Source organism: Nelusetta ayraudi, unplaced genomic scaffold (assembly GCF_046127955.1).
Source record: "Nelusetta ayraudi isolate G7.1 ecotype Tasmania unplaced genomic scaffold, CSIRO-AGI_Nayr_v1 ptg000069l, whole genome shotgun sequence".
In the NCBI taxonomy this organism is placed as follows: Eukaryota; Metazoa; Chordata; class Actinopteri; order Tetraodontiformes; family Monacanthidae; genus Nelusetta; species Nelusetta ayraudi.
In genome coordinates this window covers 2,881,996-2,954,084 of record NW_027466119.1, presented here as the reverse complement: position 1 = coordinate 2,954,084, position 72,089 = coordinate 2,881,996, and the positions used below count along the sequence as shown (strand labels likewise).

At 44.5% G+C, this 72,089-nt stretch overlaps 1 protein-coding gene across 1 annotated transcript; it reads left to right on the top strand.

Annotated features, from left to right (window-relative positions):
- Positions 1–33,261: 33,261 nt before the first annotated feature.
- LOC142898600 (ribonuclease inhibitor-like) lies at positions 33,262–64,674 on the top strand. Its single transcript, XM_076041618.1, has 5 exons — positions 33,262–33,298; positions 55,864–55,987; positions 59,157–59,330; positions 61,111–61,284; positions 64,665–64,674. Exons 1-5 carry the CDS (start codon positions 33,262–33,264, stop codon positions 64,672–64,674), a joined length of 519 nt encoding a protein of 172 aa, XP_075897733.1.
- Positions 64,675–72,089: the final 7,415 nt, after the last annotated feature.

Here is a 72,089-nt window from a genome sequence, read left to right as displayed (position 1 = left end):
GATGCTGAAGCCGTTATTTTATTTTGAAAGGTGACCCGCAGCTATTTTAGGTCGAGAAAAAAAAATGGCCGAAATGTTTGTTTGATGGAAAGCGGGTCAAGCCGGAGTGGTTGGTGAGCCAAAAATTCTTTTGACCTCACGTTGTCTGTGTTGCCTCGACCCAAAAACTCAAGAAGGAAAATAAACGAGTTAAATGGAACCCACGTCTCATCAATTTATGAATGATGTAGTGGTGCTGGTATGACGGACGGACATTGAAGACACCTGAGCGTCAAAGGTAAAGAGCGGCTACATGAATGAAAACTGTGGAACTACACAGTCAATCAACACAATCAACACATTGAACACACAAACACATCACATCCTTCCTTCATTTGGCAGCAGACAATAAAACAGCAGTTGGATCAAAGATACAGTGGAGTCCGAAGAGACGCCAGTGAAGGATCTCTGATCCAGTGGAGCTCCAAGCTGCAGTGACTTTACACACAACTGAGCATCATGTTGAGTTGAAGCAGCAGATCAGAGCAACACTGTCAGTCACAACAGGACGTGTTGACACTCAGTGGCTGGAACACACTGGAGTGTGAAGCTGCACTGAGGACACTGTAGTGGAGACACTGAGGACCTGGGGCTTCATTTACAAAAACGTACATGGATTTCATCCTGAAACAAAAAAATCTGGATGTTCAAAATGTTGCGAACGCACAAACGCACACCCGTTTCCTTTGAGAGTCCCAATCCTCGTGGAATTGATCGCACATGAGCACGAGCCCTGCTCCTCCCTCGGAACACCTCCACATACAAAGCGTTGTCCCCCCTTGTTGGAAATCCAACATGCTGGTGGACTTTTGGAAGGACAGTCTTGAGGTCAGCATGACTAAAATCTCCAGTGAGGATGGTAAAGCTTTTGGGTTTGCTGTCTGTTGATCACTGATGGCCTGGTACAGTTCATTGAGTGCAGCGTTCCTCTCACTGCTGTTGTTGGTGGGAGGGATGTAAACTGCAACTAGCAAAATGGCAGTAAACTGCCAGGGCAGATAGAATGGACGGCACTTTATGATCATCAACTGTGCCAGTGGTGAACAGCGTTTGCATACCACTGCAGTGTCCCGGCACCACGCACCACAGATGTAAACACATGCTGCACCACCGCGGGACTTCCCTCCATTTACATGATGATGGTGATGATGATGATGATGATGATGATGATGATGATCAGACATTAATGAGTCTTGATTCACTTTCACTGTCTTTAGAATCTCACATGTCGACCACAACTTCTCTCTCTGCTCTCCTTCATCCAGTGAACTCTCAGAGCTTCAGTGTGCAGTGGTGTCTTCAGCTCTGCAGTCCAGCCCCTCCCACCTCACACTGCTGGACCTGAGTGAGAACTTCCTGAGGGATCCTGGAGTGAAGCTGCTCTGTGCTGGACTGCAGAGTCCAAACTGCAGACTGGAAGTTCTCAGGTCAGTTCCTGCTTTCTACTGGTGGACAGTGTGTGTCAGCAGATGACAACTGGTGTGTAACGCTGCTCAGTGTGAAGACTTTGAAGCAGATATTAAAGACTCATCTAGACAAAGTGGATGTTGTTGATATTTTCATGTCAACAATCTGCAGCCAGAAAAGACTTTGGATGGTGGAAGAAAGTGTGGAAAATGTCTCCAGTCACTTTGGAGCTCAATGGAAGTTGTTGATTGGTGATGAAGGTCACATGACTGAGCAGAAGATCCTGTGAAGAAATATTAGAGGCAGATTAATAGTGCAGCAGTATTTCTTCATCTTGTCCTTTGAATGTGTTTGACTTGTAACGAGTCTCTGATGACTGAAAACAGCCACAAGCACACAAAGGACTCACTGATTATTTTCCATCTTCACTGCTGACTGGCTGCACACTGACTGACACACTGCTGTTGTTATTGTGTTGACAACCCACTGGCACAATGAGTCGTTTGAGGGAATGACTCAGTGATCCCAACAGCTGCACATCTGGATCATCAACAGGGAGAAATGACTCTGAATATGACATTTACACCATGGAAGAAATCAAATATTGATTCTTTATTCAGGCTGGAGAACTGCTGGTTGACAAAGCTCAGCTGTGATTGGCTGCTCTCAGCTCTGAAGTCCAACCCCTCCCACCTCAGAGAGCTGAACCTGAGTTGGAACGACCTTAAGGATTCATCAGTGAATGAGCTCAGTGGGGTTTTCTGCAGAGTCCAGACTGTAAACTGGAGACTCTGAGGTCAGTTCACCCTCTTCACTCTACAACTTCTATCACTCTTGTTGTTGTTGTCATGATTTTCACTTCACTGCTGTTGGAAATTCAATTTGCAGACACTTTTTTTTTGATAATGAATGAAAGGGCGTGTTTTCATTGCCTCACCTCGCCTCGCCATGGTATGGTGTTAGGGTGTTTGCACTGGCCGCACAGTTGTAGGGGGCGCTGTTTTGGTACCTCAATCCCCCAGGGTCCGAGCAAGACGAAGCGAGTTTAGTGGTGACGTAGCGACGAGCAGGGCACTGGATTGGCTCCGTGTCCGCGTCGATGTTCCCTGTCAGAGCGGACATCCACGCCAACTCCTTTGACACAGAACTTCCGTGTCAGGTACATTTTACCGTGAATACAAGTAGCTACTATTGGTGTTGTACAAATACATTTATGTGTATACAGTTTTTGAAAACAGCTTTTTCAATACATGTTTACTTTCGTCTTTTGGGGAGAGGCAGGCGAACCGGGAATGCCCTCGACGTCGCGAGTGTGTTCAACCATATTCGCGAAAACGACAAACGGCAAATGGCGAAGCGCTCGGTAAAGAAAACAAATCGAGTTGCTCTTGCGTGAGGCGCGGTAAGCTAGGGAACCCCAGGAGTCTTGAGGAGAGAAGAAATACTGATTCGTCGAGAGGACGTGGCTCTTGGCCGCGAGGAAGCCTCAAACACCGCGGCATATAACAAAGTCGTCCTTGGCTCGCGAGGGCAGCTATTTCAAATAAGGAGGCGTGTTTACTGTCTGTTTTTCTGTTTGTTTGTTTTTAAATAAACGCTATTTCCCGTTGTATCCGTCTCGTGTTTACTTTTGGTGAAAATATGAAGGTTGAACTACACATTTGCTCGCATGGAAAACGAAACAATAAATTATAAATGTTGCTGCATAAATGATCAACTGTGACTTCAGTGAGGGAAAGTGTTCTTTCTTGAACAGAAAAGCAACCACAGACCGAGCAGCAGGTATGAAACAACTTCTACTTTGTCCATCGCTGCGCTGTTGTGTATTGCACAGAAGTGATGCTGGGGAAAACATTGTCCCGCTTTACCGTGTCGACTCCGCCCACAGTCTCGTAATCACAGAGCCAATGAAAACGCAATCGTACCGAGGCGAACCGTGGTGAGGCAAGGCAATGAAAACACGCCCTAAACTGGGCTTGAAGGTACAGTGGGTAAAATCCTCCCATCTAGTGGTCAGATTGCAGACTGCTTTTGTTGCAGATTCTGAAGTCGACGTTTCACTTTGATGTTCAGAGTGATGACACCCTGATAAAATTCCATCGTTATAAACTCTCCATCATTTCTTCTCTATTCAGGTTGGAGTACTGCTGGTTGTCAAAGCTCAGCTGTGATTGGCTGCTCTCAGCTCTGAAGTCCAACCCCTCCCACCTCAGACACTTGGACCTGAGTTGGAACCACCTTCAGGATTCAACAGTGAAGGAGCTGAGTGGTTTTCTGCAGGGTCCAGACTGTAAACTGGAGACTCTGAGGTCAGTTCACCCTCTTCACTCTACAACTTTTATCACTCTTGTTGTTGTTGTCATGATTTTCACTTCACTGCTGTTGGAAATTCAATTTGCAGTCACTGCTTTGTGTTTGAAGCATATGAAATTGGGTGGAAAGGTACAGTGTGTAAAATCCTACCATCTAGTGGTCAGATTTCAGATTGCTTTAGTGTCAGATTCTGAAGTCAACATTTCACTTTGATTTTCAGAGTGATGACACCCTGGAAAAACTCTCCATCATTTCTTCTCTATTCAGGTTGTGGAGATGTAGTTTGTTAGAGCTCAGCTGTGATTGGCTGCTCTCAGCTCTGAAGTCCAACCCCTCCCAACTCAGACACCTGGAGCTGAGTTGGAACTGCCTTCTGGATTCAACAGTGAAGGTGCTGAGTGGTTTTCTGCAGAGTCCAGACTGTAAACTGGAGGCTCTGAGGTCAGTTCACCCTCTTCACTCTACAACTGCTGCAGTTATTGTTGTCATGACTTTGAATTGAGTTTGTTGGAATTCACTTTGATTCCATTAGAAATGTGTAAAACTGGTTTTAAATTACACACACACACACACACACACACACACACACACACACACACACACGTTTGCGCACATACGCACTCACGCACGCACACACACACACACACGCGCGCGCGCGCACACCCAACTGTGAATGACACTCTCCATCATTTATTCCGTATTCAGGTTGGAGAGGTGCAGGTTGTCATAGATCAGCTGTGGTTGGCTGCTCTCAGCTCTGAAGTCCAACCCCTCCCACCTCAGAGAGCTGGACCTGGCTGAGAACTATCTTCAGGATTCATCAGTTAAGGAGCTGAGTGGTTTTCTGCAGAGTCCAGACTGTAAACTGGAGACTCTGAGGTCAGTTCACCCTCTTCACTCTACAACTTCTATCACTCTTGTTGTTGTCGTCATGATTTGCACTTTACTGCTGTTGGAAATTCAATTTGCAGACACTGGTTTGTGATAGTAATGAATGAAACTGGGCTTGAAGGTACAGTGGGTAAAATCCTCCCATCTAGTGGTCAGATTGCAGATTGCAGATGCTGAAGTGATGACACCCAGGAAAAACTCTCTATCATTATAAACTCCATCCATTTATTCTCTGTTCAGGTTGTGGGGCTGCAATTTGTCAGAGCTCAGCTGTGATTGGCTGCTCTCAGCTCTGAAGTCCAACGACTCCCACCTCAGACACCTGGACCTGGGTCAGAACCCCCTGAAGGAGTCATCAGTGAAGGAGCCACTGATGGATCTTGTCTACAGCAGTGACCATCAACTGGAGAGTGTGAGGTTAGTACTGGTTTGGAACCATTGGATGATGGTTCCAGCACCAAAGCCAGTTGATCCCACAGCAGAGGTCCAGTGTTCCCAGTCACAGTGTGAGAGGAGGATGGTGACGTCCAGCTGCTCCTCATTCATCCAACATCTGCTGCCAAACTGCTTCTTCTCTCAGTTCACCACCCAATTATTGATCAGTTCATCTTCATCAGGCCTCAGTATCAGTCCAACACTCCATGGTCACATGACCTTCACATGTTCCACACTTGACATGTGACTGAGAGTCTGCTTCTTCTCACCAGTCACTCCATCATCTCCATCAACAGTCAACGTCTGTGTGATGATGCGTTCAAGGACCGTGAGTCCTGACTCCTGCTGTCTCTTCTTATCTTTGCAGGTGGTGGTGAGGATGAGGAGAGTGAAGAGGAGCGCTCCATCTACTGGTGGCTGACAGAACTACAACCAGTGGAGCCAAACAGCAAGCTGCACGCACCAACACTGTGTGGGCGTGTCACGACCTTTGACCCCAGTGCAGCCTGGTGGCTGGCGGACTGCTTCTGCTGCTGTGGTTACTGGGAGAGACGTCCCAGAAGCCACTGGTGGAGCTGAATCCTCAGTGGAAGAAGCAGGACTTGGAGCAGCTGCTCAGTGAAGGCAGCAGCAACACAACCACTGCTTCTGCTCTCATCATCCACGGCTGGAACATCTCAGCATGAAGGTTCCACACATCAACAACACACTGCTCTGCTCTCACTTCAGACTTCTATAACATCTTCATTTTGGAGGTGAAAAATACTTTTCAAGAGACTTTATTTCTGCTTCATGATCTTAAATGAGGAAATCATGTGGAAAAGATAAAGTGATTCACAACACCTGTGATGGGAACTCAAATCATTATTGAATCATAAGTAAGACAAAAGAAGTTTCCCTCAAAATAATTCATGGTTTTGATGCTTGCCAGATGTTTGTGTGGAGATTTCAGAAGGACGTCAATGAATCAGAAGGAAACCAGATCATTTATTTTATGTGATTATGTTATATCATCCAAACTTTATTACAAGCTCAAACATTATATTTCAATGATTCAATATTCTGACAATAAAAGCCATCACAACCTGTGTGACCTTTACCTCCTCCTGAAGTCCTACCATGGGGATTCTCCATATCTGAATAACTTGTGTACTCAAACCTTCTGTAGGCCATACCCACTTCTCCACTCGGTCTCAACATAAACCACATGAATCAATGAAAATAAATCTCACTTTTACAAACAAATCCAATTCAGTTCAAATATAATTTAAATAAAATAAATGATACATTATAATTATTCACCAACAGATAAATCAATGAAAGATATGAGGTGGTTTGCCCTCTCTGGGTCGGTGGGGAGGCCCTGCCTCAGAGGGAGGAGTTCCAGCATCTCGGGGTCTTGTTTGGGACGCCTCCCTGGGGAGGTGTTCCAGGCATGTCCCACCAGGAGGAGACCCTGCTGGAGGGACCAGGTCTCTGGGCTGGACTGGGAAGCCTTGGGGTCCCACTGGAGGAGCTGGAGGAGGTGAATGGGTCCAGGGAAGTCTGGGGGTCTCTGCTGAGGCTGCTGCCCCCGAGACCTGACTCCAGATACGGCAGTAGAAGATGGATGGATGGATGGATGGATGGATGCCAGGTGATAGAACATTTCATAAAAACAGACTCTGCATTATAACTTCTATTACACTCTAAATAACTCACTCCAATATAACTGCACTCGTCCTTCTCTCACATTACATTGGATCACAATGACCAAACAACACAACAAAGACAATGATCCAACTGTACTGCCACTTCCAGACTCAGTGTAGGTCTGTAGGCCTCTTGGACCTTCATGTGAACCACTGCGTGTTGACTGGAGGTGAAACATGGCTGACTGCTGTCCTCCTACCTGGACAATGCAATCTCACTTTCAATCTCACAGCCACTAAAAAACCTGATTGTGATTGAGAGGTCCTCAGCAGCCAATCACTGTTGGGAGTCCAGCCTTCAAACACTCCTCCTGAATCCACAGTCACATCTGTGAGCATCTGGAACTTTGGCCCTGATCCTCCACACCACACAACTTGGGATGACAGCGCCACCAACCTGGATCCTTTCAGCAGCCAGTCCATGCTCTGACCCGTTTCCACTGTGGCCTGTTGGCTCATCTGGACCGGAGTCTGGATCATCAGTCTCCAGGTTCATGGAATCTGTCAGAGTGCCGCCGTCCTGTGATGTAATGATAGAGAATCACTCTATTTATACTAATGTGCAGAACCACTAGAGTCTCATTTCTTCACTGCTGTCAGCAACAAGCATTTGGTGTCACACTGGTGTACAACACTTATGGGCTAATTAATAAGAAATGACATATTTATGAATCACCCGCAATGCCCAGATTGTTGCTGCTTATCTGCTGATATGAGCCGTCAACTGTTGCAATATAGAACCACGGGCAGGAAATTACAATTAGTGTAGAGTGTATTATAATTTAAAAGTTTACTAACGGTAGTTCTCTAAAGAATTTAGCAGGGATGGAACAGGCTAACGTGACGACGTCACTTGTAAAACGGTAGGAGCTCAACCTGCTGTCACGGTGAAAACTCTGTGTTACGTTCCGTCCCCCACTCCCAAGGCTCATTAATTTCTCACGGCAGTTGGCGGTTTTCAACAAAAACATTTATGAATCAGTAAATGAAATAAACAAAACAACTTAACCGGTGGGCAGCAAAGGCTTCAGGGTGGGCCCAGGCCAAAATAATAAACCAAACTCCAACTAGCTCGCCTTAAGAACTAACTAAAGAAAGAAAGAGAAGCCAAATACAGAAAGGCTAACCTCCCTACATACTTAATAAACAGGAGAAAAGAGGGGACAAAGAAAATGGCAGCCCACCCCTACGGCTGCGTGCTCTAACACCATTTCAGAAGTGACTAACTGCAGACTTGGGAGCGGAGGAGGGATGACCGTCAGGCTGGCTCGACTGCTCCTCCTTCTCAGCCATGGCGCGTCCAATCAGCAGCCAACATCCAGGACCGCACCTGCAAGGCGTCATCCACTCTCTCACACACACACAGACACAAAGATAGAGGCACCTAGACCCACCCGTGGGTCATAACACCCCCTCCCTTAAGAACCAAACCCTATTAACATACCGACAAACAAAACTAAACAAGAAAACCCTCAGTTCCCCCGAAATAAGAATTTTGCAGCTAGTCCACATGTACACGTGATAATGCATCTGCCAACACAATATCAAGATCCCTAGATAGTAAGTTTGATAGATGGATAGAAATAGATAAGTTAGTTAAAGTTACACACACACTATATATATATATACATATATATATATATATATATACATATATATATATATATATATATATATATATATATATATATATATATACATATATATAAATATATATTATTTTTCTTTTATTATTAACCTCTTTCAATGAACTCCAAAACATACATGGTCAAAATCCATATTATTATGTTGTTGTTTTTTTTAAATGCTCATACAAAACAAGAAAAGTGGAGGGAGAGTCGTCTGAATCGGGTTCAGTGAGCATCACATCCACTTGTAGTGCATTATTTCCAGCAGCAAGCTTCTGTTAAGACTGTTCACTTTTTCGTTCACTCGCCAACTCAAACGATTGGTGGAGTGACGAGCATCCAGCACGTGACACCTACGATGACCTTCCACCCACGTAAGTACCATGGGAGGACACGGATTAAATGGCTTGTCCACCAGAAGGCTGGATTATGGTGTACATAATATAAAACTTCGGCCCAGTTCTGCTTGTATTGCATTGTATTGGTTGGTGTTCCTGAAGTTTCATTTTTCGTCCCTTTTTATTTTTTACATCCATGTTTGTGATGAAATAGTATTGTGAATCGCTAGCTCGCATTGCATGCTGGGAAACAGCGTCACTCAAGGAAGTTTTGGCTTCGCTGACATGGTCCTGAAGGGAAGTGGGTTTTAGTGCACTGGAACGGGATGAATGTGTTCAATCAAGCAGTACAAACCTGATTAATTGTCTTAATACTTCACTTCGAATGGCCATATTGTTTAGGATTAGAATTAGATGACAACTTCTTCACAATATTTGCAACTATTAAATTTGACCAGCAGGTGTCAGTAGAAGACGGAATTTCATGTTGACTATTTCCTAATGGAAGTGCTCTCTTTACGTTGGGTTTTTCCTCATAATTATTTGAAGTGTAGGCCTGTATCTGCACACAATTTGCAATTCGTCCCAGCGCCCTGAGCTGTAAATTTGGACGGTGTAAAAGGAAAATGGCCAGCTGCAGCAGAAAAGTGGACCATATATATATATATATATATATATATATATATATATATATATATATATATATATATATATATATATATATATATGTATACATATATATATGCAATTCATATTTTAACGGTTTATATAGACCCCTCAGGCTCCATTCAAAATGGGGGTTATTGTAGGAGAGTTGCTGTCAATTGAGATTTGGAGAGAGTTTGGATTACTAGATTTTGGATAGTGTTTATAGTTTGGAGTGTTTGAGACTAGATAGCGTTTAGTTTGGAGATCGTTTTGAGAGCTTAGGGAGAGAGTGAGGAGAGGAGAGGTGATAGGATGGAGCCCCCTGTCCTGTACATCAATGTCCATGTTACACAAGCATCTATGCCAGGGGTGCCCATTACGTCCATCGCGATCTACTGGTCAATTACGAAGGGAGTTTGGGTGATCGCATGGGAGAGAGAGAGAGAGAGAGAGAGAGAGAGAGAGAGAGAGAGAGATCCGCGTCAATTACAGCAGGTAGAATCGTTCAGGCAGGATTAGAAAACACGGTGGATCTGGTTGATTTTGGTCATAATGTACGATGTGCTGGATTTTGTTCTTATATGTGCTGTGCTTTACATTCATTCATGCATTCATTCATTTTCCATACCCGCTTAGTCCCGAACTCAGGGTCACGGGAGTCTGCTGGAGCCTCTCCCAGCTGACTTAGGGCGAAGGCAGGGGACACCCTGGACAAGGGTGTCCAGGGTAAATGTGACGTATCGGCTTCGGCACTATTCAGATCAAATAAAGACCAGACAGGGACAGGAAAAAGAGTTTCGCTGTTGTTTTACACGCAAAACTACCGGGGTTGTCGCGTGAGCTTGCAATCCTGGCGTAAACTGATGGAGACGCCTTGCTCGGAAAATGCGCTTCAAAGTGCGCACGCACTGCAGACGCGCCGAAGATCCTGAGAGATGCTGCTGGCAAAACGTTTGCATCACACACACACACACACACACACACACACACACACACACACACACACACACCACACACACACACACACCAATTATCCCTAACCTATGCGCTGGAAAACACAAAACTATACAGCAAAACATCTTAACGTAAACACACTTTTATTGATAAAATCAAACATAGGCAGATATAACCTAAACAATTTTAAACCATGAGTTTTCTGTGCAATGATGAGCATAAATGCACATGGGAACATGTTGACCCATTTAATCCTTTCTTTCTTTATCATTGGACTACAAATATATTTTATACATATATAGATACAATTTGTCCCGTTTTTAAGGGAAAATGACAAAACCTCATTTGATTTCTGCCTGTGGTCTACTCCCGTAAAATACGCGATTGTCCCGTACTTGGCAACTAAAAAACCTGTCCCGTAATGAACTGATACAGGACGCACTTCACTTTGTGTCCCGTATATTTCGGTGACCCCCCCCCCCCCCCCCAGAGGTCCCGGATTTGTAACTCTGGTAGGTGGCAACCCTAGTTCAGCGACGTGGTAGCTAGCTTTAAGGGCTCTCTCGTTTACTTTTGCGGTTTTTCTCATGAAAGTTGCCTGTTTCTCCGTGTGTTCACGCAGGCGAACAAAATACTCCACATTTTTCTTTTGAACTGAGGGCTGTTTCGTTTGGAGATGGCGTTTAAGCTTACTTGGGACCATAGCACTGTTGGAGAGCTTTTCACCACATACCAATCACAACGGAGTCGGTGCCGTTGCATCTCCGGTAAAAGTAAATCCAAATGAAAGATAGCTTTCATTGTATTGCCTCACGCCAGAAACTTTGCTCGACGTCACCGTCTTTGCCTCCACTCATACTAGGGCCTTCATCTGGGTCCGAATTTTGTCCAGGGTCCAGTTCAGAGTCAGCATTTTTCCTCTTCAAAAACTTATCCATCACTTTCAACCGTCGTCCCGCTATCCACAATCCACACACCTGTCGCTGCATCCATGCGTCACGAATTCGCTTGTCTCCAAGCGCAAGGCAATTAGCTACCTGCTGCTGCCACCTACTGGTATGGAAGAGTACTACATGATTACTCTGCCAGGCGCTAGACTGCACAGGCACACAAATGGGATCATTTCCCACGGCACACCTGACAATATCTCGCGGCACACAAACACTGGTTTACAGGAACGGGTGCTCATCAGAAAACGCTGGCAGTGTGTTTCCCGTGTCTTACTTCCGGTATAAAGTTCGCTTCATAATTACAACAGAAATACTACCGAAAGATGCCAGTAGGTGGCAACGACGCTCTATAAATGCTTCTCTTAATGCAACAAATAAATGAAATGACTTTCATACTTAGACCAACTGCTCTTAACCTATTTATTAAACAATTTAGACTTAAAGGCTTCTTTGTTGTTTCACCTTAACAGAACACTAATGATAATAATAATAATAATAATAATAATAATAATAATAATAATAATAATAATAATAATAATAATGATAATAATAATAATAATAATAATAATAATAATAATAATATTAAGAAATTGCCATTTCCAAAACGTGCACATTTCTTTTAAACTTAAGTGTAGTTGTTTTCCATATCTATTGACGCAAATGACGTTAACCTTGCAATGAATGCAGCAACACTTGTACCTAATAACACTAATGATACAACAAATACACGTCAAAATGGTTGCAGTGAAAATGGACGCTTTTAATCATATATCAGTATATAATATATAATATAATATATCATATATCATATATTATACGATTGTATAAAGCGCTTTGAGACGCCTTTGGTTGTGATTTAGCGCTGTACAAATAAAAGTTTATTATTATTATTATTATTATTATATATGTTTTGGCTCTTGCCAAGTAAAATTTCAGGAATTATTCTTTGTTTGTTTAGAATGTCGGACATGTATTCAGCGCTTTGTGATGAAGAGCTGGATGCCCTCATTGCAGAAATCCAACTCAGTCACCCAAACACAGGGTACAGAATGATGAGAGCATTCCTTCATGCCAGGGGATTACGAGTGCAAAGTAAGTTTGATATGAAGTTGATCCCCACATGAATGTATTCAGTAATCTGTATTGTGCATCAGTTTAACCGAAACAAACAAATATAATTAGCTTTATTTGTATAACGCTTTCCGTACAAAATGTAGCTAAAAGTGCTTACATGGATGATTAAAAAAAGAATGGCGGTATATTTAAAAAAAGAAAGGGGGGGTATTTAATAAATGAAATCATACCTTTTGTCAGCATTATCTGTGTTAACACGGATTTGTGCCTTTAATATTTTATGTAGTTTGTCTTTCTTTTTTTTTTGCCGTTGTTGTAGTTCAAAGAGTACGTGATTCCTTAAGAAGAGTGGACCCAATTGGGACTGAAGTGCGAGCCTTGGCCAATCGCACACTAAGACGGAGGCAGTATTCTGTTCCTGCACCAAATGCAATGTGGCACATAGATGGAAACCACAAATGAATACGGTATTTTTCAAAACTGTTTTTAAATACTTGAACAAATGAAACATTGAGATTTTCTACCCACTCCAAATCTTTTCACCTTTGTACCATACCTTTTTTGTGTCAAATAAGCTGTGCATGAACCTTTTTCAATTAGCTATCTGATGCCTTATATATTTTAGATTTCTCTTTCCATCTTCTCTCCCTTTTTTACCAAAAGCTGGAGATTTGTCATTCACGGTGGAATAGATGGCTTTAGCCGTTTAATTGTTTATCTGTCTGCTGCAATAAACAACCGAGCATCCACAGTGTTGGAAACAGGGGCGGTCCTAGAATTTTTTTCTTGGGCTCTATGCCTTAGGTAATAATAAATGGTAGGCGGAGGTATGAATAATAGAACTATTTTATTTACCCAAATAATGCACAAAACAGTGTATGATCCAGCATTTAGTAATCTTATCTGACTGAGTAAAATGCTTTTTGTTTGTTTGAGTGGGTTGATCTGTGCTCCGGGAGAGTATACTGGTGTATCTAGTACTAGTAACCTAGTATTAGTTTCAGCAAGATAAACAAGTGTTTCATAGGTATCTATGTATCTTTGTTAACTTATAGAGATGGAAACCAACAACTGAGTTTAGTTATGAATGTTTTTTTTTTTAAATTCATAACAGGTACAAAGTGCATACACATGAAAAATCCCTTTGTGAGAATTATATTCAAGTTACCAAAGTTTAACTTATATTACAAGTACACAGTTTATGTGTATTATTTACAAACAGGATTATGACAGAATACGCTTGTTTTGGTGTTGACTACCTGCAGAATGCTGAATTGCAGATGATGGGCCCTCAACCTCATCATTGGGAAAAGTTCCTGGGAAAAGTTGTATAAATTACTCATAATGTCAATACAAGTATAACATCAACTCAACTTTTAATACTTATTCAAATGTTATCGATTTTAAAGACACCCTGCTTCCTTTCTTGACATTGTGGACATATCCTATTCACTTCATTTAAGCGTCTTATGTTATAGGCCACTTGTCTATCCATTAGCTCATAAAACAACAACCACACTTCCATTCAGCACCAATAAAGAGCATTAAAATAGACATGAAGTAATAAAACAGAATTTAATTAGATTAAATTAATATTGCCCATTCCACAGTCCAGAACAAAGCAGAGGTGGTGTGCGACTTTGAGTGTGACTGATTCAGGATGCAGTGACTGTAGTGATGGTGAGGTGAAGCCTCATGAGGCATTGAACCACTTGAGCCAACTGGTTCGAGAAACGGTTCATTTCTCGAAGTTTCATGTGCACACGAAACCACCTACTGGCCAAATGTACAATCACAGGCAAGCTGTGTCTGAACCACGTGTGATGCATTGAATTTTTGTGTCTGTTATGTCTGTTGGGAATGACTATGAATTGCAAAAAATGAATGACCAAACAATTTCTGTACATAAATTATATTTTTTTTTGTTTTTTTTTCTCACTTATTTATGATTATTTTATCGGTACTGATGCCAGTGGTTATGGGGATGCTCCAAACAAATTTTTTTGTTAACTTTGTTCAACAATGACAATAAATAAATAACTTGACTTGATAACTATGTGTATGATACATTTTTTGAATGTATTCTGTTTGTGCAATTTTTTTCTGAAAATGGCATGGGTGTAATCAGGCAGATGACAGTGAAAGTGATTGTGGGACTTGGAAAAGGGCATAGATCAGGGGTGCTCACACTTTTTCAACATGCAAGCTACTTTTAAAATGAGCAAGTCAAAAAGATCCACCTCCTATAAAACAGGAAAAGTCATTCAGAAATATATTTGTAGTCCAATGATAAAGAAAGAAAGAGGATTAAATGGGTCAACATGTTCCCATGTGCATTTATGCTCATCATTGCACAGAAAACTCATGGTTTAAAATTGTTTAGGTTATATCTGCCTATGTTTGATTTTATCAATAAAAGTGTGTTTACGTTAAGATGTTTTGCTGTATAGTTTTGTGTTTTCCAGCGCATAGGTTAGGGATAAAGGTGTGTGTGTGTGTGTGTGTGTGTGTGTGTGTGTGTGTGTGTGTGTGTGTGTGTGTGTGATGCAGACGTTTTGCCAGCAGCATCTCTCAGGATCTTCGGCGCGTCTGCAGTGCGTGCGCACTTTGAAGCACATTTTCTGAGCGAGGCGTCTCCATCAGTTTACGCCAGGATTGCAAGCTCACGCAACAACCCCGGTAGTTTTGCGTGTAAAACAACAGCGAAACTCTTTTTCCTGTCCCTGTCTGGTCTTTATTTGATCTGAATAGTGCCGAAGCCGATACGTCACATTTACCCTGGACACCCTTGTCCAGGGTGTCCCCTGCCTTCGCCCTAAGACAGCTGGGAGAGGCTCCAGCAGACCCCCGTGACCCTGAGTTCGGGACTAAGCGGGTATGGAAAATGAATGAATGAATGAATGAATGTAAAGCACAGCACATATAAGAACAAAATCCAGCACATCGTACATTATGACCAAAACCAACCAGATCCACCGTGTTTTCTAATCCTGCCTGAACGATTCTACCTGCTGTAATTGACGCGGATCTCTCTCTCTCTCTCTCTCTCTCTCTCTCTCTCTCTCTCTCTCTCTCTCACTCCCTCTCTCCCTCTCTCTCTCCATGCGATCGACCCAAACTCCCTTCGCAATTGACCAGTAGATCGCGATGGACGTAATGGGCACCCCTGGCATAGATGCTTGTGTAACATGGACATTGATGTACAGGACAGGGGGCTCCATCCTATCACCTCTCCTCTCCTCACTCTCTCCCTAAGCTCTCAAAAATATCTCCAAACTAAACGCTATCTAGTCTCAAACACTCCAAACTATAAACACTATCCAAAATCTAGTAATCCAAACTCTCTCCAAATCTCAGTTGACTGCAACTCTCCTACAATAACCCCCATTTTGAATGGAGCCTGAGGGGTATATATATATATATATATATATACATATATATATATATATATATATATGTATATATATATATATATATATATATATATATATATATATATATATATATATATATATATATATAGGTCCACTTTTCTGCTGCAGCTGGCCATTTTCCTCTTTTACACCGTCCAAATTTACAGCTCAGGGCGCTGGGACGAATTCCAAATTGTGTGCAGATACAGGCCTACACTTCAAATAATTATGAGAAAAATCCAACGTCAAGAGAGCACTTCCATTAGGAAATAGTCAACATGAAATTCCGTCTTCTACTGACACCTGCTGGTCAAATTGAATAGTTGCAAATATTGTGAAGAAGTTGTCATCTAATTCTAATCCTAAACAATATGGCCATTCGAAGTGAAGTATTAAGACAATTAATCAGGTTTGTACTGCTTGATTGAACACATTCATCCCGTTCCAGTGCACTAAAACCCACTTCCCTTCAGGACCGTGTCAGCGAAGCCAAAACTTCCTTGAGTGACGTTGTTTCCCAGCATGCAATGCGAGCGAGCGATTCACAATACTATTTCATCACAAACATGGATGTAAAAAATAAAAAAAGGAAAAAGGGAAAAATGAAACTTCAGGAACACCAACCATTGCAATACAAGCAGAACTGGGCCGAAGTTTTATATTATGTACACCATAATCCAGCCTTCTGGTGGAAAAGCCATACTATTTAATCCGTGTCCTCCTATGGTGCTTCCGTGGGTGGAAGCTCATCGTTGAGGTCACGTGCTGTGTGCTCGTCACTCCACCAATCACCTCGGGGAAGGTCTAAGCCAATCGGTTGAATGAGTGAGTGAACGAAAAAGGAGAAGCTTGCTGCTGGAAATAATGCGCTACAAGTGGATGTGACGTTCACTGAACCCAATTCAGACTACTCACCCTTCACTTTTTTTGTTTTGTATGAGCATTTAAAAAAAAAAACATAATAATAATATGGATTTTGACCATGTATGTTTTGGAGTTCATTGAAAGAGGTTAATAAAAAATATATAATGCATATATATATATATATATGTGCGTGTGTGTGTGTGTGTGTGTGTGTGTGTAACTTTAACTAACTTATCTATTTCTATCCATCTATCAAACTTACTATCTAGGGATCTTGATATTGTGTTGGAAGATGCATGATCACGTGTACATGTGGACTAGCTGCAAAATTCTTATTTCGGGGTTTTCTTGTTTAGTTTTGTTTGTCGGTATGTTAATAGGGTTTGGTTCTTAAGGGAGGGGGTGTTATGACCCACGGGTGGGTCTAGGTGCCTCTATGTTTCTGTGTGTGTGTGTGTGTGTGTGTGTGAGAGTGGATGACGCCTTGCAGGTGCGGTCCTGGATGTCGGCTGCTGATTTGACGCGCCACGGCTGAGAAGGAGGAGCAGTCGAGCCAGCCTGACGGTCATCCCTCCTCCGCTCCCAAGTCTGCAGTTAGTCACTTCTGAAATGGTGTTAGAGCACGCAGCCGTAGGGGTGGGCTGCCATTTTCTTTGTCCCCTCTTTTCTCCTGTTTATTAAGTATGTAGGGAGGTTAGCCTTTCTGTATTTGGCTTCTCTTTCTTTCTTTAGTTAGTTCTTAAGGCGAGCTAGTTGGAGTTTGGTTTATTATTTTGGCCTGGGCCCACCCTAAAGCCTTTGCTGCCCACCGGTTAAGTTGTTTTGTTTATTTAATTTACTGATCAATAAATGTTTTTGTTGAAAACCGCCAACTGCCGTGAGAAATTAATGAGGCTTGGGAGTGGGGGAAGGTGTCCCACATGTTGCGTCTCGGTCCCCCGAGACGGGACGTAACACAGAGTTTTCACCGTGACAGCAGGTTGAGCTCCTACCGTTTTACAAGTGACGTCGTCACGTTAGCCTGTTCCATCCCTGCTAAATTCTTTAAAGAACTACCGTTAGTAAACTTTTAAATTATAATACACTCTACACTAATTGTAATTTCCTGCCCGTAGTTCTATATTGCAACAGTTGACGGCTCATATCAGCAGATAAGCAGCAACAATCTGGGCATTGCGGGTGATTCATAAATATGTCATTTCTTATTAATTAGCCCATAAGTGTTGTACACCAGTGTGACACCAAATGCTTGTTGCTGACAGCAGTGAAGAAATGAGACTCTAGTGGTTCTGCACATTAGTATAAATAGAGTGATTCTCTATCATTACATCACAGGACGGCGGCACTCTGACAGATTCCATGAACCTGGAGACTGATGATCCAGACTCCGGTCCAGATGACACAACAGGCCACAGTGGAAACGGATCAGAGCATGGACTGGCTGCTGAAAGGATCCAGGTAGGTGGCGCTGTCATCCCAAGGTGTGTGGTGTGGAGGATCAGGGCCAAAGTTCCAGATGCTCACAGATGTGACTGTGGATTCAGGAGGAGTGTTTGAAGGCTGGACTCCCAACAGTGATTGGCTGCTGAGGACCTCTCAATCACAATCAGGTTTTTTAGTGGCTGTGAGATTGAAAGTGAGATTGCATTGTCCAGGTAGGAGGACAGCAGTCAGTCATGTTTCACCTCCAGTCAACACGCAGTGGTTCACATGAAGGTCCAAGAGGCCTACAGACCTACACTGAGTCTGGACGTGGCAGTACAGTTGGATCATTGTCTTTGTTGTGTTGTTTGGTCATTGTGATCCAATGTAATGTGAGAGAAGGACGAGTGCAGTTATATTGGAGTTAGTTATTTAGAGTGGAATAGAAGTTATAATGCAGAGTCTGTTTTTATGAAATGTTCTATCACCTGGCATCCGTCCATCCATCCATCTTCTACTGCTGTATCTGGAGTCAGGTCTCGGGGGCAGCAGCCTCAGCAGAGACCCCCAGACTTCCCTGGACCCATTCACCTCCTCCAGCTCCTCCAGTGGGACCCCAAGGCTTCCCAGTCCAGCCCAGAGACCTGGTCCCTCCAGCAGGGTCTCCTCCTGGTGGGACATGCCTGGAACACCTCCCCAGGGAGGCGTCCCAAACAAGACCCCGAGATGCTGGAACTCCTCCCCCTGAGGCAGGGCCTCCCCACCGACCCAGAGAGGGCAAACCACCTCATATCCAGCATTGATTTATCTGTTGGTGATTAATTATAATGTATCATTTATTTTATTTAAATTATATTTGAACTGAATTGGATTTGTTTGTAAAAGTGAGATTTATTTTCATTGATTCATGTGGTTTATGTTGAGACCTAGTGGAGAAGTGGGTATGGCCTACAGAAGGTTTGAGTACACAAGTTATTCAGATATGGAGAATCCCCATGGCAGGACTTCAGGAGGAGGTAAAGGTCACACAGGTTGTGATGGCTTTTATTGTCAGAATATTGAATCATTGAAATATAATGTTTGAGCTCGTAACAAAGTTAGGATGATATAACATAATCACATAAAATAAATGATCTGGTTTCCTTCTGATTCATTGACGTCCTTCTGAAATCTCCACACAAACATCTGGCAAGCATCAAAACCATGAATTATTTTGAGGGAAACTTCTTTTGTCTTACTTATGATTCAATTATGATTTGAGTTCCCATCACAGGTGTTGTGAATCACTTTATCTTTTCCACATGATTTCCTCATTTAAGATCATGAAGCAGAAATAAAGTCTCTTGAAAAGTATTTTTCACCTCCAAAATGAAGATGTTATAGAAGTCTGAAGTGAGAGCAGAGCAGTGTGTTGTTGATGTGTGGAACCTTCATGCTGAGATGTTCCAGCCGTGGATGATGAGAGCAGAAGCAGTGGTTGTGTTGCTGCTGCCTTCACTGAGCAGCTGCTCCAAGTCCTGCTTCTTCCACTGAGGATTCAGCTCCACCAGTGGCTTCTGGGACGTCTCTCCCAGTAACCACAGCAGCTTGTAGGGAGAAGCAGTCCGCCAGCCACCAGGCTGCACTGGGGTCAAAGGTCGTGACACACCCACACAGTGTTGGTGAGTGCAGCTTGCTGTTTGGTTCCACTGGTTGTAGTTCTGTCAGCCACCACTAGATAGAGCTCTCCTCTTCACTCTCCTCATCCTCACCACCACCTGCAAAGATAAGAAGAGACAGCAGGAGTCAGGACTCACGGTCCTTGAACGCATCATCACACAGACGTTGACTGTTGATGAAGATGATGGAGTGACTGGTGAGAAGAAGCAGACTCTCAGTCACATGTCAAGTGTGGAACATCAGAAGGTCATGTGACCATGGAGTGTTGGACTGATACTGAGGCCTGATGAAGATGAACTGATCAATAATTGAGTGGTGAACTGAGAGAAGAAGCAGTTTGGCAGCAGATGTTGGATGAATGAGGAGCAGTTGGACGTCACCATCCTCCTCTCACACTGTGACTGGGAACACTGGACCTCTGCTGTGGGATCAACTGGCTTTGGTGCTGGAACCATCATCCAATGGTTCCAAACCAGTACTAACCTCACACTCTCCAGTTGATGGTCACTGCTGTAGACAAGATCCATCAGTGGCTTCACTGATGACTCCTTCAGGGGGTTCATATTCAGGTCCAGCTCTCTGAGGTGGGAGGGGTTGGACTTCAGAGCTGAGAGCAGCCAATCACAGCTGAGCTCTGACAAACTGCAGTCAATCAACCTGAATAGAGAATAAATGATGGAGAGTTTATAATGATGGAGCGTTTTTCCAGGGTGTCATCACTCTGAAAATCAAAGTGAAACGTCGACTTCAGGATCTGACACTACAGAAAATGTCACCTTGAAATTAAATCCTCTGTCCAAAACTAATGTGTGTTGAAATGATGTTTTGTCACATGACCACTGATGACCTGTTTTTCCTTTTCCTTTTCCTTTTTTTTTTTTTTTTTTTTACTTCAAACATGAACAGAATGAAGTTTTCATATTCTGGATGTCATTTTGAGATGAATCAACCTTCAGTTCAATGTTTATTCAACATGTGTGATGAACTGTGTTTGATGCTGAAACCATCATCCACTGGTTCCAAACCAGTACTGACCTCAGAGTTTACAGTTTACAGTCTGGACTCTGCAGAAAACCACTCAGCTCCTTCACTGATGAATCCTGCAGCTGGTTCCAACTCAGGTGCAGCTCTCTGAGGTGGGAGGGGTTGGACTTCAGAGCTGAGAGCAGCCAATCACAGCTGAGCTTTGACAACCTGCAATACTCCAACCTGAATAGAGAATAAATGATGGAGAGTTTATAATGATGGAGAGTTTTTTCAGGGTGTCATCACTCTGAAAATCAAAGTGAAATCGACTTCAGAATCTGACACTACAGAATAAAATGGGAGAGGGAGGGCGAGCGAACGAGTGCTGCACTGTGGAGTCCATTACTGGCTCTTGATGATGTTGCTGTCTGGGCCCCCTTGCACCAAAGTAGGATTGCGTCATCCAAGATGAGTCACTAAGCCTTCAGCGTTCAACCAATCCACAACACGTGTGTCCAGGCTTCATGGGTCGCACTAAAAGCCATCCAGGATGAGAAGACACGGATCCATCAAGCCAGGTGAAAGCTATCCTGGATCAGTGCGCAATGCTCGCGGCTTCCTTCCATAGACCCCCGTTATGGAGCTGGGATTGACGGATTGGCCATCTTTGACCTCCTCAGAAGCCTCCATGAGGATTTGCGCCTGGGACGGGGATTCAGACTCTCTACCGTCCAGTGTCACAACAACAACCTCATGTTACTCTTTGATGTGTCTTCATGTTTCTATAATAATAATAATAACAATAAACTTTATTTATATAGCACTGCTCATACACAACATGTGCAACCCACAGTGCTTAACAAAACAAAACAAAACAAAACAAAGAAAGGTAATAATAATAATAAGAAGAACAACAATCATAATAATAACAATGAGAAAAAATAAAAAGCTCCACTGCCCCTCCCCCCACCCCATACGGACCCACCCCTCCCCACCAACGCACACAGACAAACGCCCACCCCCATATTCACACAGACATTAGATAACACGGCTTGGCACTGAAGAATCTGATGAGGAAAGGCCACTATGGGGAGCCGTCCACACAAGGGGGCACCATGGCCTGCAGCGCCCCTATGGGCAGACCAGGCGTAGCTCCCACCGTGAAGGGCCCCCCATGAGGAAACACTGGCACTAAAAGTATAAAAGGGAGAATAATCATAATGAGAAATAAACCAAATACATAAAAATAAAGTGTGAAACAGTGGCATAAAAATGGGTAACCATTATAAAAGTATAAAAATCAATTGAAGGTAATAAAAGGCATAAAAATAGTAAAACGGCATAAAATTAGTGGAGTAAGAGAGAGAAGAGTAAAAGAAGTCAGTTAAACGGCAGGTTAAAAAGGTACGTCTTGAGCCTCCCCTTAAAAATATCAACAGTCGCTGCGGCCCTGAGGCTCTCTGGCAGGCTGTTCCACCGAGTAGGGCCGTAATGGCTGAAAACAGCCTCACCATGGGTTTTTTTTTGACTCGGGGAACAGTTAACAGGCCAGTGCCAGAAGACCTAGGATATGATGAAAGCAGGTCAGTTAGATAAGATGGGCCATGACCGTTGAGACATTTAAAAACTAATAACAGAACCTTAAAATCAATCCTGAAGCGGACGGGGAGCCAAAGCAGTGACTTTAAAAGCGGTGTAATGTGTTCCCTTCCTCTGGTCCTAATCAGCACACGTGCGACTGAGTTTTGTAGTATTTGTAGACTGTAAACACTCTTTTTGGGAAGACCAGAGAGCAGGGCATTGCAATAATCTAGTCTACAAGAAATAAAAGCATGCATTAGCACCTCCGTGTTGGCCTGAGAGAGGAACGGGCGGATTCTGGCTATTTTCTTTAGATGATAAAAACCTATCTTTGTAATATTTTTTATATGTGGAACAAAGGTGAGCTCAGAATCAAAAACAACGCCCAGATTCTTTACAAATTGCGAGGGTTTAAAATCCCGACGTTTTGGTAAAAGTTCCTCTCTCCGGCCTTCAGGACCAATAACTAAAACCTCAATTTTGTCCTGGTTAAGCTGTAGGAAATTCTCTGCCATGAGAATGATTGATATCTAAAATACAGTTTAAAAGGGCATCAATTGGCGCTGTGTCATCAGGAGACACGGCAATGTACATTTGTGTATCATCAGCATAGCTGTGGAAGCTGATGCCGTGTTTCCTTACGACGTCCCCCAAGGGAAGCATGTACAGATTAAAAAGAACCGGACCTAAAATTGACCCTTGGGGGACCCCACATCTAATTTCATGCATTCTGGAGGAGCACGTATCCATACTTACAAAGAAACATCGATCTGTGAGATAAGAACGAAACCAGTTAAAAACAGTACCTGACAGGCCCACCAGGTTTCTGAGTCTATTTAATAAAATATGGTGATCTACTGTATCAAAAGCAGCGCTTTGATCCAGTAGCACCAAGACTGTCAGCTTCTGAGAGTCTGCGTTACACCTGAAATCATTGACGATCTTTAAAAGGGCTGTCTCAGGACTGTGGTTCTTTCTAAAACCAGATTGATAATTCTCTAAAATATTGTTTGTATTTAAAAAGTAATTTACTTGGTTAAAAAACAATTTTTCTAAAATCTTACTTAAAAACGGTAAGTTGGATACAGGTCGGCAGTTATTAAAAATGTTTGGATCCAAGTTGCTCCTCTTCAAAAGGGGCCTCACCACCGCCGTTCTAGAGGCAGCAGGGAAAACACCCGTCTGAAGAGAGCAATTGACAATATATAAAATCTGCTCCTCAAAGAACCCATAAAGTGACTTTAAGAGTGACGTGGGAATTGGGTCTAAAAGGCAGGCTGTGTTGTGGGCTTTACTTGGGAGAAAACTCGACCAAGTGTCCTTGCATCAACTAGAGCAAAACTCTCCAGTGTTTCCTCAGATAAAAGTGGTTGTCCAGATGTGTAGAAAAATTGATTTTGATTAATTAAAATACTGGACCTAATGACATCAATTTTACTTACAAAGTGGTCTGCAAAATCCTCACAGAGGGCATCTGTTGGTGTCTGTACGTCCTGATTAAAATTTGTATTGGTTAAAAGATTGAAGGTAGAGAAAAGAAATCAAGGGTTTTTGCTATTGTTTGTGATGAGGTTGGAGAAATGGGTTATTCTTGCCTGTTTGACAGTTTTATTGTAAGATTTGAGTAGATGACGAAATGTTTCATTATGGACAGTGTTACGAGAGTTAACCACTAGATGGCAGCCAAGTTCCATGCAATATGCAGAGACATCTAGTGCGAGTTGATGACGTTGGCTTCCGGGTGTTTTACCTGATGAGCACTGTTCTAACCATAGATATATACAGAAGGCGAGATGTCTTATCCGCGCTGCTGGCCAATGGAATCGAACGTCCGCACTGGCGGCCATCTTGCCACAGTCACCTCGCTCCGCCCCTCTCACTCATAACTATGTATTCTTATTGTGCATGTTCTTTTAAATAGCCCTAAATTGCTCTATTTTCAACCGAATTTCGAGCGGTTTGGTTTGTTACAAAGGTTATAAGCATAGTTATGATACTGCATACTTATTAATGATTTATAACCATCGGCTTTCATGTGAAAATAGCAAACACACGCACACACCCGTATTTAATAAAAACATATATGCTAAACGCTAAACTAAACAAACAAGCACTAAATCGTAACATTAATCAAACAGCTCCAACAATAGCTTACAGATGAAATGTGATCCTACAAGCTTTTGTTTGTGGACAGCGACGATTGCTGCATCCATAAGCGGCACAGAAGTTCGGCATTTTTTCAGTCACCGATTTCCTGTAGAAACCATAATGCATGATGCTGTAGCAAAGCAATCCAATTGTAAATCATTTGCGACTTAAGTTAAATGATATGGAAAAAAAGCTATTCTGTCTCTCCATATGTCAAATTGCTTGTTTTATTTACACCTACCAATCCTAATCCCTTTTATCACAACAAGAAAAAAGACGGCCTGTAATCTCAGGTTGTCACCGTTCGACTCTGAATCAAACAGGTGGGGGATGAGATATCAGCAGCTCTAGTTCATTGATCACCGTGTCTCTGCTGCATGAACTGATGAGACTGCGTTCATGCAGCAGCAACGTTATAGGAAACGCACCTCAGCGAATAACTACAACCGACACCACAAATATTGTATGTGAACAAAATACTAGTTTGTCCTGAAATAGCTGTTGGCTATACTTAACTTAAGAAATGAAAATCTTAGTGGTCTCAGTCGTATTAACTTGTGCAGATAGGCTGCCATAGCACCATTGTGTTTTTTTTCTAATAGAAAGCTGCACTCTCAACATGTTCAACCATCCAGAATTATTGCTACGTTATGAACGTTTGTAAGAAAGCAAACCGTGTGCAAAGCCGTCATGTTTTCAGCGAGATCAGAGTGTTAATGTTTGTTCAGGTCACTCACGTTCCCTCACATTCACTACATCAGACCGTGACTGCCTGACTGTGGAAAGATGGCGGCCAGTGCAGACGTTGGATTCTGCGCCGTGAGACATCTAGCCTTCTGTATATATCTATGGTTATAACTAGCGGCCATACAATAAAAGTAGCATATCTACAAAGATTGCATGACTGTATAAAAGAAAGAACGAAACATGGTGTCAGAAGCGGAAACTTAACGCCGCGGCTGAAGACAGAACAACAAGGCGCTATAAAGGCTGGACGTTTTTTCAATGGAGCTAAACTGCTAAGCTAATACCTGACGAACCATGGCTTTTTCGATTCCTGTACCAGACGCAATGGACATGAAGGGCGACGTATATAACAACTGGACATTCTTTAGAGCACAATGGGAAAACTATGAGATAACAACGGAACTGGACAAAAAAGAAGCAAAAGTAAGAGTAGCCACCCTGCTTACAGTAATGGGCAAAGAATGTCACATAATACAAAGACATCTTCACATGTCAGCGGAGGACAGAGACAATCCACAGAAGAATCTGGATGCACTACAAAAACACTTTGAACCTTCCAGAAATGTAATCTACGAGTGCTACGTATTTAACACTGCACAGCAGAGTCAACATGAGTCAACAGAGTAATATGTTGCAAACCTGAGAAAGCTAGCAGACAAATGTGAATTTGGTCCCTTGCGAGATGAATTGATCCGTGACAGATTAGTGCTTGTGACTAAAAATGCAAGTACACAAGCACTCATGTTACGTGAATCAGAACTCACACTTGCCAAAGCAATAGACATGTTTAGAGTCAGCGAACTAGCACAAATTCAAAATAAGATAATAACTGGTGTGGAACAGGAGAATGTACACTTTGCACATGACAAACGCTCAGAGATGCGCCCCTCATTTGCACCTCAGCATAATTACAAAGAGCATATGGGACATGCAAACAAAGATAAACGCCCAAATAATAACCTCTGTCGTTACTGTGGAGCAGTGCATGACAGAATGAAATGCCCTGCATTTGGCGTCATCTGCAAAGCCTGTGGAAAGAAAAACCACTTGCCACTGCAAGAGTGTGCAAACAAGCCCAGCGCAAGACACGGGTGAACTTTCTTGGAGAAGACAGAGTAGAGGAGGAAGAAGAAATGGAAGAGGTGTGGTTCCTATCAAACATAAACGCTATGGAACAGGGAAACGAGAAATGGCTTGTCAACCTCAAAGTAACACCGTACATGACTGAACCAGTATCATATGACCCTAGCCATACAATCATGTCAATTGGACACAGGAGCCACAACCAACGCCATAAGCTTCAGAGATCTCCAGCTCATCACACAAGATGGTAATCCAGACATACCAGCCAGCAAAGCCACCATTAAACTGTATGATGGGTCACAAGTGAAACTAGCTGGGTTGTGTCACCTCAAAGCTGACCATGATGGACAAACACACGACCTGAAGTTTCAAGTTATGCACACGTCACAAATGCCTCTGCTTTCTGCAAAAACATGCAAAAGACTCAACTTGCTATTTCATACACCACACAGATATGTCATCTACAGCGGTCTCACGCAGCACAACAGGGACAGATATGCATTTCACAACCACCACAGAGGACATCATCTCAAAATACAACAACGTGTTTGAAGGCCTTGGCTGTCTTCCTGGTGAACTACACCTCGAGGTGGACCCCGACATTAGGCCTGTGCATCAGGTGCCACGACGAATTCCCATTCCGCTCAAACACAAAGTCACTGAAGCCATACGATCCATGGAGAAGAATGGCATCATCACATGCGTAAGAATGGAAAGCATAGCATCAGTTTCCATTCTTACGCAGATGACACACAGTTGTACTTTTCTTTTAAGGCAAACGAGGCTCATCAGTTGGCCAAATTGGAATCTTGTCTTCGTGATGTCAGAACTTGGATGACACAGAATTTCCTGTTGCTTAATTCCGACAAAACTGAGGTCATTATATTTGGATCGCGAGAGAGTAGGAACAGAGTTTTTGATGGACAAAGTGGTCTATTTGGTACTACACCCAGTTCTACCGTGCGGAACCTAGGAGTCACTTTTGATCAGGACCTGACCTTTAATTCTCATATACAGAATGTAGGGAGGTCAGCTTTCTTCCACTTAAGAAACATTGCCAAAATTCGAAGTTTTTTGTCCTTCAAAGATGCGGAAAAAATAATCCATGCTTTTGTTACGTCTAGGCTAGATTACTGTAACTCGGTACTAGCAGGATGCCCAAATTCATCCCTTAGGACATTACAGTTAATCCAAAACTCCGCGGCACGATTGTTAACCGGAACTAGAAGGAGGCAGCATATTACTCCAATTTTAGCTTCCTTGCATTGGCTGCCTGTCAAATTTAGAATTGAATTTAAGATTCTAGTTTTAACTTACAAAGCTCTTCATTCTCAGGCTCCTTCTTATATTAGGGAACTCATTGAACTTTATCATCCTCCAAGAGCCCTTCGCTCTGAGGATTCAGGTCTTTTAGTTATCCCAAAAATTTCTAGAGTTAGATCAGGAGGTAGGTGTTTCAGTTTCCTGGCACCTCTATTTTGGAACCATCTTCCAGCCTCGGTGAGGGGGGCAGACACAGTTAGTTTATTTAGGAGTAGACTTAAGACTTTCCTTTTTCTTAAAGCTTATAGTTAGACTCCATCCACTGTCAGTTAAGCTGCTGTAGGCTTACGCCGTGGAGGGAGATCTTTCGCTCCCGTTACAGGGATCGTTGCTCTGTGCAGGCGGAACCTTTATCACTCTCCTCACCCAATCAATCTTTTACTCTATCCAATCTTTTACTCTATCCACTCTGTCCAAGCTCTCATTATGCTTTGTACAGTATGCTCGATATGCATGATACTGCCGCAGTCTCTGTGTCCCCGGCAGGTGATGACCACTGCGCCAGGAGCTGGATTGTGCTGTCCTGGGGGTCTTGCTGTCATCGCTTCATCCCACCGCCACGCTTAAGACCTGGACTAGTCCTATCGGCAGATTGTCCATCGAGCTAGGCTCTTGCCTTCCAAAGCATGGACACTTACACTCCACATGGACAGCAGCCTTGAATTAGTTCCTATTCTTTGTGTTTATATCCGTTTTGCCTGGTTGGTGTATCTGTTTTTCACTCTGTCCTGTCTGCCACCCTGGCTCACTCTGCTCCTTTCTCTCTTTCTCTGTCTCTCCGCTATCTTTATACTTCACCCCAACTACTCATAGGCAGATGATCGCCCTCTGGAGTCTGGTTCTGCCCTAGGTTTCTTCCCACAGGGGAGTTTTTCCCAGCCACTGTCGCATCTTGCTTGCTCCGGGGGCCCAGTTGGTTCTCTCTGATTGTATAAAGCGCTTTGAGACGCCTTTGGCTGTGATTTAACGCTGTACAAATAAAAGTTTATTATTATATTATTATTATCATCAAAAGAGTCACAGAGCCAACACAATGGATCAGCAACATGGTTGTCATAGAAAAGCCAGGAAAGCTGCGCACCTGCATTGATCCCAGCGCACTCAATAAAGCTCTACGGCGGTCACACTACCAGATGCCAACAATAGAGGAGATACTCCCAGACATTGCAAAAGCAAAAGTATTCTCCGTGCTTGATGCCAAAGATGGCTACTGGCAAGTCAAACTTGAAGAAGAGAGCAGTTATCTGACCACCTTTTGGACCCCGCTTGGCAGATTCGGGTGGCTAAGGATGCCTTTCGGCATAAAACCAGCTGCAGAAGAATATCAACGCAGGCAACATGAGGTGTTGCAAGGCCTGACCGGTGTAAGTGTCATTGCAGACGACATTCTTCTCTACGGCTGTGGAGACACTTCAGAAGAGGCACTAACTGACCATGACAGAAACCTGACTGCCTTGCTGCAGAGGGCCAGGGAGGTCAATCTAAAGCTCAATAAAAAGAAGCTGAAACTAAAACTATCCAGTGTCCAATACATGGGACATCTTCTCACCACAGAGGGCCTTCGCCCTGACCCAGAGAAGGTGGCAGCGTTTCAACACATGCAAACACCCACTGATGTTAAATCGCTACAGAGATTCCTGGGGTTTGTAAATGATCTTGCCAAATTTCTTCCTCATCTCTCAGATGTGTGCGAGCCTCTCCAACGCCTGACAGATAAGGACGTGGAGTGGACATGGCTATCACAACATGAATCTGCCGTTGACACTGTGAAGCAATTAATCACATGCCACCCAGTACTCAAGTACTACAACCTGCAGGAAGAAGTCACACTACAGTGTGACGCCAGCGAGACAGGCCTAGGTGCAGCTCTTCTCTAGAATGGGCAACCTGTTGCATTCGCCTACTGAACAGAGATATGCGCAAAGGTGGTGTACAAGCAAGGGAAGGATCTTCATGTGGCAGATTTTCTATCGAGGACTTAACAGCCAAACACACAGCATGCCCACATGCAAACACCTGCCACCATCTATGCCATGGGCCTCACCACCGAAGACATACAACGAGTCGACCACCTCGCAGACACGAATATTTCAACAGCTACACTGGAGTCCATTAGAACTGCCACAATCAAAGATCCACTATGTTGTGCACTCCAGACTTACATATTGAAAGGGTGGCCCACAGCTACACAAGCAGTAGCTCCAGAACTGTGACCTTTCTACTACTCTGACGACTGGGAACTAGATGAACTTTCAGACACAACTAGTGATGTTCTCTCTGACACGGGGCTTCGAACCACGCCCCACAACTCGGTAGGGTTTTTTTCTGAAGCACTGCTCCGGAGCTTGCTTCAAATCACGTGACTGATGACGTTTGAACCACTTCACTGCTTCATTCAGACTGAATCAGCTGGCTGGTTTGGTTCAGTGGGCGAGGCTTTGAAAGACTGGCAGGTCTCAGTTGAGTTTAAAATGGATGAAACGGCGCAATGCGTTGCCTATCTGGTCGATACCTTTTGGATTGATTTGATTAGCGTTCGTATTGCTTTCGGTTTGCTTTCTTATTGCTCTGCAACGGAACCAACCAGGAAGAGATCTCAAGTCTGGGAGCATTTTGAAATCGTGCCACCGAACAAGGTCATTTGTTACAAGCGTATTACTCAACTTATTCATACAATAACAAATAAAAGCCCTGAAAATGCTGAGTCAGCTGTGCGCCGGTTAAAATCTGAGTGTGCAGCATTGTTGCGGAATGTACCGCATGAAGAGGAGCCGCCATCTACTTCGAGAGCACAGCCAGAACCAGCTGCATCTTCCCAAGGTACAAAAATTATAGAATTTGGATCAATAGACTTTATTTGTATTTTTTCATGTACAGACTAAACTTTATCTAATGTTTCATTTTCAGCCATTGACCTGTGGAAGCTGTTGGACCGGGATGCTGAAGAAGCGAGGGCATCCAGCAATGCTACTGCTGATGCCATAGTGGAGGTGCAGTGTTATCACAGGACCCTCTGGTGTACTGGATGACACACAAAGCTGTATACCCAAACCTATACAAGCTAGCAAATGAGTACCTGCCTGGCAACACCAGCATCCTCTGTGCCCTGCGAGAAGGTGTTTTCGGAAGCTGGGGAAATAGTTTCCGAAAAGAGAAACACCCAAGCACCTTAAGCCCATACACCCCATCTGTACATAAAATATATAGAAAAAAGAAAAAGGAAAAAATGTAGGGACAACAGGCAAACAGACAGCAGACTCGAGCACATAGTTGGTGACAGGAGGGAAGGGGCTTCAGAACTAGAACGGGCTCCAGTGTTGACTGATGTGCCAAGTGTCCCCCAATCTGGACATTTAGGCCTCAAGCAGACCAGAACCAGATCCAACATAAAACCTCCTGAGAGGTACCGCAAAGACTTTGTTGTTTAAACTTTCTGAAGAAGGAATGTCATCTCTTGTTTATTTCTGTGCCACTTTGTTCATGTGGACTGTTCATTTTTTTCTAATGTTTAGGAGAGTGAACTAGTCATTTCTGTTTAACCTGTAGCCAGCTATTGTTGTTGCTGGCCACGTAACTCTCATCCGGTCACTATTGACCATTTTCAACTGCTTTCTTTCCATATGTTAAAGGAGATGTTACGAAAGTTAACCACTAGATGGCAGCCAAGTTCCATGCAATATGCAGAGACATCTGGTGCGAGTTGATGACGTTGGCTTCCGGGTGTTTTACCTGATGAGCACTGTTATAACTTGCGGCCATACAATAAAAGTAGCGTATCTACAAAGATTGCCTGACTGTATAAAATAAAGAACGAAACAAGGACAGGAGTTGGGGAAAGAACACCTCACCCCATCAACAACCACAGAATCAACGAGGCAAACGTCCCTGTCACTGTCCCGCCACAAGGGGCGAAACGTCAATGAATGGTAGTTCATGGTTGATGACCCTGCAGCTGACCCGTGGGCACCGAAAGAAGTGCGACAGGCAGCAATGCCAAGCAGGAAATGTCTCCTACCTGTCTCCTACCTACCTCCTACCAGCAATGCCAAGCATGAAATGTCTCCTACCTACCTACCTCCACGCTGAGAACTCTGTCCTCCGCAGTTCTTGGCATTTCGGCTCGCATTCCCAGAGGTGGGCAATGGGCATTCATTGGATCAGGACTAGGTTGACAAGATGGCCGCCGTGAGGCACACTCAGCACACTCGGCTCTGACGTATATTGCTACGCCGCGGTTTGTACCTCCACCCTGAGCACAAATACCATCCAGAGTTTTTACCAGAGACTAATATAACAGAGCACAAACAGTTGCTCACATTCTGTTCCACTCCTGGACACCGGAGTATCTGCAGATACCTGGCAAAGTTTTATCCAGGATACGTTTTCACCTCAACGGGCCCAGAAATGGGCCCGCGCTGGTAAGTTTCGCTGTTTGCCGGACCTAAACCCACTCTGATCTAAGACAACAAAACGCAGCGGACTCCTCTTTGGAGTCCTCGCGTGTAAGTTTTCCACTGCGGCCCACAGCCATAAACACCAGTAAAAGAGCTACGAGCTACGCCGTTTTGCACTACACTGTTGCTGCCGGAGTTTCTTTTCTGGTTTCCAGATTGTCCCGCCTGCCCCCCGCATGGCTCCACTTACCTCCCCACACGAGTGTGACAGCTGTATCCACAAATCGCAGAAGATCGCGGAGCTGGAGCAGCGTATCTCCAACCTCTACTGGATCAGGGATAAAGAGATGAGGCTGGATTATGTTTTTAGCCTGGGTCCTACTGGTCCCGATTCAGTCGGACTCGCGGATCTGGATTCAACCATCCCGATGCTCGGTCCCGGTTCCATGGACACAGATCCCGGGCTCACTGGCTCAGCTCCGGCTGAGGGATCGGCCCTAGCTCCCCAGCTCCGCGCCGACGAACCGCCTGCCGCAACGACACCTGGGCTAGCATCTTCAATTCCACCACTTAATTCCATCCGGGAGGATACGTGGCTGGTGCAGGGGGCTAAGCCTAAATGGCTGAGCGGCAGTGCGAGGGCAGCTTTCACTTTTAGCCCCAATCCGAGGCTCCGAGCTAACAGCTCCACTCCCAACCAACAGCCCTGGTCCACAGTGCTGGGAGGGCGGCGGACGCGACCCAGTCCGTTACCTGCTCCGCCTTGTGAGCTTCAGATGGACAACAAATATGACATCTTGAGTGTTGAGGACTTCCCTCCCCTCCAAAATGACCATCTCGCCTCCTCTCTGACTGGTCCACTGCCAGCGGCCCGGGCTGTTGGGTCGTCTGCGCTGGAACCTCCAGTCAGGTCCGCAACCTCCACCTCTCGGCGCAGGTTGGTGAAGGAGGCTGCTCTCAGGGTGCGACGACGTTCTGGTGGTGCTCTGGGTCTTGTAGAGTCGTGCGGGACCCCAGCCTCCGCCGATGATGTGACACTGTGGCACCAGCGCTCGGCCCCTCGTCCTCAGCCACTGTTTGCCCCAACCACCGCCATCACTGGTAGCTCCATAATTAGAAACGTCCGTTTCTTCAATCTCCCCCCTGAGCTGCCACCTTATCGTGGTGGGGGAGTTTGAGTGCCCGAATGATCCCAGGAGCTATGTTGCCTGGGGCTTTATGCCCCTGGTAGGGTCTCCCAAGGCAAACAGGTCCTGGGTGACGGGACAGACTAAGAGCAGCTCAGAAACCCTTATGAAGCAAATCAAAAAGAGGACCGTGACATCGCCCGGTATGGCGCAACCGGGGCCCCACCCTGGAGCCAGGCCCGGGGTTGGGGCTCGTATGCGAGCGCCCGGCCGGGCCCAGCCCGAAGGAGCGACGCGGGTCCCACCTCCTGTGGGCTCACCACCAACAGAGGAAACCGTAGGGGTCGGGTGCAGTGTGGTTCGGGCGGCGGTCGAGGCGGAGGGCCTCGACAGCCCGGGCCTCGGAAACAGCCTCTGGCTGTAGGGACATGGAATGTCACCTCGCTGGGGGGGAAGGAGCTTGAGCTGGTGCAGGAGGTCGAGAGGTACCGGCTAGATATAGTCGGGCTCACCTCCATGCACAGCATGGGCTCTGGAACCCAGCTCCTCGAGAGGGGCTGGACTCTCCATTTTTCTGGCGTTGCCCGCGGTGAGCGGCGGCGGGCTGGGGTGGGCGTGCTTATTGCCCCACAGCTTAGCCGTCACGTGTTGGAGTTTACCCCGGTGAACGAGAGGGTCGCGTCCCTGCGCCTTCGGGTTGGGGACAGGTCTCTCACTGTCATTTCGGCCTATGGCCCGAATGGCAGTGTTGAGTACCCGGCCTTCTTGGAGTCCTTGGGAGGGGTGCTGGATGGTGCTCCGACTGGGGACTCCGTTGTTCTGCTGGGGGACTTCAACGCACATGTGGGCAGCGACAGTGTGACCTGGAGAGGCGTGATTGGGAGGAACGGCCTCCCCGATCTGAACCCGAACGGTGTTTTGTTGCTGGACTTCTGTGCTAGTCACAGTTTGTCCGTGACGAACACCATGTTCGAACACAGGGGTGTCCACCGGTGCACTTGGCATCAGGATGCCCTGGGGCGGAGGTCGATGATCGACTTTGTGGTCGTGTCGTCTGACCTCCGTCCCTGTGTTTTGGACACTCGGGTGAAGAGAGGGGCTGAGCTGTCAACTGATCACTACCTGGTGGTGAGCAGGATCCGCTGGCGGGGGAGGAGACCGGAAAGACCTGGCAGGCCCAAACGTATTGTGAGGGTCTGCTGGGAACGTCTGGTTGAGCCCTCTGTCAGTACGGTCTTCAACTCCCACCTCCGGGAGAGCTTCTCCCAGATCCCGGGGGAGGTCGGAGACATTGAGTCCGAATGGACCATGTTCTCCACCTCTATTGTTAACGCGGCTGCTCGTAGTTGTGGTTGTAAGGTCTCCGGTGCCTGTCGTGGTGGTAACCCCCGAACCCGGTGGTGGACACCGGAAGTAAGGGATGCCGTCAAGCTGAAGAAGGAGTCCTATCGAGCCATGTTGGCTCGTGGGACCCCGGAAGCAGCTGACACGTACCGGCAGGCCAAGCGTGCTGCAGCTCGGGCGGTAGTGGAGGCAAAAACTCGGGCTTGGGAGGAGTTCGGGGAGGCCATGGAGGAGGACTTTCGGTCGGCCTCGAAGAAGTTCTGGCAAACCGTTCGGCGCCTCAGGAGGGGGAAGCAGTTCGCCACCGACACTGTTTATGGTGCAGGCGGGGAGCTGTTGACTTCGACTGGGGATGTTGTCCGGCGGTGGAAGGAATACTTCGAGGATCTCCTCAATCCTGCCGTCACGTCTTCCGCGGAGGAAGCAGAGGCGGGGGACCCGGGGGAGGACTTGTCCATTACCCGAAGTCACCGAGGCAGTCAGGAAACTCCTTGGTGGCAAAGCTCCGGGGGTGGATGAGATCCGCCCCGAGTACCTCAAGGCTCTGGATGTGCAGGGACTGTCGTGGCTGACACGTCTCTGTAACATCGCGTGGTGGTCGGGGACAGTGCCTGTGGACTGGCAGACCGGGGTGGTGGTTCCTCTTTTTAAAAAGGGGGACCGGAGGGTGTGCTCTAATTACAGAGGGATCACACTCCTCAGCCTCCCCGGTAAAGTCTATTCCAGTGTGCTGGAGAGGAGGATACGGCCGATAGTCGAACTTCGGATCCAGGAGGAACAGTGCGGGTTCCGTCCGGGTCGTGGAACACTGGATCAGCTCCATACTCTCCGCCGGGTGCTTGAGGGTTCATGGGAGTTCGCCCAACCGGTCTACATGTGCTTTGTGGATCTGGAGAAGGCGTTCGACCGTGTCCCTCGACGCATCCTGTGGGGGGTGCTCCAGGAGTATGGGGTCCGGGGCCCTCTGTTAAGGGCCGTGCGGTCCCTGTATGATCGGAGCAGGAGTCTGGTTCGCATTGCCGGCAGTAAGTCAGACTTGTTCCCAGTGCGTGTTGGACTCCGGCAGGGCTGCCCTTTGTCACCGGTTCTGTTCATTGTTTTTATGGACAGAATTTCTAGGCGCAGCCAGGGGCCGGAGGGAGTCTGGTTCGGGAACCACATGATTGCGTCCCTGCTGTTTGCAGATGATGTGGTCATGTTGGCTTCATCGAGCCAGGACCTCCAATGTGCGTTGGGGCGGTTTGCAGCCGAGTGTGAAGCGGCTGGGATGAGAATCAGCGCCTCCAAGTCCGAGGCCATGGTTCTCGAACGGAAAAAGGTGGTTTGTCCTCTCCGGGTCGGTGGGGGGATCCTGCCTCAGGTGGAGGAGTTCAAGTATCTCGGGGTCTTGTTCACGAGTGAGGGGAGGATGGAGCGTGAGATCGACAGGCGGATCGGTGCAGCGGCTGCAGTGATGCGGTCGCTGTACCGGTCCGTCGTAGTGAAGAAGGAGCTAAGCCGAAAGGCGAAGCTCTCGATTTACCGGTCGATCTACGTTCCCACCCTCACCTATGGTCACGAGCTTTGGGTAGTGACCGAAAGAACAAGATCGCGAATACAAGCGGCCGAAATGAGTTTCCTCCGCAGGGTGGCCGGGCGTACCCTGAGGGATAGGGTGAGAAGCTCGGCCACCCGGGAGGAGCTCGGAGTAGAGCCGCTGCTCCTCCACATCGAGAGGGGCCAGCTGAGGTGGCTCGGGCATCTGTTCCGGATGCCTCCTGGACGCCTCCCTGGGCAGGTGTTCCGGGCATGTCCCACCGGGAGGAGGCCTCGGGGAAGACCCAGGACACGCTGGAGGGACTATGTCTCCCGGCTGGCCTGGGAACGCCTTGGGGTCCCACCGGACGAGCTGGAGGAGGTGACTGGGGCCAGGGAGGTCTGGGCATCTCTGCTAAGGCTGCTGCCCCCGCGACCCGACCCACGGATGAAGCGGTAGAAGAAGAAGAACCGTTTCTTCAATGCCACCACTCATTGTTTTCCAGGAGCCACCGTCAATGACATTAAAAACAAACTCCCGGACTTGTTGCAGTCGTTCCCACACTCCATTAAACGTTTGGTCCTGCACGTTGGAGCCAATGATGTGCGTCGTCGGGAATCCGAGCTGCTAAAGTGTCACTTTAACGATCTGTTTGTGGCCCTGAAGAATTGCGGGATGTCAATCTTCATCAGCGGTCCTCTCCCGACACTTGGCCTCGGAGCAGAGCGGTTCAGTCGACTCCTGCAACTTCATTCCTGGCTCCGCGCCGCCTGCACCACCATTGGTTTTAACTTCATTGACAATTTTAATTTATTCTGGAATCGCCCGTCGTTTTACCGTCATGATGGACTTCACCCAAACAAATTAGGTAGCCGCACGTTCACCTCAAACATCCACTACACCATACAATCAGCGTCTCTCACACCTGCGTGACTGTCTTCGCGTCACACCCCCTGCTCAGTGCCGACCACTTCCTCTACGGAGCACCCTGTGGACATTGCCTCCTGCAGCGCCTCCCACAGGGCACGCTTCCCTAGTGCTGATAGGACTGAGCTTGCTACTGCTGTTCCACCAACACCTGCTCCCATACCTGTAATAATGAATCATCGACCATATAAACGCAACAAACACATAACCCACAACCGCACAACCCACGCTACAGGCAGACTTTCCCCCGAGACATACAGACAATTTGGTTTTAACAGAAGCAATCTTTTATATCCACACATTTTATCTCCCCGTGGTCATGCGCGCACGTCTGGCACGACCATTAACCTGGCCGTGCTGAACGTGCGCTCCCTTTTAAACAAATCTTTTATCATAAATGAATTGATTTTAGATAATAAGTTAGATGGTATGCTTTTAACAGAGACATATGGCTTGGCACAGAGGCTCCAGCTGTCCTCACCGAGGCTTGCCCACCAAATTTTAGCTTTTTATTTTCTATCAGGGGATGTAAGAGAGGAGGTGGAACTGCATCAATTTTTAAAAACAATTTAATGTCAAAGGAAGTTTCTTTTAACAGTTACTCATCATTTGAGTACCATGCTTTTGTTTTTAGCAGTCCACCAATTATTTGCATTAATGTGTACAGACCCCCGCATTAATCAACTGCTTTTATCAGTGAGCTCTCCGACCTTTTATCAATCACACTGACAACTTATGATAGAATTTTAATAACTGGCGATTTTAACTTGCACATCGACAACTCTGACCCACTGTCAAGAGAGTTTTTACACCTTTTAAACTGCATGAATTTTAACCAGCACGTCACACGGCCTACTCACAACAGGGGACACACCCTGGACCTAGTCATAACCTATGGCTTGTCCACTGGTCTGTCCTCTGTTGTTGATCTGGCCGTGTCCGACCATTATTGTGTGTATTTTAACATCGCCAGTTTTAACCAACAGGAAGCCCCGGTGAGAACAGTGAGGAAACGCTGCATTACCTCTGAGGTGGCTGCAAATTTTATTGAGGTTTTAAAATGCACTCCTGCTGAAATTTTACCTGCACCCTGTGATTTTATTGTTGAAAATTTTAATAGCACACTTAAATCCACATTAGACTCTGTGGCTCCACTTTTAACAAAAACTGTTAAACCAAAGCAGCTTTTATCCCCGTGGAGACATAAACCAGAGATTTTAAAATCAAAAAGACAATGCAGGAGTGCAGAGAGAAGGTGGAGAAAAAGCAAACTCACCGTTCATTATGAAGTTCTTCGTGAACAACTAAAATGTCACAATAATACAATCAAACAGGCAAGAATCTCCCATTTTTCAAAACGTATCATAGAAAACAAAAATAATTCAAAGTATCTTTTCTCCACCTTCAACCTTTTAACTAATAATAATCTTAAAAAATCCCCAGAGATGCCGTCTGACGCTCTCTGCGAGAACTTTGCAGGCCACTTCAGAGGTAAAATCGATGGCATCAGGTCCAGTCTTTTAGCGCATCAGAATGTATCTTTTAATACATCTGGACTGTCATTTTTATCCAAGGAAACACTGGAGAGTTTTGCCCTGGTTGATGCAAGGACACTTGGTCAAGTTTTCTCCCAGGTAAACCCAACAACCTGCCTTTTAGATCCAATTCCCACATCACTTTTAAAGACATTTTATGGATTCTTTGAGGAACAGATTTTATACATCGTAAATTGCTCTCTTCAGACGGGTGTCTTCCCTGCTGCCTTTAAAACGGCAGTGGTGAGGCCCCTTCTGAAGAAGAGCAATTTAGACCAAACTATTCTTGACAATTACAGACCTGTATCCAACTTGCCATTTTTAAGTAGGATTTTAGAAAAAATTGCTTTTAACCAATTAAATTATTTTTTAAGTACAAACAACATCTTAGAGAAATATCAGTCTGGATTTAGGATGAACCACAGCACCGAGACAGCCCTCGTAAAGATTTTAAATGATATCAGGTGTAATGCGGACTCAAATAAACTCACAGTCCTGGTGCTACTGGATCTAAGCGCTGCCTTCGATACAGTAGATCACCACATTTTATTAAACAGACTCAGAAACCTGGTGGGCCTCTCTGGTGCTGTTCTTAACTGGTTTTGTTCTTACCTCACAGATCGCTATTTCTTCATAAGTTTGGATGCGTGTTCCTCCGGAAAACATAAAATTAAGTGTGGGGTTCCCCAAGGGTCAATTTTAGGTCCAGTACTTTTTAATCTTTACATGCTTCCCCTTGGGGATGTCATCAGGAGACACAGCGTCACCTTCCACTCTTATGCTGATGATACACAGCTTTACATTGCTGTGTCTCCTGATGACACAGGGCCTATTGATACCCTTTTAAAATGTATTTTAGATATTAAGTCATGGATGGCAGCGAACTTCCTACAGCTCAACCAGGACAAAACAGAGGTTTTAGTTATTGGTCCTGAAGGCAAGAGAGAGAAACTTTTACCAAAACTTCATCATTTTAAACCAACACAATCTGTAAAGAACCTGGGCGTCATTTTTGACTCTGAGCTTAGTTTTATTGCGCATATTAAAAACGTCACAAGGACGGGTTTTTATCATCTTAAGAACATAGCTAGAGTCCGCCCGTTTCTCTCCTAGGCAGACACAGAGGTGCTGATGCATGCTTTTATTTCTTGTCGGATAGACTACTGCAATGCCCTGCTCTCTGGTCTACCGAAAAAAAAACTATCTGTAACTTACAGGTACTTCAGAACTCAGCCGCTCGTGTGCTTACGAGGACCAGGGGGCGGGATCACATTACTCCAGTTTTAAAATCACTGCATTGGCTCCCTGTGCGATTCAGGATCGACTTTAAAGTGCTTTTATTAGTTTTCAAGTGTCTTAACGGTCTTGGACCATCTTATTTATCAGATATGCTTTTATCTTATCAGCCCTCGCGGATCTTGAGGTCCTCTGGAACCGGCCTATTAATTGTTCCAAGTGTTCGGACCAGAACCCATGGAGAGGCTGCGTTCAGCCACTACGGTCCGAAACTTTGGAACAGCCTGCCAGAGGGAATCAGGACTGCAGAGACTGTTGATGTTTTTAAGGGGAGGCTTAAGACTCACCTTTTTAGTTTGGCTTTTAAGTGATTTATTTAATTTGTATTTTACTTGTCTTGCTTTTTAGCTTTAAAGCTTTTAGGATTATTGAATATTTTATCTTAATTTTATCTTTACTATCTTATTTCCTGTATATCTTTTTACTTTTTACAATCTTATAGTTTTTTAATTTAGTTTAGTTTATATTATTTATTTTATTTTTTATTTATTTTCATTATTGTTACTATTATTATTCTTTTAACTTCCTTTTCCTGTATTGTTTTTAGCTCCAGTGTTTCCTTGTAGGGGGCCTGCTCACTGGGAGGGGTCTCATCGTTCTAGGGACCCTCTCGGTATGGATGATCCCCGTGGGTGGCTGTTTCCTACTACAGGTCTCTCAGTGCCTTGCCATTTCAATTTTTATTGTGCTGATTGACTGACATTTTTTATGTATTTACTTACTTATTTTTAAACTGTTCTCTGGGATGTTTTGTGTGTGTTTGTATGTGCGCGTGTGTGTGTGTGTGTGTGTGTGTGGGGGGGGGAGGGGTGGTAACCTGTATGTGATTTGGGAGGACATGGGTGGATGGTGTTTGCTCTATTTTTCTTTTATCTTCACTAATATTTGATTTTAATTTCTGTTAAGCACCTTGAGTTGCAAGCCTTTGTATGAAAGGTGCTATATAAATAAAATTTGATTGATTGATTGATTGATTGCTGAATGTTTTAAAAAGCTTCTGGCGCGTGGTGGTGGGGTTTAAAGCGGGTGCACTGGGCTTGGACATTAGCGCAGCCGGAGGAAGAACCCTGGTTGCGGGTGCCCGTTCATCGGCAGGTGGTGCTGTGTGTGCGTGGTGGTTGTGCGTTCACCGCTTGGCTGTTAAAGCCTGGAAACTTTCTCTGCCTTTTGGACTCATACGGTGCAGCTGGAAGAAAAAAAAAAAAATCATCATTCTGAAGGCGTAGCGGTGCGCCGCCTAATAAAAGCTGTAAAATTATTAATTAATACGTTTCTGTTGAATTTTATTTTATGTGCTACATAGATTTCCTTGTGCGCTGAGAATGTGCAAGTAGTGCGCGATTGCGCAAGCAAGCAGCTTAGAGGGAACATTGGTTATGATGCAATAAAGTAAATACACTATGAGTCAGTAAAGTACCCGTTCTCTACTTGTTCTGTAAAATAGTGGTGTGTGTGTGTGTGTGTGTGTGTGTGTGTGTGTGTGTGTGTGTGTGTGTGTGTGTGTGTGTGTGCCAGATAAATATCAGCTGTTTCCCACATTGACTGATGTGCTTTTGAAACTTTGATCTTGTCTTCATGGTGTTGACTTTCTAAATGTCTGTGGTGAATACATGGAGATCTTGACAGAAGAGAAATCTACCAACAAGCAGAGACTTTATCTGGATTGTCTTGTTGCTTTATTGCTTCAATTCAACACTTGATCATTGACTTGACATTGTTATGCAGTATAGACTGATGGTATATTTCATGACTTATTGATTGACTGTTGTCACATTGAGCGGAATCAAAAGACAAAATTCTCTCACAATATTTACATGCATTCATCTGAATGTTGACAAACGGATCAACAGTCAGAAGGTTGATCAGATGGATGAGTTGTTGAAAGGTCAAAGGTCAGGGTGGAAAGGTCCAGAGTGGAAACAGACCTCAGCTGTGTTTCCACAGTAATAAAGTTGTCATGTGGACTAATGACACATTATTAATCTGCGGGATGAATGGGCTGCAGAGGAAGAGAAACAACGTGGCACAAACATCCAGCAGGTGGACAACAGTCACCAGGAGCACCAACAGGAAGTGGCGTCCAGGCCCCGCCCACCCTGTGATTGACAGCCGGAGACACTGGGCATCAAACGTGAAGACAGAAGAAGAATCAAAGGTGAGAATTCAGCTCAGAGTCTCTCTGACGACTTCAGTCACACTTTCATCAACTCAGCTGAAGAACCTGAAGGAACATAAAGTCCAACATGTAGCGGCTGAGTGAAGGAGGTCTGGACTCTGTGGAGGAGCTCCATGGTTCCAGAGACGCTGTAGAAGGACAGAAGACCTGCTCTGTGGTCCAGGTACACTCGCACTCTGGAGGACCGAGGACCTGAGACACGAGTACTGATGTTGTTGTGACGAAACCAATATTCACCTGGGTAACAATATAAACTCCAGGATTTGTCATTTGCTGTGTCTCAATTCAGGTTCTGCACCCTTGAGGCCGAGTGTCCTCCGTCTGAAAGAAGCGTTCTTAGAGTTCCCAGCCTAGAAGGATGGACCAAACCCCGCCTCCCCGGTAACCACTCGGGACGGTCTAGCCTTCGGCGTATTTCCTCGTTTCGTCACCGCCGTTCCCTCTGGCTGGCCAACCCCGGAAGTGACGTTTCTATAGTATCACGCTAACCATTGGTTTGCCATCTAACGATGCCGTTGAATGTTCAAATAAATAAAATCCTACCTTAAAAACTGGATACTTTATGTGAAACGTCAATATTTAGATTTATATGTCGTGTCTTAACCAGTACATGCCGCTAATTTCAGCTGACTTCCCAGGATCCCACGATGCTTTGCAGCAGCACGCAAAGCATCATGGGATACCCAAGTACGCAAAGGATAGTAGCGGTGTATCCTTGGAATCGGCTAAAACGAGTGCGTATTTACGAGTGCGCATTTTGAGCGTCCTAAACACCCTCGGGAATTGGGACAAGCCTTCGCGCAGTGCGATGACGCAACTTCCTTTCAAAATGCGCACTTCAAGGATGCAGAACCTGAATTGAGACACAGCAATTGAATCCAAATCTACTTTCCTCTGACCTTCCTGCTCTGCCAATGTTCCTGTAGGCCACTGCTACACCAACCCCCTAAAATAAACCACAGAAGTCCCTCCCCCTTCTCCACTCAACCTCCCAGTAACATCGTCCAGTCAGACCTTCTCTACTCAGGACCTGCTTCTTGTCAGTGAATCTGTCTGGATGATCACAATAAGACTGAACTTCCTTCATGAATGTCACTTTTCTGTTCTCCTCAGATAATAACAGACGTTTGTGCACTGTGCAGAACTTGCTGTATTTCATCTCTCAGCTTGGTCCAGCTGCTGCCATGTCCTCAAAGTATCTCAGAGGACGGATCTCCAGGCTGGAGGAGTCTGGAGACGGACTGAGGGCTGGCAGTGAGGAGAACCTGTGGAGAAACTGGCTGTGGTCCAGTGTGTGTGAGATCTTCTCCAGCTCAGCATCTCTCCTCTTCAGCTCCATCATCTCCTGCTCCAGCTTCTTCTCAAGCTCTTTGACTCCACTCACTGCTGCCCCCTGTGTGGATCTGACCTGCTGCTGCACCTCAGAGCGTCTTTTCTCCAGCAGACGGATCATCTGGGTGAGGATCTTCTCGCTGTCCTTCACTGCTTTATCAGCAGAGCCGTTGATGGACTCCACCCCCTTCAGGTCTTCCTCTGTGTGCTGGATCTTCTGCTGGATCTTCTGCCTGGTCTCCTCCAGCTCTCTCTGCCTCCCAGGCCTCTGTACTGCTGCTGACACTGTCTGATGACCTTTATGTTCATCCATACAGCATAAAGCACAGATGATCTTCTGATCAGTGCGGCAGAACATCTTCATCACCTCATCATGACGAGGGCAGATGTTCTCCTGGAGCTGCTGGCTGGGTTCCACCAGCTTGTGTCTCTGTAGGGGAGCAGCATCACGATGAGGCTGGAGGTGAGAGTCACAGTAGGAGGCCCGACAGACCAGACAGGACTTGAGGGCCTTCAGTTTCCTCCCAGTGCAGACATCACAGGCCACATCTCCAGCTCCAGCATAGCAGTGATCAGCAGGAGCATCTTGGAGTCCAGTCCCCCCCCCCGCAACGAAACTTGGCACGTTAACTTTGCCGACACGTTAGCGTAGCGCGACAGCGATAGCGTGCTTCCCCCCCCCCGTCAACGTGAGCGCAATTTCCAACCAGCACTGCAGAGAGAAAGGCAATATCCAGGTGGAGTGAAAATACATCCCAGTGCCCACCATCACAGGCATATAGACGTAGATAAGATAAATTTACATAAAATACCAGAATGTTTGTCAATTTTTCATTAAAACATATTTTATTTATTTAGTTAGATAAAAATGTTTCCTCCCAGCACAATATGTATTTGTTAATTTAACTCACATTCCTGCCATCATCTTAACACAATTCAGTGTCACTTTTAAGTTGGAAAAGCATAATAATTAAATTACTTAAATGGCACATTTCAAGTAAAACAGTTGCTATTTAGTCTATTTGTGGTGGTATGTGAGTTATACTTCCCATAAAAAGACTTCCTTTTACATCAAGAATATTTACATTTTTCATAGATGACAGACATATTCTGTCAAGTTCTAACCTGAAGACCACTCTGTCTGGTCCAAAAAGAATTATATTGAATTGAGAGCAGCTGTTCTTATTTTCTCTTTTTTGAGAGAGATTTGCTCAGATTTTCAGTTGACCTGTTGATTTGATTTCTCTGATTAAAATTAAAACAAAGTCTGATATTTGGCAGCTTGTTTAATTCTTATACATAGGTATAAAATACATTTTTTATAATAACATTCACAAGTTTTCGTTGTAAAAGTCATCATTTTCATATTGGTATCTGTATTGGTATCGGGATACTAGCCTTGGTATCACCTGGTATCGTATCGAAAGGAAAAATAGTGGTATCGCACATCCCTACTTCCACACACACACACACACACACTATACTGTAAATGGCTGCAGTTTCTTTTACAAAAGTGCTACAGACGTCATTCAAACATCCATGTGTTTGTCTCATCAAGACCTATATTTTACATTTGACAGCCACTTAAAAAAAAATGCAGGTCAAAAATATGCATCATTTGCATACACAGGCATATGATGATTAGACCTCTTCTCCCTCTTTGTCAACACACAAATGCCTGCAGTTTCCTTTAGAAAAGTGCTACAGACGTCATTCAAATACCTACGTGTTTGTCTCATCAAAGCATTTGACAGAATCCTCCAAAAAAAAAAAAATGGAGGTGAGAAATCTGCATCATTTGCATAGACTTCTTTCAGCAGATGTCGCCGGGCGTCGGCAGAGGACGGGGGTCAATTGCGGGCGTCGACAGGGGTCAGGCGTCATCGGGGGTCATCGGGCATCGCGTCGGCCACGGCGGCTCAGTCCCGCAAACGCTGCTTGCAGCTTTAATTTATTGTTTTGATTTAATTTAATTTATTAGTGTTAATGGCTGCTGAAAAAAGGGGATGAATAGTTCAAATTCGAGTTGAAAGTAAAATATACAAATGTTGGTAGTACTAGTAATCATTACTAAGTACAGTTATGCCCATCTGTTATCTTTGTTGGGCTTGAGTTTATGATTATTGTTTTTTACCCTGTGCATCTTTTTTTTTGTTAGTAGTACTTGTCATTGCTCCAACACGAGTAAACATGTTGCGTCCCACTAGATGGCGCATTTGCCTTATTTACAAGCACCACGGTCATCGGAGCTGATCGCTACCACTCTCAGCAGCGTGAGTCTAAGGTCTACTAAGATTCCACAATCTATTACACCTCGTGAGCAAAACAGGCTACAGGTAAAATTAAACATCTTCAGTTGAGCAACTCAGGCAATTTAAAGTGATTTAAAAACAAACAAACACTATAATACTAGGAAAAGAATCGTCTATATGTCAATAAATACAACAGATTGAGTATTCATTAAAAAAAAAAAAATGCTTACTTTAAATAAGAAAATCCAACAAACCAACAAGTGCAACACTAAAAAGCAAACCAACAATTAAAATAATGCTTAATTGCCTTAGCTTCGTCCCACACTTATCAGCTTAGCTACTAAGAATAACACACATTATTCACCTGGACAGAAGGAGGTTCTGAGGAACGTGTTGGTCCTGGAGCTTCCTGGTCAGGATGTTCGGCAGATCCCTCGGGCTCAATGTCTGCAGCGCCAACATATTTTAGAATTGCTCCTGCAGAGACAAAGCTCACTAGATCATCAAGCAAAACAGATCAGAAGCGCATTTTCCTATTTTATTATTACAGTGATGTTGCAGTAATATAGGAAAATTAAAAATTTATTTGTTTTTAAATTAAACACTATGATTGCAGTGTCCCTTTAAAGCTTTTACCCAATTACAAAACTGTTACTTTTAAGAGTTTTTGGCATTACTTTACACACTGTACTAGTTAAAGTAATAAAACTAAGATAAATGACCCACTACCACAATAGTCTAAAATAGTCAACACCATGCCAAATAAAGTATTTCCATAAAATATTTCTTTGAATTATAAAACAGTAGCACATTTCTAATGAAGGGCTTACAAAATACAAACTAAGCTTAGTAAATTCATCCTAAGTTAAGGCTAAAATAACATTAAGAGTCAAATATGTGAGAGACAACTTCCACTGAACAATAACAGGGGACTGACTACAACAACAACTACAACATGCCCTCCCTCCCTCCCTCCCTGTTAGAATGTGAATGAACGGGTGTGGAGTCAATCAGTCATTCCCATGGCAGGATAGGCCAACTTGACAGGATATGGTCAACTTTCATAAAACAAACAAAAACGCTGATTCATGACGAACAAATATTAGCCAGCCAGCTAACATTTATCCGACGCTAGCTAGCTGGCTAGCAGGACAAATAAACAAACTTGGGGGGGGGGGGGGGGGGGGGGACAACAGCGTTTCACCTCCACCTCTCCAGCCCAGATCACAAACAAATAACTTACCTTTCCCCTTTGCAAGTTTTTCTTGATCAGTTTTCTTTTCCTTCCGTTTTTCCGCACCGCTGGGATAAGTCCATTTTGATGCCATTATGGTGTCTGTTTGTTTTTAATCCTCTCGCTAACGGGAACAAATGGTAGCTATCAATCATTCACATCATACCTGTCGGCGTCGCCGGCCCGCTACGTCACAACCTGCGTGACAGTGCGGCAAGCCCCCAGAGTCCAAGATGGCGTCCCATTCCTTTCAATGAAGTTGCTCACCCAGCGCATGGCTCCCAAAAACCTTTTGACTTCCGCATTGATGGGATAATAGAGCATGCGCAGTTGTGTCAGTGTGGAGATCGTCACTGACAGACGTGCGCGCTCACGAACAGTACAAAATTCAACATGGAAATGAATGTATTTTTTACAGAACAACTGACGATTGTTGTTTCAAAATTTTATCAATAATAATGATTATTATTATTATTATTATTATTATTTTATTATTATTATTATTATTATTATTATTATTATTATTATTATTATTATTATTATTATTATATTAATAAAATAGTATTATTATAATAATATACTATTATTTGTGTATTAAACAAGTGAGCAATGTGCCACTGAATAATAAATGATAATTCTTTGAAGCAACTCTCTATGGACCATAACAGCACTGCCACACATATTTTTTTTAACTAATAACCTCTTTGGAAAGCAGACAAAGTAATAAAATGATTGGTCTATTTATTTCATCAGAACTAAAAAAATAAAAAATAAAAACTCAACGATCTTGAAAGTTCCTCCCTTTCTCTTGCACCTGTCGATAATTTTTTTTTTTTTTTTTAAAGAAAAAAAAAAGAAGTGAAAAAGTGGGAGTGAAAAAAAGAGTGCAGCTGAGCAGAAGCGCTTGTCGACCGTCGCGGAGCTGTTCGCGTCTGGTGTGAACCAGTTGGAGCCTCGCTCGCGAAATTCGTTGGCGCGGCGCTTCCGCTTCCATTGAAATGAATGGCACGAGCCTGTTCGCGTCTGGTCTGAACCACTACATTCAGTGCGTTTACATGGCACGAGAGAAAATCGAATTATTGCCTTAGTCCGATTATGATCGGAGAACTCACGTGCATGTAAACACCTTACTCCGATTATGATTGGAGTTTGAGAACTCCGATTGGAATCGGAGAACTCCGATTGAGACACCCAGATAATGCCATTGGAATTCGAATTTCTCTGCCATGTATACGCCTTAATCGGACTATTAACTGGACAATGCGAGTGCGCATGCGCCACGCCTCGCTCTCGCGACTCATGACCGCACAACTACGTCATCTAACAAAACAGACGGCGCGAAACAACCTGGCAAACACGAATAAGAATGTTGACATTTGGAGAGAGGATGAGACCGGGGCGATGCTTTCTCTTCTAAAAGAGATGGACATATTAAAATAACGCGCAACGGAGACCTTTTAAAAAGGTAGCGCAGCAAATGCAGGGCTCCGGCTTTGCGCACCCCTGAACAAATACGTATTCCTTCGTATTTATATTTCTACCTTTTTGTTCACATTTTTTGTAAGTTAGAAGAATTTTAACTTTGTAAATAAAAGCACAGCAAAGACATGTTTTCCTGATTTGTTTTTATTTGGGTAATTTCGCTGTTATTCTGCTGGAAACGGCGTGCAGCGGCACCAGCTTCCTCCACGGTCGGCACTTTAATGAGCGTGTGTATAACTGAAGACACCGTTCCTTTGCAAAACCTGTACACAAACTCTCCCACCAGTCTGCTCCGAACCCGAATCCAACAAGAACGAGAGTTTGGGGTCCGTAGCGACGGCACAAAGCGTAGCATCGAAGTGTTGTTGTAGCCCTCCAACAGCAAACAACGTTCTTGTCTGCCTTTTAAAATAACCAGGAGCACAAGAAATAGGGTACACCTTATCTGCAAAGCAAGTAACATGTACATTATGAACTATCGTTCCATATCATAATAGATTTAATATGTCAACCGAAAGCAGCTGACCGGCTGAAAAGACTCACTCCACCCCCTAGTGTTGGGAGGAGGACCCGTCAATAATTTGAATTTCTCAGCTGCATGTATACGGGGACCAAGGTGAGAACTCCGATTGGACGAGAAAACCGAATGATTGCTTAGTCCGATTAAGCTCTGCATGTAAACGCACTGATTGATTAACATGGGCGCTGAATGGAAGCGCTTGGCGATTCGCAGCGCTTCACTTCGCGGCGCTTCGCTTCGCGGCGCTTCGCTTCGTCCTGTGTGAACCGGGCGTAACTTTTCAACATTTTGACGTGGCAGACGCGGGACGATCGTTTTCTATCAGGAGTGTGCACTACATAATCTGTATCGGAAAGTTTGCGCTCCACGACATACGGACCAGAAAAACCAGCCTGCAAACCGGAACCGGGTAACGGCAACAATACCAACACTCGGTCGCCTGTCTCAAAAACTCGAGCCACAGCTTTCTTGTCAAACTGCCGCTTCATTTTAGACTGGCTGGCGACAAGAGTTTGGTGAGCAGTTTCACAAGCACGATGCAAGCGTTCACGGAAAAAAAATGACGTAATCTAACACATTATTGTCTACTCGTTTAACATCGGAAAGCCACTTACCCCTTAACAGACGCGAGGGTCCTCTCACCGAACACTAAATCAGCTGGGCTGAACCTGAGGGACTCCCACACATACAATTGACGACTGAAGATACACTTTATGCTGCGGAACCATCACTGTGCTCATTTTAACCCCCCCCCCCCCCACACACACACACACACACACTAAAATATACAAATTGCAGTAGGTTGGTTTTGTTGCTCTTTGTTGTCCATTAGTTTTTTGAGAGTTAGTAGTAGATAGATCCCTAGATAGTAAGTTTGATAGATGGATAGAAATAGATAAGTTAGTTAAAGTTACACACACGCACTTATATATATATATATACATATATATATTAACCTCTTTCAATGAACTCCAAAACATACATGGTCAAAATCCATATTATTATTATGTTGTTGTTTTTTTTAAATGATCATACAAAACAAAAAAAAGGTGTCACATCCACTTGTAGTGCATTATTTTTGCCAGCAAGCTTCTCTTGTTACGACTGACCACATTGACCCATATTTTCCATATACTCACCTGAATCAGGTACCCTGCAAGGGCAACGACCTTCCCCGAGGTGATCGGTGGAGTGACGCGCAACCAGCACGTGACCTCTACGACGAGCTTCCACCCACGGAAGTGCCATAGGAGGACACGGATTAAATAGTATGGCTTGTCCACCAGAAGGCTGGATTATGGTGTACATAATATAAAACTTCTGCCCTGTTCTGCTTGTATTGCAATGGTTGGTGTTCCTGAAGTTTCATTTTTCGTCCCTTTTTATTTTTTACATCCATGTTTGTGATGAAATAGTATTGTGAATCACTAGCTCGCATTGCATGCTGGGAAACAGCGTCACTCAAGGAAGTTTTGGCTTCGCTGACACGGTCCTGAAGGGAAGTGGGTTTTAGTGCACTGGAACGGGATGAATGTGTTTAATCAAGCAGTACAAACCTGATTAATTGTCTTAATACTTCACTTCGAATGGCCATATTGTTTAGGATTAGAATTAGATGACAACTTCTTCACAATATTTGCAACTATTCAATTTGACCAGCAGGTGTCAGTAGAAGACGAAATTTCATGTTGACTATTTCCTAATGGAAGTGCTCTCTTGACGTTGGATTTTTCTCATAATTATTTGAAGTGTAGGCCTGTAGTTGATAAGGAATCACGGTGTGCTAACGCTACTCAAACAGCTTCGATGAAAAAAGGGAGTGTGATTTGGGTTTGTGGTACATTATGACAATCTTGGACTTACAGGACTGAGGCGACGGTTCAATTCCCATCAACGTGTATTATATATGTGTTATTTAGCTCATCTATTCTACATTTTAAATAGATCACATTTGACATCTCACCCACTGAACACTTACTATTAAACATATTTTTAAACTATGGGCTATTTAGTCTTGTTTTAGGATATAATATAATTCATTGCACAAACTGTCAGGCTAAGTATAGAGCTATAGTCGACTACAATCAGTCGTGCCAAAAAAGAGACATTGTCTTTATTTTTCATTTTTATTTTATTGTGTCAGCATTGAACCGTACAACCATGTAGTGTTGTCCAACAAGAATGCATGGCGAATCAAATCCCAAACAACCTATGAAACAATGAACACGTTTCTATTGCACTTCATTTTATTGAGCACTAGATGACCTCCTCGAGCACTGTGTCATTGAAGCCTCGAGTAATGAACCATTTTTTGAAACAAGTGTCGAAGCTTCAACAATGTATTTGTATTTTATTTTTACAAATTGTATTTTATTTTGAAGTTAGCGCTTTGCATTCTGGGCGATCCTCAGTACAGAGGAAGCCCATGAAGCAGGTGAGACGGTCTCCTCCCTGCTGAGACAGAAATTAATGCAATAAGTTGAGCTATGCTTCATGTAACTGTGTTTCAGTGTTTAAATGTGTGCTGGTGTCTTTCATTTCATTTTTTTTTTTTTTATTATTTTTTTTTTTTTTCAGCAAAGTTCGTTTTTTTTTTTTAATTGCTATTAAAAACGATTAGCATGCTAGCATGTCCATTAGCAGCACACAGCTCTCATACGGAGCACGTTGTCTCTGCAGGAGGTGACCAAGTTTCACGGAGCAAGTTATGGTTGTGTCCCATTCTGTTTCAGGTATGTGTGTGTAACTGGAAGAATGTTACAGTGTATAAAAATGGAGCTTTAGGGAGCGAATTATTGAAATTGCGAATGTCATTTTTTTGTATTTTGTAGAAAAATGTATTTTATTTTTAATATTATTTGTATTGTAGAAACAACAACTATACGATCACTACTTCAGTACAGAGGAAGCCCATGAAGCAGGAGGTGACCAAGTTTCACGGAGCAAGTTATGGTTGTGTCCCATTCTGTTTCAGAGAATAAACTGCTGCTCCACACCTGACTTATGCAAGTCTTCATTATACAGCAAGCAGGACAGAATAGGAGAGGTCACATTGGTGCCGTGACTCGAGACTCTTTTGTTGTGCTACCGATGCTGCAGAGCGACCCGGGGACTGTTCTGCTGCTGCTGTTCATCTGCGGTCACTGAAGTCGGTCAGATGTGTTGCTTTTGTGCAGTGTTAGACATCAGATAGAGGGTTTATGTACTTTTATTTTTATTTTTTTTATTTTTTTTATTTTTTTTTCAGTTTCCAGTCTAGGCCTTTTGTGGTTTCATCCTTTTGTTTTGTGGTATTGTGTTTTGTTAACTTTTTGGAAAGATGAGTAATCCTCAGGGTAATGTTTTTGTAACTCCTTTTGGTTCTGGCAGAGGGAGGGGTTTTATGCATCCTTCAAGTTTACTGTTTGAGAGTCCTGTTCAGGGGGGTGGTGTAGTGTTGGGTAATCAGTGTACACCTGGGCGCCCCTTGCTCAGTACTGGTGTTATCCCTCCCCCCAACTCCGATGCAAACCCTCATGCCCTTGCTAGCCAGGGCATGCATTCCCCTGTCCCGGACAGGCACAGCATGTGTTCCCCTGCACCTACCCCTGATGTTATTGCTGCTAGTATTGTAGGTCAGATGGGTGATGCATTGATTCAACAGGTCAGCCAGCGGGTGGCACAGGACATTATCTCTCACCTCAGTGCATCTGTCACTACCCCTTTACTAAGTGCTGCCCCTTCACCTGCCCATGCTGATATGCTAGCCAGTTCCCCTTTACATAGTGCTACCCCTCGACCTAGCCATGCAAATGTGTCTGCCACAAATGCTTTTGACGTGTCCCATTTGCAATATGTCCCTCATCGAAAGCTGAAGGAGCCCCCCTGCTTCAGAGGAGACAACTCAGACTCTGTTTCCGTCCAGGAGTGGGAGGAGCTCATGAGGAGTTTCATTAAGAGGGGGAATCTGCAACCTGAGGAACAAGCGGAGGAGATCCTTGTTCATCTTGGTGGCAAAGCAAAGGATGTTGTCAGGTTTGGGACCAGGAACAGTGGTATTAACATCACCTGTAACCCCGATGCCATTTATGGTCTCTTGCGGAAGCACTTTGATTCTGTTCCGTGTTCACCACTCCCATTAGCAGACTTTTACACCACTCTTCCTGGGAAGGGTGAGGATGCCTTTGACTACTGGCTTAGACTGAACCGCGCTGTTGACTTGGCCATTGAACGTCTGAAGGAGCAAGGAAAGTCACTGGACAGCCCCAGCACTGAGGTGACTCGAATGTTCATAAAGAACTGCCCTTCTACTGAGCTCGCCATGACCTTCAGGTCGAAGACGATAGACAAGTGGACTGCTCGTGAAGTCCAAGACATTCTGAACGAATATCATTCTGAAATGATGTCAGTGAACAGAACTTCCAGAGAAAGGGTGTCAGTGAATGCTCTTGCTGCTGTCTCGCCACCTGCACCACCTGCTGAAGAACAGAGCCCACTGCAGCCACAGGCCACTGACCCTGATGCCCTGAACCGCCTTATTAACATGCTGGAGAAGGTGCTCCTGCAAAGATCTTCCCCAGCTTCAAACAGTCCTGTTCATGGTCCGACTCGACGGCCTGGCCCAAGGCACCCCAGGATCGGTGGGTCGCACTTGGAGGAAATGTCTTCTTCTCCACCATGGACTTGACGTCTGGCTTCTACAATGTGCCACTCCATGAAGAGCACAAAAAAATACACAGCTTTCTCTTCACCTTTTGGCCTCCACTAGTACAACAGAATGCCACAAGGTCTGTCCAACAGTCCTGCAACATTCATGCGAATGATGATGTCAATCTTCGGGGATGAAAACTTCACTAGTCTGCTCTGCTATCTTGATGACCTGATGGTCTTTGCCCCAACTGAACAGCAGGCGCTTGAGCGTCTAGAGATGGTGTTCTCCCGTCTGAAAAGTCACAAACTCAAACTGGCCCCCAAGAAGTGTCATCTTTTGCGGAGGTCAGTAAGGTTCCTGGGACATGTCATTTGTGGGGACGGGGTGATGAAGGACCCTGACAAGATGAAAGCCATCATGGATGTGGGAGAGGCTGACCTGATGGAGAGTGATGGTGTGACCCCTTCCTGGAGGAAGATTAATTCTTTCCTGGGCCTAATCTTCTACTATCAGCACTTCATAGCTGACTGCTCTGCTAAAGCAAAACCCTTGTTCAGACTCCTCTCTGGAAGGCAGGTGCAGCATAAGGCCATGAGAGGCAGGAAGGTGAAAAAGCGATCATCTGCTCCACCAGCGCTTATGGCGAGCGACTGGACTGCTGCATGCAAAGAATCGTTCCAGACCCTGAAGAATGAATTAGCTTGCAATGTCACCTTATCCCACCCCAACTTCAGTGAGCCCTTCGTTCTCGCTGTTGATGCGTCGTTTGATGGCATTGGCGCAGTCCTGTCTCAAGTGCCACCAGGTGAGACTGTTGCTCGACCTGTCGCTTTCGCCAGCAAGACACTGTCCCGATCACAAATTAACTATCCAGCGCACAGGTTGGAATTCCTGGCGTTAAAATGGGCCATTTGTGACAAGTTTGGTCATTGTCATTGCCCATTGTCCTACATCTTAACAAAGCCATGTTTGGACGCATGTGAACAAAGATGGGTTGCTAAGCTTGCCGCATTTGATTTCGATCTGAAGTATGTCCCTGGCATTAAGAACGTTGTCGCTGATGCGCTAAGCCGCGAGCCATTCGTTCAGTCATGTATCAGTCAACGTCTGATGAAAGAGCCCTACGTTGCACTGCTGGACGAAGTTAATGGCGTCGTCAGGGGTACAGTGCAAGATGCCTTCCGGCTGACAACTGCCAAGTTCTTCAAGAAAGGGAACCAAGACCATCCGATTCTGATGCTGAAGCCGTTATTTTATTTTGAAAGGTGACCCGCAGCTATTTTAGGTCGAGAAAAAAAAATGGCCGAAATGTTTGTTTGATGGAAAGCGGGTCAAGCCGGAGTGGTTGGTGAGCCAAAAATTCTTTTGACCTCACGTTGTCTGTGTTGCCTCGAACCAAAAACTCAAGAAGGAAAATAAACAAGTTAAATGGAACCCACGTCTCATCAATTTATGAATGATGTAGTGGTGCTGGTATGACGGACGGACATTGAAGACACCTGAGGGTCAAAGGTAAAGAGCGGCTACATGAATGAAAACTGTGGAACTACTCAGTCAATCAACACAATCAACACATTGAACACACAAACACATCACATCCTTCCTTCATTTGGCAGCAGACAATAAAACAGCAGTTGGATCAAAGATGCAGTGGAGTCCGAAGAGACGCCAGTGAAGGATCTCTGATCCAGTGGAGCTCCAAGCTGCAGTGACTTTACACACAACTGAGCATCATGTTGAGTTGAAGCAGCAGATCAGAGCAACACTGTCAGTCACAACAGGACGTGTTGACACTCAGTGGCTGGAACACACTGGAGTGTGAAGCTGCACTGAGGACACTGTAGTGGAGACACTGAGGACCTGGGGCTTCATTTACAAAAACGTACATGGATTTCATCCTGAAACAAAAAAATCTGGATGTTCAAAATGTTGCAAACGCACAAACACACACCCATTTCCTTTGAGAGTCCCAATCCTCGTGGAATTGATCGCACATGAGCACGAGCCCTGCTCCTCCCTCGGAACACCTCCACATACAAAGCGTTGGACTTTTGGAAGGACAGTCTTGAGGTCAGCATGACTAAAATCTCCAGTGAGGATGGTAAAGCTTTTGGGTTTGCTGTCTGTTGATCACTGATGGCCTGGTACAGTTCATTGAGTGCAGCGTTCCTCTCACTGCTGTTGTTGGTGGGAGGGATGTAAACTGCAACTAGCAAAATGGCAGTAAACTGCCAGGGCAGATAGAATAGACGGCACTTTATGATCATCAACTGTGCCAGTGGTGAACAGTGTTTGCATACCACTGCAGTGTCCCGGCACCACGCACCACAGATGTAAACCCATGCTGCACCACTGCGGGACTTCCCTCCATTTACATGGTGATGATGATGATGATGATCAGACATTAATGAGTCTTGATTCACTTTCACTGTCTTCAGAATCTCACATGTCGACCACAACTTCTCTCTCTGCTCTCCTTCATCCAGTGAACTCTCAGAGCTTCAGTGTGCAGTGGTGTCTTCAGCTCTGCAGTCCAGCCCCTCCCACCTCACACTGCTGGACCTGAATGAGAACTTCGTGAGGGATCCTGGAGTGAAGCTGCTCTGTGCTGGACTGCAGAGTCCAAACTGCAGACTGGAAGTTCTCAGGTCAGTTCCTGCTTTCTACTGGTGGACAGTGTGTGTCAGCAGATGACAACTGGTGTGTAACGCTGCTCAGTGTGAAGACTTTGAAGCAGATATTAAAGACTCATCTAGACAAAGTGGATGTTGTTGATATTTTCATGTCAACAATCTGCAGCCAGAAAAGACTTTGGATGGTGGAAGAAAGTGTGGAAAATGTCTCCAGTCACTTTGGAGCTCAATGGAAGTTGTTGATTGGTGATGAAGGTCACATGACTGAGCAGAAGATCCTGTGAAGAAATATTAGAGGCAGATTAATAGTGCAGCAGTATTTCTTCATCTTGTCCTTTGAATGTGTTTGACTTGTAACGAGTCTCTGATGACTGAAAACAGCCACAAGCACACAAAGGACTCACTGATTATTTTCCATCTTCACTGCTGACTGGCTGCACACTGACTGACACACTGCTGTTGTTATTGTGTTGACAACCCACTGGCACAATGACTCCTTTGAGGGAATGACTCAGTGATCCCAACAGCTGCACATCTGGATCATCAACAGAGAGAAATGACTCTGAATATGACATTTACACCATGGAAGAAATCAAATATTGATTCTTTATTCAGGCTGGAGAACTGCTGGTTGACAAAGCTCAGCTGTGATTGGCTGCTCTCAGCTCTGAAGTCCAACCCCTCCCACCTCAGAGAGCTGAACCTGAGTTGGAACCACCTTAAGGATTCATCAGTGAAGGAGCTGAGTGGTTTTCTGCAGAGTCCAGACTGTAAACTGGAGACTCTGGGGTCAGTTCACCCTCTTCACTCTACAACTTCTATCACTCTTGTTGTTGTTGTCATGATTTTCACTTCACTGCTGTTGGAAATTCAATTTGCAGACACTTTTTTTTTGATAATGAATGAAAGGGCGTGTTTTCATTGCCTCACCTCGCCTCGCCATGGTATGGTGTTAGGGTGTTTGCACTGGCCGCTACACAGTTGTAGGGGGCGCTGTTTTGGTACCTCAATCCCCCAGGGTCCGAGCAAGACGAAGCGAGTTTAGTGGTGACGTAGCGACGAGCAGGGCACTGGATTGGCTCCGTGTCCGCGTCGATGTTCCCTGTCAGAGCGGACATCCACGCCAACTCCTTTGACACAGAACTTCCGTGTCAGGTACATTTTACCGTGAATACAAGTAGCTACTATTGGTGTTGTACAAATACATTTATGTGTATACAGTTTTTGAAAACAGCTTTTTCAATACATGTTTACTTTCGTCTTTTGGGGAGAGGCAGGCAAACCGGGAATGCCCTCGACGTCGCGAGTGTGTTCAACCATATTCGCGAAAAAGACAAACGGCAAATGGCGAAGCGCTCGGTAAAGAAAATAAATCGAGTTGCTCCTGCGTGAGGCGCGGTAAGCTAGGGAACCCCAGGAGTCTTGAGGAGAGACGAAATACTGATTCGTCGAGAGGACGTGGCTCTTGGCCGCGAGGAAGCCTCAAACACCGCGGCATATAACAAAGTCGTCCTTGGCTCGCTAGGGCAGCTATTTCAAATAAGGAGGCATGTTTACTGTCTGTTTTTCTGTTTGTTTGTTTTTAAATAAACGCTATTTCCCGTTGTATCCGTCTCGTGTTTACTTTTGGTGAAAATATGAAGGTTGAACTACACATTTGCTCGCATGGAAAACGAAACAATAAATTATAAATGTTGCTGCATAAATGATCAACTGTGACTTCAGTGAGGGAAAGTGTTCTTTCTTGAACAGAAAAGCAACCACAGACCGAGCAGCAGGTATGAAACAACTTCTACTTTGTCCATCGCTGCGCTGTTGTGTATCGCACAGAAGTGATGCTGGGGAAAACATTGTCCCGCTTTACCGTGTCGACTCCGCCCACGGTCTCGTAATCACAGAGCCAATGAAAACGCAATCGTACCGAGGCGAACCGTGGTGAGGCGAGGCAATGAAAACACGCCCTAAACTGGGCTTGAAGGTACAGTGGGTAAAATCCTCCCATCTAGTGGTCAGATTGCAGACTGCTTTTGTTGCAGATTCTGAAGTCGACGTTTCACTATGATGTTCAGAGTGATGACACCCTGATAAAATTCCATCGTTATGAACTCTCCATCATTTCTTCTCTATTCAGGTTGGAGTACTGCTGGTTGTCAAAGCTCAGCTGTGATTGGCTGCTCTCAGCTCTGAAATCCAACCCCTCCCACCTCAGACACCTGGACCTGAGTCAGAACCAGCTGCAGGATTCATTAGTGAAGGTTCTGAGTGGTTTTCTGCAGAGTCCAGATTGTAAACTGGAGACTCTGAGGTCAGTTCACCCTCTTCACTCTACAACTTCTATCACTCTTGTTGTTGTCGTCATGATTTTCACTTCACTGCTGTTGGAAATTCAATTTGCAGACACTGGTTTGTGTTTGAAATGAGTGGAACTGGGTTTGAAGCAGGGGTGTCCATTAGGTCAATCGTGTGGAGTCCTCGTCACTTCCAGCAGGTAGAATGGTTCAGGCAGGAACTCAGTGATCTTGGTCATAATGTACGATGTGCTGGATTTTGTTTTTATATGTGCTGGATTTTACAGTCAAAGGTAAATGAGACGAATCGGCTTCTGCACCGCTCAGATCAAATAAAGGAGACATAAAGCAGATTTCATTTTAAATCTGAAACTATAATAATTGTTAAAATCAATGTATACTTCAGATACCTGCATTCTGTATGAGAGCAGACAGGGACAGCAAAAAGAGTTTGGCTGTTGTTTTCTTTAAATACACGCCAAACTACTGTGCTTGTCACGTGAGCTTGCAATCCTGGCGTAAACTGACGGAGACGCCTCACTCGCAAAATACGCTTCAAAGTCACGCACAGCAGAAGCACCGGAGATCCTGGGAGATGCTGCTCGCAAAACATCTGCGTTCCACACACACACACACACACACACACACACACACACACACACCGATTGTATAGTAGGTAGATCTTTTTGACTTGGTCATTTTAAAAGTAGCTTGCATGTTGAAAAAGTGTGAGCACCCCTGGTTTAAAGGTACAGAGTGTAAAATCCTGCCATCTGGTGGTCAGATTTCAGATTGCAGCGCTCATTCACTCACCCTCTCTCCTTTGTTGAGTGTCAGATTCTAAAGTCGACATTTGACTTTGATTCTAAACTCTCCTTCATTTCTTCTCTATTCAGGTTGGAGGGCTGCAGGTTGTCAGAGCTTAGCTGTGATTGGCTGCTCTCAGCTCTGAAGTCCAACGACTTCCACCTCAGACACCTGGACCTGGGTCAGAACCAACTGCAGGATTCATCAGTGAAGGAGCTGAGTGGTTTTCTGCAGAGTCCAGACTGTAAACTGGAGACTCTGAGGTCAGTTCACCCTCTTCACTCTACAACTTCTATCACTCTTGTTATTGTTGTCATGATTTTCACTTCACTGCTGTTAGAAATTCAGTTTGCAGTCACTGGTTTGTGTTTGAAATGAGTGAAACTGGGTTTGAAACAGGGGTGCCCATTAGGTCGGAGAGAGAGAGAGAGAGAGAGAGAGAGAGAGCGAGAGAGAGAGAGCTTTAAGAGTGGAGTCCTCGTCATTTAAAGCAGGTAGAATGGTTCAGGCAGGAAGTCAATGATTAGAAAACACGGTGGTTGTGGTTGATCTTGGGGTGAATTCCAATTCCTCCCTTAACCCTCAATCTCAACCCTCAATCTCAAAAATGCGCGCTCCCTGCTAGGTGCAAATGCTGTCCCGATTCTAAGAACGTCCAGTTGAGGGAGGAGATTAAGGGCTGTATCGCCCTCAATATTGAGATTCTCCGGGACCACCCTTGGCAGTGAGGGCTACCCAGAAGGCATTGTGTATTTTCGCCAAGACATCTTCGAAAAAGATGGCGACAAAAAAGCGAGCTACAAATGGAAGTATTTTCTTAGTTAATAAAGATATAAATATTACAAAACCATTTTATTGTCTTAGTTTAAGAGTTTTTTATGGATTATTGACATCGTTGTTGCGTAACATTTTTATTTTTTTTACTTTACGATGTTTGTCAGCCGGACCGGCGGTCCCGGCTTCACGTTACTTGTGTACCTCGTTGTGTAGCGACGGAGGACTTCTTCTTTTTCATCGTCTTTTTCTTCTTCTCCTTCTTCTTCGTCGTTGTCGTCTTCTTGACAGACTGGACTTAGCTTTGGCATAAGGCAGCCCCCCACAGTCTGAAGACGTAACTGCACTTAAGGGGTGTCCCATTTCTAAGCCCTTACACTTATTTTTGAGGGCCAAGATTGAGGGCCAAAGATTGAGGGTTAAGGGCGAGGGTTGAGATTGAGGAGTTAAGGGAGGAATTGGAATTGGCCCTTGGTCATAATGTCCGATGTACTTAATTTTGTTTTGACGCCTCGCTCGGAAAATACACTTCAAAGTCACGCACAGCAGAAGCACCGGAGATCCTGGGAGATGCTGCTAGCAGTTACACACACACTCACACACACACACACACACACACCGATTGTATAGTAGGTAGATCTTTTTGACTTGGTCATTTTAAAAGTAGCTTGCATGTTGAAAAAGTGTGAGTACCCCTGGTTTAAAGGTACAGAGTGTAAAATCCTGCCATCTGGTGGTCAGATTTCAGATTGCAGCGCTCATTCACTCACCCTCTCTCCTTTGTTGAGTGTCAGATTCTAAAGTCGACATTTGACTTTGATTCTAAACTCTCCATCATTTCTTCTCTATTCAGGTTGGAGGGCTGCAGGTTGTCAGACCTCAGCTGTGATTGGCTGCTCTCAGCTCTGAAGTCCAACCCCTCCCAACTCAGACACCTGGAGCTGAGTTGGAACTGCCTTCTGGATTCAACAGTGAAGGTGCTGAGTGGTTTTCTGCAGAGTCCAGACTGTAAACTGGAGGCTCTGAGGTCAGTTCACCCTCTTCACTCTACAACTGCTGCAGTTATTGTTGTCATGACTTTGAATTGAGTTTTTTGGAATTCACTTTGATTCCATTAGAAATGTGTAAAACTGGTTTTAAATTACACACACACACACACACACACGTTTGCGCACATACGCACTCACGCACGCATACACACACACACAAGCGCGCGCGCGCACACCCCCAACTGTGAATGACACTCTCCATCATTTATTCCGTATTCAGGTTGGAGAGGTGCAGGTTGTCAAAGATCAGCTGTGATTGGCTGCTCTCAGCTCTGAAGTCCAACCCCTCCCACCTCAGAGAGCTGGACCTGGCTGAGAACTATCTTCAGGATTCATCAGTTAAGGAGCTGAGTGGTTTTCTGCAGAGTCCAGACTGTAAACTGGAGACTCTGAGGTCAGTTCACCCTCTTCACTCTACAACTTCTATCTCAACTTCATGATTTTCACTTTACTGCTGTTGGAAATTCAATTTGCAGACACTGGTTTGTGATAGTAATGAATGAAACTGGACTTGAAGGTACAGTGGGTAAAATCCTCCCATCTAGTGGTCAGATTGCAGATTGCAGATGCTGAAGTGGACATTTCACTTTGATTTTCAGAGTGATGACACCCAGGAAAAACTCTCTATCATTATAAACTCCATCATTTATTCTCTGTTCAGGTTGTGGGGCTGCAATTTGTCAGAGCTCAGCTGTGATTGGCTGCTCTCAGCTCTGAAGTCCAACCCCTCCCACCTCAGAGAGCTGGACCTGAATATGAAACCCCTGAAGGAGTCATCAGTGAAGGAGCCACTGATGGATCTTGTCTACAGCAGTGACCATCAACTGGAGAGTGTGAGGTTAGTACTGGTTTGGAACCAGTGGATGATGGTTCCAGCACCAAAGCCAGTTGATCCCACAGCAGAGGTCCAGTGTTCCCAGTCACAGTGTGAGAGGAGGATGGTGACGTCCAGCTGCTCCTCATTCATCCAACATCTGCTGCCAAACTGCTTCTTCTCTCAGTTGACCACTCAATTATTGATCAGTTCATCTTCATCAGGCCTCAGTATCAGTCCAACACTCCATGGTCACATGACCTTCTGATGTTCCACACTTGACATGTGACTGAGAGTCTGCTTCTTCTCACCAGTTACTCCATCATCTCCATCAACAGTCAACGTCTCTGTGATGATGCGTTCAAGGACCGTGAATCCTGACTCCTGCTGTCTCTTCTTATCTTTGCAGGTGGTGGTGAGGATGAGGAGAGTGAAGAGGAGAGCTCCATCTACTGGTGGCTGACAGAACTACAACCAGTGGAGCCAAACAGCAAGCTGTGTGTCACGACTAGTGATGGTGAGGTGAAGCCTCATGAGGCATTGAACCACTTGAGCCAACTGGTTCGAAGCTTCATGTGCACACGAAACCACCTACTGGCCAAATGTACAATCACAGGCAAGCTGTGTCTGAACCACGTGTGATGCATTGAATTTTTGTGTCTGTTATGTCTGTTGGGAATGACTATGAATTGCAAAAAATGAATGACCAAATAATTTCTGTACATAAATTATATATATATATATATATATATATATATATATGTATATATATATATATATATATATATATATATATATATATATATATATATATATATATATATATATATATATATATACATATATATATATATATATATATATATATATATATATATATATATGTACATATATATTATTTTTTTCTCACTTATTTATGATTATTTTTATGGGTACTGATGCCAGTGGTTATGGGGATGCTCCAAACAAATGTTGTTGTTAACTTTGTTCAACAATGACAATAAATAAATAACTTGACTTGATAACTATGTGTATGATACATTTTTTGAATGTATTCTGTTTGTGCAATTTTTTTCTGAAAATGGCATGGGTGTAATCAGGCAGATGACAGTGAAAGTGATTGTGGGACTTGGAAAAGGGCATAGATCAGGGGTGCTCACACTTTTTCAACATGCAAGCTACTTTTAAAATGAGCAAGTCAAAAAGATCCACCTCCTATAAAACAGGAAAAGTCATTCAGAAATATATTTGTAGTCCAATGATAAAGAAAGAAAGGATTAAATGGGTCAACATGTTCCCATGTGCATTTATGCTCATCATAGTACAGAAAACTCATGGTTTAAAATTGTTTAGGTTATATCTGCCTATGTTTGATTTTATCAATAAAAGTGTGTTTAAGTTAAGATGTTTTGCTGTATAGTTTTGTGTTTTCCAGCGCATAGGTTAGGGAAAATTGGTGTGCGTGTGTGTGTGATGCAGACGTTTTGCTAGCAGCATCTCCCAGGATCTCCGGCGCGTCTGCAGTGCGTGCGCACTTTGAAGCGCATTTTCCGAGCGAGGCGTCTCCATCAGTTTACGCCAGGATTGCAAGCTCACGCGACAACCCCGTTAGTTTTGCGTGTAAAACAACAGCGAAACTCTTTTTCCTGACCCTGTCTGGTCTTTATTTGATCTGAATAGTGCCGAAGCCGATACGTCACATTTACGTTTCACTGTAAAGCACAGCACATTTAAGAACAAAATCCAGCACATCGTACATTATGACCAAAATCAACCAGATCCACCGTGTTTTCTAATCCTGCCTGAACGATTCTACCTGCTGTAATTGACGCGGATCTCTCTCTCTCTCTCTCTCTCTCTCTCACTCACTCTCTCTCTCCCTCTCTCTCTCCATGCGATAGACCCAAACTCCCTTCGCAATTGACCAGTAGATCGCGATGGACGTAATGGGCACCCCTGGCATAGATGCTTGTGTAACATGGACATTGATGTACAGGACAGGGGGTTCCATCCTATCACCTCTCCCCTCCTCACTCTCTCCGTAAGCTCTCAAAAATATCTCCAAACTAAACGCTATCTAGTCTCAAACACTCCAAACTATAAACGCTATCAAAAATCTAGTAATCCAAACTCTCTCCAAATCTCAGTTGACTGCAACTGCAAGAGATTTAAAATATGAATTGCAGATATATATATATATATATATATATATATATATATATATATATATATATATATATATATATATATATATATATATATATATATACATATATATACACACATGTATATATATACATGTATACATATATGTATATATGTATGTATATATATATATACATATATATATATATGTATATATATATATATATGGGTCCACTTTTCTGCTGCAGCTGGCCATTTTCCTTTTACACCGTCCGTCAAGAGAGCACTTCCATTAGGAAATAGTCAACATGAAATTTCGTCTTCTACTGACACCTGCTGGTCAAATTGAATAGTTGCAAATATTGTGAAGAAGTTGTCATCTAATTCTAATCCTAAACAATATGGCCATTCGAAGTGAAGTATTAAGACAATTAATCAGGTTTGTACTGCTTGATTAAACACAGTCATCCCGTTCCAGTGCACTAAAACCCACTTCCCTTCAGGACCGTGTCAGCGAAGCCAAAACTTCCTTGAGTGACGCTTTTTCCCAGCATGCAATGCGAGCTAGCGATTCACAATACTATTTCATCACAAACATGGATGTAAAAAATAAAAAGGGACGAAAAATGAAACTTCAGGAACACCAACCAATACAATGCAATACAAGCAGAACTGGGCAAAAGTTTTATATTACGTACACCATAATCCAGCCTTCTGGTGGACAAGCCATACTATTTAATCCGTGTCTTCCTATGGTATTTCCGTGGGAGGAAGCTTACTTCACGTGCTGTGTGCTCGTCACTCCACCAATCAAGGTTGAGTTAGTTAGTGAACTGAAAAGTCGTAACAGGAGAAGCTTGCTGCCGGAAATAATGCGCTACAAGTGAATGTGACCCTCACTGAACCCAATTCAGACGACTCTCACTACACTATTTTTGTTTTGTATGAGCATTAAAAAAACAACAACAACATAATAATAATATGGATTTTGACCATGTATGTTTTGGAGTTCATTGATAGAGGTTAATAAAAAAAAAGGGCTGGGCTGCCATTTTCTTTGTCCCCTCTTTTCTCCTGTTTATTAAGTATGTAGGGAGGTTAGCCTTTCTGTATTTGGCTTCTCTTTCTTTCTTTAGTTAGTTCTTAAGGCGAGCTAGTTGGAGTTTGGTTTATTATTTTGGCCTGGGCCCACCCTGAAGCCTTTGCTGCCCACCAGTTAAGTTGTTTTGTTTATTTCATTTACTGATTCATAAATGTTTTTGTTGAAAACCACCAACTGCAGTGAAAAATTAATGAGGCTTGGGAGTGGGGGAAGGTGTCCCACACGTTGCGTCTCGGTCCCCCTCGACGGGACGTAACACGGAGTTTTCACCGTGACAGCAGGTTGAGGTCCTACCGTTTTACAAGCGACGTCGTCACGTTAGCCTGTTCCATCCCTGCTAAATTCTTTAAAGAACTACCGTTAGTAAACTTTTAAATTATAATACACTCTACACTAATTGTAATTTCCTGCCCGTGGTTCTATATTGCAACAGTTGACGGCTCATATCAGCAGATAAGCAGCAACAATCTGGGCATTGCGGGTGATTCATAAATATGTCATTTCTTATTAATTAGCCCATAAGTGTTGTACACCAGTGTGACACCAAATGCTTGTTGCTGACAGCAGTGAAGAAATGACACTCTAGTGGTTCTGCACATTAGTATAAATAGAGTGATTCTCTATCATTACATCACAGGACGGCGGCACTCTGACAGATTCCATGAACCTGGAGACTGATGATCCAGACTCCGGTCCAGATGAGCCAACAGGCCACAGTGGAAACGGGTCAGAGCATGGACTGGCTGCTGAAAGGATCCAGGTAGGTGGCGCTGTCATCCCAAGTTGTGTGGTGTGGAGGATCAGGGCCAAAGTTCCAGATGCTCACAGATGTGACTGTGGATTCAGGAGGAGTGTTTGAAGGCTGGACTCCCAACAGTGATTGGCTGCTGAGGACCTCTCAATCACAATCAGGTTTTTTAGTGGCTGTGAGATTGAAAGTGAGATTGCATTGTCCAGGTAGGAGGACAGCAGTCAGCCATGTTTCACCTCAAGTCAACACGCAGTGGTTCACATGAAGGTCCAAGAGGCCTACAGACCTACACTGAGTCTGGACGTGGCAGTACAGTTGGATCATTGTCTTTGTTGTGTTGTTTGGTCATTGTGATCCAATGTAATGTGAGAGAAGGACGAGTGCAGTTATATTGGAGTGAGTTATTTAGAGTGTAATAGAAGTTATAATGCAGAGTCTGTTTTTATGAAATGTTCTATCACCTGGCATCCATCCATCCATCCATCCATCCATCCATCCATCCATCTTCTACTGCCGTATCTGGAGTCAGGTCTCGGGGGCAGCAGCCTCAGCAGAGACCCCCAGACTTCCCTGGACCCAGTCACCTCCTCCAGCTCCTCCAGTGGGACCCCAAGGCTTCCCAGTCCAGCCCAGAGACCTGGTCCCTCCAGCAGGGTCTCCTCCTGGTGGGACATGCCTGGAACACCTCCCCAGGGAGGCGTCCTAAACAAGACCCCGAGATGCTGGAACTCCTCCCCCTGAGGCAGGGCCTCCCCACCGACCCAGAGAGGGCAAACCACCTCATATCTTTCATTGATTTATCTGTTGGTGAATAATTATAATGTATCATTTATTTTATTTAAATTATATTTGAACTGAATTGGATTTGTTTGTAAAAGTGAGATTTATTTTCATTGATTCATGTGGTTTATGTTGAGACCTAGTGGAGAAGTGGGTATGGCCTACAGAAGGTTTGAGTACACAAGTTATTCAGATACGGAGAATCCCCATGGTAGGACTTCAGGAGGAGGTAAAGGTCACACAGGTTGTGATGGCTTTTATTGTCAGAATATTGAATCATTGAAATATAATGTTTGAGCTTGTAACAAAGTTAGGATGATATAACATAATCACATAAAATAAATGATCTGGTTTCCTTCTGATTCATTGACGTCCTTCTGAAATCTCCACACAAACATCTGGCAAGCATCAAAACCATGAATTATTTTGAGGGAAACTTCTTTTGTCTTACTTATGATTCAATTATGATTTGAGTTCCCATCACAGGTGTTGTGAATCACTTTATCTTTTCCACATGATTTCCTCATTTAAGATCATGAAGCAGAAATAAAGTCTCTTGAAAAGTATTTTTCACCTCCAAAATGAAGATGTTATAGAAGTCTGAAGTGTGAGCAGAGCAGTGTGTTGTTGATGTGTGGAACCTTCATGCTGAGATGTTCCAGCCGTGGATGATGAGAGCAGAAGCAGTGGTTGTGTTGCTGCTGCCTTCACTGAGCAGCTGCTCCAAGTCCTGCTTCTTCCACTGAGGATTCAGCTCCACCAGTGGCTTCTGGGACGTCTCTCCCAGTAACCACAGCAGCTTGTAGGGAGAAGCAGTCCGCCAGCCACTAGGCTGCACTGGGGTCAAAGGTCGTGACACGCCCACACAGTGTTGGTGCGTGCAGCTTGCTGTTTGGCTCCACTGGTTGTAGTTCTGTCAGCCACCACTAGATGGAGCTCTCCTCTTCACTCTCCTCATCCTCACCACCACCTGCAAAGATAAGAAGAGACAGCAGGAGTCAGGACTCACGGTCCTTGAACGCATCATCACAGAGACGCTGACTGTTGATGGAGATGATGGAGTAACTGGTGAGAAGAAGCAGACTCTCAGTCACATGTCAAGTGTGGAACATCAGAAGGTCATGTGACCATGGAGTGTTGGACTGATACTGAGGCCTGATGAAGATGAACTGATCAATAATTGAGTGGTCAACTGAGAGAAGAAGCAGTTTGGCAGCAGATGTTGGATGAATGAGGAGCAGCTGGACGTCACCATCCTCCTCTCACACTGTGACTGGGAACACTGGACCTCTGCTGTGGGATCAACTGGCTTTGGTGCTGGAACCATCATCCACTGGTTCCAAACCAGTACTAACCTCACACTCTCCAGTTGATGGTCACTGCTGTAGACAAGATCCATCAGTGGCTCCTTCACTGATGACTCCTTCAGGGGTTTCATATTCAGGTCCAGCTCTCTGAGGTGGGAGGGGTTGGACTTCAGAGCTGAGAGCAGCCAATCACAGCTGAGCTCTGACAAATTGCAGCCCCACAACCTGAACAGAGAATAAATGATGGAGTTTATAATGATAGAGAGTTTTTCCTGGGTGTCATCACTCTGAAAATCAAAGTGAAATGTCCACTTCAGCATCTGCAATCTGCAATCTGACCACTAGATGGGAGGATTTTACCCACTGTACCTTCAAGTCCAGTTTCATTCATTACTATCACAAACCAGTGTCTGCAAATTGAATTTCCAACAGCAGTAAAGTGAAAATCATGAAGTTGAGATAGAAGTTGTAGAGTGAAGAGGGTGAACTGACCTCAGAGTCTCCAGTTTACAGTCTGGACTCTGCAGAAAACCACTCAGCTCCTTAACTGATGAATCCTGAAGATAGTTCTCAGCCAGGTCCAGCTCTCTGAGGTGGGAGGGGTTGGACTTCAGAGCTGAGAGCAGCCAATCACAGCTGATCTTTGACAACCTGCACCTCTCCAACCTGAATACGGAATAAATGATGGAGAGTGTCATTCACAGTTGGGGGTGTGCGCGCGCGCGCTTGTGTGTGTGTGTGTGCGTGCGTGAGTGCGTATGTGCGCAAACGTGTGTGTGTGTGTGTGTGTGTGTGTGTGTGTGTGTGTGTGTGTAATTTAAAACCAGTTTTACACATTTCTAATAGAATCAAAGTGAATTCCCACAAACTCAATTCAAAGTCATGACAACAATAACTGCAGCAGTTGTAGAGTGAAGAGGGTGAACTGACCTCAGAGCCTCCAGTTTACAGTCTGGACTCTGCAGAAAACCACTCAGCACCTTCACTGTTGAATCCAGAAGGCAGTTCCAACTCAGCTCCAGGTGTCTGAGTTGGGAGGGGTTGGACTTCAGAGCTGAGAGCAGCCAATCACAGCTGAGGTCTGACAACCTGCAGCCCTCCAACCTGAATAGAGAAGAAATGATGGAGAGTTTAGAATCAAAGTCAAATGTCCACTTTAGAATCTGACACTCAACAAAGGAGAGAGGGTGAGTGAATGAGCGCTGCAATCTGAAATCTGACCACCAGATGGCAGGATTTTACACTCTGTACCTTTAAACCAGGGGTGCTCACACTTTTTCAACATGCAAGCTACTTTTAAAATGACCAAGTCAAAAAGATCTACCTACTATACAATCGGTGTGTGTGTGTGTGTGTGTGTGTGTGTGTGTGTGTGTGTGTGTGTTTGTGTGTGTGTGTGTGTGTGGAACGCAGATGTTTTGCTAGCAGCATCTCCCAGGATCTCCGGTGCTTCTGCTGTGCGTGACTTTGAAGCGTATTTTGTGAGTGAGGCGTCTCCGTCAGTTTACGCCAGGATTGCAGGCTCACGTGACAAGCACGTTAGTTTGGCGTGTATTTAAAGAAAACAACAGCCAAACTCTTTTTGCTGTCCCTGTCTGCTCTCATACAGAATGCAGGTATCTGAAGTATACATTGATTTTAACAATTATTATAGTTTCAGATTTAAAATGAAATCTGCTTTATGTCTCCTTTATTTGATCTGAGCGGTGCAGAAGCCGATCCGTCTCATTTACCTTTGACTGTAAAATCCAGCACATATAAAAACAAAATCCAGCACATCGTACATTATGACCAAGATCACTGAGTTCCTGCCTGAACCATTCTACCTGCTGGAAGTGACGAGGACTCCACACGATTGACCTAATGGACACCCCTGCTTCAAACCCAGTTCCACTCATTTCAAACACAAACCAGTGTCTGCAAATTGAATTTCCAACAGCAGTGAAGTGAAAATCATGACGACAACAACAAGAGTGATAGAAGTTGTAGAGTGAAGAGGGTGAACTGACCTCAGAGTCTCCAGTTTACAATCTGGACTCTGCAGAAAACCACTCAGAACCTTCACTAATGAATCCTGCAGCTGGTTCTGACTCAGGTCCAGGTGTCTGAGGTGGGAGGGGTTGGATTTCAGAGCTGAGAGCAGCCAATCACAGCTGAGCTTTGACAACCAGCAGTACTCCAACCTGAATAGAGAAGAAATGATGGAGAGTTTATAACGATGGAATTTTACCAGGGTCTCATCACTCTGAACATCAAAGTGAAACGTCGACTTCAGAATCTGCAACAAAAGCAGTCTGCAATCTGACCACTAGATGGGAGGATTTTACCCACTGTACCTTCAAGCCCAGTTTAGGGCGTGTTTTCATTGCCTCGCCTCACCACGGTTCGCCTCGGTACGATTGCGTTTTCATTGGCTCTGTGATTACGAGACCGTGGGCGGAGTCGACACGGTAAAGCGGGACAATGTTTTCCCCAGCATCACTTCTGTGCGATACACAACAGCGCAGCGATGGACAAAGTAGAAGTTGTTTCATACCTGCTGCTCGGTCTGTGGTTGCTTTTCTGTTCAAGAAAGAACACTTTCCCTCACTGAAGTCACAGTTGATCATTTATGCAGCAACATTTATAATTTATTGTTTCATTTTCCATGCGAGCAAATGTGTAGTTCAACCTTCATATTTTCACCAAAAGTAAACACGAGACGGATACAACGGGAAATAGCGTTTATTTAAAAACAAACAAACAGAAAAACAGACAGTAAACACGCCTCCTTATTTGAAATAGCTGCCCTAGCGAGCCAAGGACGACTTTGTTATATGCCGCGGTGTTTGAGGCTTCCTCGCGGCCAAGAGCCACGTCCTCTCGACGAATCAGTATTTCGTCTCTCCTCAAGACTCCTGGGGTTCCCTAGCTTACCGCGCCTCACGCAGGAGCAACTCGATTTATTTTCTTTACCGAGCGCTTCGCCATTTGCCGTTTGTCTTTTTCGCGAATATGGTTGAACACACTCGCGACGTCGAGGGCATTCCCGGTTTGCCTGCCTCTCCCCAAAAGACGAAAGTAAACATGTATTGAAAAAGCTGTTTTCAAAAACTGTATACACATAAATGTATTTGTACAACACCAATAGTAGCTACTTGTATTCACGGTAAAATGTACCTGACACGGAAGTTCTGTGTCAAAGGAGTTGGCGTGGATGTCCGCTCTGACAGGGAACATCGACGCGGACACGGAGCCAATCCAGTGCCCTGCTCGTCGCTACTTCACCACTAAACTCGCTTCGTCTTGCTCGGACCCTGGGGGATTGAGGTACCAAAACAGCGCCCCCTACAACTGTGTAGCGGCCAGTGCAAACACCCTAACACCATACCATGGCGAGGCGAGGCGAGGCAATGAAAACACGCCCTTTCATTCATTATCAAAAAAAGAGTGTCTGCAAATTGAATTTCCAACAGCAGTGAAGTGAAAATCATGACAACAACAACAAGAGTGATAGAAGTTGTAGAGTGAAGAGGGTGAACTGACCTCAGAGTCTCCAGTTTACAGTCTGGACTCTGCAGAAAACCACTCAGCTCCTTCACTGATGAATCCTTAAGGTCGTTCCAACTCAGGTTCAGCTCTCTGAGGTGGGAGGGGTTGGACTTCAGAGCTGAGAGCAGCCAATCACAGCTGAGCTTTGTCAACCAGCAGTTCTCCAGCCTGAATAAAGAATCAATATTTGATTTCTTCCATGGTGTGAATGTCATATTCAGAGTCATTTCTCTCTGTTGATGATCCAGATGTGCAGCTGTTGGGATCACTGAGTCATTCCCTCAAAGGAGTCATTGTGCCAGTGGGTTGTCAACACAATAACAACAGCAGTGTGTCAGTCAGTGTGCAGCCAATCAGCAGTGAAGATGGAAAATAATCAGTGAGTCCTTTGTGTGCTTGTGGCTGTTTTCAGTCATCAGAGACTCGTTACAAGTCAAACACATTCAAAGGACAAGATGAAGAAATACTGCTGCACTATTAATCTGCCTCTAATATTTCTTCACAGGATCTTCTGCTCAGTCATGTGACCTTCATCACCAATCAACAACTTCCATTGAGCTCCAAAGTGACTGGAGACATTTTCCACACTTTCTTCCACCATCCAAAGTCTTTTCTGGCTGCAGATTGTTGACATGAAAATATCAACAACATCCACTTTGTCTAGATGAGTCTTTAATATCTGCTTCAAAGTCTTCACACTGAGCAGCGTTACACACCAGTTGTCATCTGCTGACACACACTGTCCACCAGTAGAAAGCAGGAACTGACC

Coding starts and splice junctions, on each gene's coding strand:
- LOC142898600 (XM_076041618.1), top strand. CDS start 33,262: ATGAAGCAAATCAAAAAGAGGACCGTGACATCGCCCG. Junction 33,299..55,863: donor GAGGACCGTGACATCGCCCG/GTATGGCGCAAC, acceptor TGGTGTCTTCAG/CTCTGCAGTCCAGCCCCTCC. Junction 55,988..59,156: donor TGCAGACTGGAAGTTCTCAG/GTCAGTTCCTGC, acceptor TTCTCTATTCAG/GTTGGAGGGCTGCAGGTTGT.